Source organism: Balaenoptera borealis (genome assembly GCF_965194805.1).
Source record: "Balaenoptera borealis genome assembly, chromosome: 9".
NCBI classification, from domain to species: domain Eukaryota; kingdom Metazoa; phylum Chordata; class Mammalia; order Artiodactyla; family Balaenopteridae; genus Balaenoptera; species Balaenoptera borealis.
In genome coordinates, this window is record NC_138873.1 from 103,131,151 (window position 1) to 103,203,239 (window position 72,089).

General features: G+C 36.4%; 1 pseudogene across 1 annotated transcript; it reads left to right on the forward strand.

The window, feature by feature from the left end:
- The first annotated feature begins 23,955 nt into the window (after positions 1-23,955).
- Positions 23,956-34,797, forward strand: LOC309634777 (NADH dehydrogenase [ubiquinone] 1 beta subcomplex subunit 6 pseudogene; annotated as a pseudogene). Its single transcript has one exon. The product of its transcript is annotated as an NADH dehydrogenase [ubiquinone] 1 beta subcomplex subunit 6 pseudogene (transcript).
- Positions 34,798-72,089: the final 37,292 nt, after the last annotated feature.

Genomic DNA, 72,089 nt, shown 5'->3' on the forward strand with positions numbered 1-72,089 from the left:
ATACAAAAAACTTTAAAGTTGTTTTGACCTGTTTCTGAAAAAGAAAATATTATAGAATGAGAGGTTTTTAGATAACACAATTTTTTTCAAATACTCTGTTCTGCTAGTTCATAATATTAATATATTCTTCAGAGGAGTTTTCAAATACCATGATTTGACAAAGTCTGATTCCAAGGTATGAAGTCAAGAAAATAGCAAGAGTCATCGTTTGCCTTGGCCAAACATAGGCTTCAGAATCCAGGCAGATATCAAACACCCCCAGATATCTACAACACCATGCAGACAGGTGGGTTCTCCCCTTTTACCTGAAGAGTGCTCACAAAGCCAAAAAGAGAAATGAATGTTTACAGGCACAGTTCCATTGTGGTTAGTGCCATGGTACACCAGGCTACTTTGTTGTAATAGACTGTCATTATAATTAAATAAAACAAACATGTATTCACTCCGTATTATTTGTAAGGCACTCTGCCACAGGCAATTGGAATAGATAGTTGACCAAGAAATGATCCCAAAACCAAGTGTGATAAAACTCCCATATATAAATAATAAGGCAGACTGATAATATTAATCATAAAAGTAAAAGTACACATGAATTGATTCTAGAAAAAACTATATTGCCCTACGGTGGTGGCCTCTTTTTACTATATTTCATTGGCTATGACTATATTTAGACACAGAATGTTTGTTCTTTAAAACTGAACTGAAATCACTTACTATGTTTACTGTTTCGTTCATTAGGATTGAACTGAAACCACTTACTATGCTCCTTGTTTCATTATGCCACAATAAGATGAGATCCTTTGGTCTCTTTTATTATAATTCTATTTTTAAAAAATCAAAAGTAATCTTTACAGATAAATCAAACCATCTGCTTAAACATTCTTTTGCAAAATGTAAGCATAGTAGAGGAAACGTACAGATAACATGTGCTCATGAGAAATATGCAGGTTTTGGACTCATGCTTCAGATACTTAATCTGTGCTTCTTTGTAATTGGAGAGTAAACCCCAAAGTGTTGTAAGGAGAAGTAACAAGCAAATGCTGGTAAAATGATTTGCATAGTTTACTATTTGTCCAGCACATAGTAAACCCTCAGGAATTATTTGTTATTATTATATCTATTTCTATATGATCTAAAGCTTTAATTTATTTTTTAGCTCAGTAGAGTGCATTTTCCATTATGTGATGGCAATTATTTGAATGCTTTAATTGGAAAAGGATGATGATAGAAAAAAAGGCTGTTTCATAGAAAAATAATAGAACTTTGAAGAATCTGGGTTTCTATTCTTTAATTTTCAGCACTTACATAAAATGTAAAAATGGAGCTCCCAGAACCATGTCGAAAGCAGAGCCCCTTATCATTTCCTGCATTTCGGTCTGTCTCTGCTATGTGCCAACTATACGGATCCATGTGCCTTTCTGCCTCACTTTTCCGTGTCTGTCATCGGTGTTACCACCCAGTGCCTCCCCACACCACTGGCAAGCCTCCACTCCAGCTGTGCATCTTTCAAGCAACTCCCTGGGTAGAGTTAAGTGTTCCTCCACGCACACTCAGCATCTTGCACATTCTTCCAGGTAACATTTAAGAAATTTAAGAGTAATTCCTATCTTTGTCATGATTAAATTCTTGGAACTTTAAGCGGAGTGGTGATAGAGTTTATCACCCCAACCAGGACACCCTCATACAAGACAAATGGTGAACAGAAAGAAACCTAATAAATTTTTTTTTAATTCAAAATTTTCCATTGGTTTTTGTATTCAATTTCTTGATAAAGTTTATGTCCTTTATAAAAATAGCTCCACCATGTATTATGCATAATTAAAACAAAAATGTGTACATTTACGTGTAATAAAAAGTGATTATCTTTTTAAAAATGTTTCATCTATCCAGTGACTTCATTTCTAGTAATACTACACATTTTATTGCACTATGTTAATTAAAATGGCCTGGTTTTAATAGTCCTTGTAAGCTTATGACTTGAAGCATTCACGTCTTGATTTGAATGCCAGAAAGATACACATAGCACACAGCAAGGATTTCTGCCATCATCAATCACAGAGCAGTTAAAAGCATAAATGTTTGGAGTTACAGGAATTTGCCTTTGTTATCTATGAGAAAAATTTCTTCCAATGTGTATTGTAAAGTATCGATTTGTGTGGTAAAATTAGGTAGCTAGATATTACCTTCTATTGGTAAAACACCATGACATTTTTCACAGGGATTTAGTCTGAAAAAAGTATTTAATTGGCATGTATTTCACTGGGGGAAAACGTTTGAAACAGGTGGTATTATGCTTGGCATATAGTACATGCTCAATGCAGATTCACTTTGACTGTTCCTCTTCAGTTTCAGTGTCTCATATTGTCATCTAAGGCATTCGTCCCCTTCTCCATCTCCTCTAGCTCCTCCTCCTCCTTCTCTTTTCCTTTCTCCTCTCCTTCTCCTTCTTTTTTTTTTCTCCTTCTTTATGTAATAAGTAATTACTCAGAAATATGAAAGAGTCAAATACTACTCCTATGCACACTCAATGTCTTACCTGTTTTGCCCCACCCAGCATTTCCAGCAAGTCCACTAAATGAAGGGATGTCTCTAGGCTGCCACCTACCCTCCCAGCATCAAATGTGTTCAAACTCGGTTTCTAATGCCTCATATCTGGATTCTTTTCTTTGTATTGTTCTTTAGCGTGTAATGTGTGACTTCTTAAAATTTTTATTGGACTATAGTTGATTTGTTGTATATGTTGTGTTTATTTCAGGTGTACAGCAAAGTGAATCACTTATATATACACTATTTTGTTTTGAATTTTATTTTTTTATACAGCAGGTTCTTATTAGTTACATATTTTATACATATTAGTGTATATACGTCAATCCCAATCTCCCAATTCATCCACCACCACCATCACCCCACCCCCTTCTTTCCCCCCTTGGTGTCCATACCTCTGTTCTCTACATCTGTGGCTCTATTTTTGCCTTGCAAACTGGTTCATCTGTACCATTTTTCTAGATTCCACATATATGCGTTAACATATGATATTTGTTTTTCTCTTTCTGATTTACTTCACTCTGTATGACAGTCTCTAGGTCCATCCACGTCTCTACAAATGACCCAGTTTCGTTCCTTTTTATGGCTGAGTAATATTCTATTGTATATGTGTACCACATCTTCTTTATCCATTCATCTGTCAGTGGACATTTAGGTTGCTTCCATGACCTGGCAGTTGTAAATAGAGCTGTAATGAACATTGAGGTACATGTGAATTTTTGAATTATGGTTTTCTCTGGGTATATGCCCAGTAGTGGGATTGTTGAGTCATAAGGTAATTCTATTTTTAGATTTTTAAGGAACCTCCATACTGTTCTCCATAGTGGCTGTATCAATTTACATTCCCACCAATAGTGCAAGAGGGTTCCCTTTTCTCCACACCTTCTCCAAGATTTGTTGTTTGTAGATTTTCTGATGATGCCCATTCTAAACAGTGTGAGGTGATACCTTAATGTAGTTTTGATTTGCATTTCTCCAATAATTAGTGATATTGAGCAGCTTTTCATGTGCCTCTTGCCCATCTGTATGTCTTCTTTGGAAAAATGTCTATTTAGGTTTTCTGGTCATTTTCTGATTGGGCTGTTTGTTTTTTGATATTGAGCTGCTTGAGCTACTCGTATATTTTGAATATTAATCCTGTGTCAGTTACTTCATTTGCAAATATTTTCTCCCATTCTGAGGGTTGTCTTTTCATCTTGTTTATAGTTTCCTTTGCTGTACAAAAGCTTCTAAGTTTCATTAGGGCCTATTTGTTTAATTTGTTTTTATTTCCATTACTCTAGGAGGTGGGTCAAAAAAGATCTTGCTGTGATTTATGTCAAAGAGTGTTCTTCCTATGTTTTCCTCTAAGAATTTTGTAGTGTCTGGTCTTACATTTAGGTCTCTAATACATTTTAAGTTTATTTTTGTGTATGGTGTTAAAGAGTGCTCTAATTTCATTTTTTCCATACAGCTGTCCAGTTTTCCCAGCACCACTTATTGAAGAGGCTGTCTTTTCTCCATTGTATATTCTTGCCTCCTTTGTCATAGATTAGTTGACCATAGGTGTGTGGGTTTATCTCTGGGCTTTCTATCCTGTTCCATTGATCTATATTTCTGTTTTTGTGCCAGTACCATATTGTCTTGATTACTGTAGTATAGTATATATATATATATTTTGTAGTATAGTCTGAAGTCAGGAAGCCTGATTCCTCCAGCTCCATTTTCTTTCTCAAGCTTTGGATATTTGGGGTCTTTTGTGTTTCCAAACGAATTGTAAAATTTTTTGTTCACCTTCTCTATCATTATTCTGAATTCTTTTTCTGGAAGGTTGCCTATCTCCACTTCATTTAATTGTTTTTCTGGGGTTTTATCTTGTTCCTTCTCTGGTACATAGTCCTCTGTCTTTTCATTTTGTCTATCTTTCTGTGAATGTGGTTTTTGTTCCACAGGCTGCAGGATTGTAGTTCTTCTTGCTTCTGCTGTCAGCCCTCTGGTGGATGAGGCTTGTGCAGGCTTCCTGATGGGAGGGACTGGTGGGCAGAGCTCAGTAAAACTTTAGTCTGCTTGTCTGCTGATGGGTGGGGCTGGGTTCCCTCCCTGTTGGTTGTTTGGCCTGAGGCGACCCAACACTGGAGCCTACCCGGGCTCTTTGGTGGGGCTAATGGCGGGCTCTGGGAGGGCTCACACCAAGGAGTACTTCCCAGAACCTCTGCTGCCAGTGTCCTTGCCCCCATGGTGAACCACAGCCATCCCCCGCCTCTGCAGGAGACCCTCCAACACTAGCAGGTAGGTCTGGTTCAGTCTCCTACGGGGTCACTGCTCCTTCCCCTGGGTCCCGATGCACACACTACTTTGCCCTCCAAGAGTGGAGTCTCTGTTTCCCCCAGTCCTGTCAAAGTTCTGCAATCAACTCCTGCTTGCCTTCAAAGTCTGATTCTATGGGAATTCCTCCTCCTGTTGCCAGACCCCCAGGTTCAGAAGCCTGGAATGGGGTTCAGAACCTTCACTCCAGTGAGTGGACTTCTGTGGTATAAGTGTTCTCCAGTTTGTGAGTCACCCCTACTCTTTTTTTTTTTTTTGATTTTCTTCCCATGTAGGCCATTACAGAGTATTGAGTAGAGTTCCCTGTGCAGGTTCTTATTAGTTACCTATTTTACATATAGTGTGTATATGTATGTATAGTGTATAGTGTGTGTATATGTCAATCTCCCAATTTATCCCTCCCCCCTTATCCCCTGGTAACCATAAGTTTGTGTTCTACATCCGTGACTCTACTTCTGTTTTGTAAATAAGTTCATTTGTACCTTTTTTTTTTTTTTTTTTAGATTCCACATATAAGCGACATCACATGATATTTGTCTTTCTGTGTCTGAGTTACTTCACTCAATATGACAATCTCTAGGTCCATCCATGTTGCTGCCAATGGCATTATTTTGTTCTCTTTTTTTTTCCCCCCTTGTTTTTTTTTTTTTTTTTTTGCTCCCTTGGTTTCTGCAGCACTGGCTACTCCAGCCCACTTATCTTGGCCAGGCTCCCTAAATTTCAATTTATCCAGGACCCCAGATTCCCACTTTGTGGGAAGGAAGTGTCATTATTGTTCACTTCTTAATTTCACCTCATGCTAGAGAGGGACAGAGATATTTTAAATGGATAAACATTATAATAATTAACAAATTTCTCTGAGAACTATATTAGTTCTGACATTAATAGCTTTGCTGGAAGACTGCCTTACCTGACTTGCCAAAGTGTGCTAGTGCCACTGTCATTATGCCATTCATTAGTCAGCCTCCTTTGTGATGCATGTGTACTCCAAAGATTAATCATGAATCCAGAAAGGAAACAACCTTTCTAAGGAGATAACACAATATGCAACTAGTGGTACATAAAAATATAAACATTAGAAGCTAAAGCCTGAAAATTCTAGTAAGGAAATAAATGGTTCGTATTTGCCCTTTTACTTAGTAAATTTTTAGAAGTATCACTGGAATATTAATTAGTCTCAACCTAAGGTGATAGAAGATATATTGCATTAACAAACAACTAAAATTTAAAAAAAAGAAGTTAGTGGATTTTATATTAGAATTTGTATAGTAGATTTTTATACTTCTAATATGTTGGCAAACATTTTTCTATTTTGGATAAATTATAAATGGATTTATTTACATTTTGGAAATATTATGCACATTTTTGGGTACAGTCAACACACACAGACACACGCATACATGCACACACATATGCGTATACAGAAAAGCTCAATTTTCTGGCCATCAGATACCAGGGTTTCATAAATTTGAATTTAAAAACCCTTAACCAGAGTTGACATCCATTTAACAAAAAGTATTTTAAATTCAGATTTTATATTTGCATGGTCCATTTACAATAATATACTATAAATTTCTGAAGAAAACTGTGAACATATTTGCTTATGTTGCACATTGTCTAATCTCTTTCTAAATAAAATAGAGACAACTTTCTCTCCTGTCTGGTAATGTCAAAGTGCAAGCAAATTCAAGAGGCATTGGAAAGAGACTTGGAAAATATTAGTAGACTAGGATAGAGCACCTAGAGCATTCCGAAGTTGTAATTCCTGTAAAGAAAATATTTTGCCACGCTAATTCATCTGTGCTGAGAGGACTACCAGGAGTACTGAAAGACAAAAAGGAAGAGAGGTATTTCTTTCTTTTTGTTTTAATTTTTTATTTCTAATTCAGAGACTTTATCACTTAAAAATAAACAGCTAATAAAGTACCAAACTGCAGCAGGCATGACTCTAAACAAGAAGGAATATAAAAACTAAACAGCAGAGCTGCAAATCAAAATAATTAAATGTAAGAAGTCATCCAGAGGGACTTTCCAGAAGCCCATAAAAAGGGAAAATCTGCTCACAACTAGAAAAGGGAAGAAGGGTTATAAATAAGAACAGGCAAAAAACAAACTTTTGACTAAATTGCAAGAAAATAAAAACCCAAATTTAAAAAGAAGAGGCCACTTTATGATAGAAATATAGGACATTTGGCTAAAAGAATACTATTCTATTGAAAGAAAATTGTATTAGGTACGGTGTACATACATCAGCATCTTTGAGAATCTCTCTCCATCCTCTTGCTATCTTTCCAAGGCCACCAGACCCCTGCAGTGACCCCATGTTGTTTATGAGACCAGGTCTTTCATCCCATCTCCTTCTGTCTTTACCAAAGCAGATCTCAACAATCCAACCACAGTCAATGTGCCATCAGAGATGACTGGAAGAACTACTCTTGTCCCTACACTTAACATTCATCCCTCTCCCCAGGAGGCTTTGGAAAAAGAGTTTTTTCCTTCCTTCCAGAGCCGCCTTCTCCACAGCACAAGGGATCTGTGATCAGGGCCAGGATACTGGGAAGCCCACAGTTGCCAGAGGGGTCAGCTTCCACTGAAAGAAGGTACTATTTCAGCTTATTTGTGAGACCCATGGCTGAGAAAATCTTCACCAGAATTCAGTGATGTTGAATCTTTTTCCTGTTCACATAGTGCTGGAAAGACTCACATGTAACAAAGATGATTTCCTGCATTCAACGTACAAAACTTAATTTCTGAATAGAATATATTTCCGTGCATTCTATCCTGGTAGTCTTGTTAGTCACAAAGGAAGGAAATTGCCTGTCACTGGTCTCTTGGGACCGAATCACTTGCCTGTCTCTCCTCAACTCACTGTCCACAGAGCAGCCAAAGATATCATTTTTTCTCTTTTTTTGTTTTTTTTTTTTTTTTTTCTCATGAAATCTGCTTGTGTCACTCACTTGATTAAAAGCCTCTTGAGTTAGTTCATTATTTTCTATACTATATAGTCCAGGCTTTCACCACCTGGTCTCTTTGAGAGATCTTTCCTGATTTCCCAGGAAAAATGTACTGCTTCCAGGATCGTTGTCTTCTTTCTTATACTATATACCACGTAGTTGTATAATTTCCTGCTTCCCTATCTGCTCTGTTTCTGCCATTCTACTCTGAGTTCCTTTTATTCACTTTTTTTCTCTCATACTCAGCACTTAATGGAAAACGAATGCTAAGTTATTAGTTGTTATTAGTGAAATGAGTGAATGAGTCAGTGAGTAAAGGGAAAAACCTGTCCCTGACTGGGGCTTGGTTCTGCCTACAGCCTTTAGTTCCTTCCAATCTCTGGTTCCTCCTAGTGTAACTGGATTGGAAAGAGCACCACTCTTAAACTTGGAGTATGTGGCCACAAACGCTAGTTCCATTCTATTTCTCATGAATATTATATTTTTGTCTTCTCAGGGCGTTTTCCAACCTACAATATGAATGGTTTCCTGAGAAAGCACAGCAATGAAGACCTAATGCAGCCAAAAATAAAATAAGGCAATGCTTTGTTCTGTGGCTTTAGCATTTCCTTCTTTACTTTGTAGAACTGTAGGATGACTAATTGTAGGGGAGAGAAACAGTAGAACGGGTCAAGTTGCATGAACTGAAATGAGCAATGTAAACAAGACAAATATAATCATGCATTAAACCTTTTCTTTCCTTGAATACTTATGTGTTGTTTCTTATATTTTTCTTTTTCTTTTGTACACATGTATCATTAATGATTCCCTAGTTTTAATGAGTAAACATTTCTAAATATGTCTGCCATTTCAGTAAATTTAATTAAATTTCTGCTGGAAGATTTAATAATACATTTTCTGAGTCATAGATGATATCAGATTTTTATGTTTCCTTCAAATACTGCCTTGAAAATATAGCAACATGAAATAGAATATGGATATTTTACATGCATAAGGAGTTACAAAAAGCATTCCAGGCAAGCAGAAAAACGGGCTCAGAAGCAGTATGGCACAGTGTGAGTACAAGGCAACAAAGAACCCACAGGCAAGAGTGGGATGAGCAAAAGAATGGGGGAAGGAAAAATAGAGGGGTGAAGGCATTACAGAAGGAATAGATTACACTGAACAGTTTAGGCAGAGGGGTGACATAGTGAAAGGACCTGTACATTAAGTCTCATAACGGACAAATGTAATAGGTAAGCAAAGCAGCTCAGAACTACGCCATTAACCTGGGCACATCCCGAGGACAAATTGGACTGAGCTATGGAAGTGCCACGTAAAACAGTGACTGATGAGGGTGATTTATCTGTTTTCAGAAATAAGAAATCTTAGTAACTATTTTAGCAAAGGTAGAAGAGGAGAGATGAATCAAATCAGCTGTAAGTTTTCCAGCCTACTTAAACAAGAGTGGTAACGACATACATACAGACAAAGGCACTGGGTATAAATGGAGGTGCATCAAATACACACTTTTTAAAAAGATACTTGCATTCTCCATTTTTATTTGTGGCAGTTTTCGTACCTCTCTATCTTCCACGTAGGACAGCATTTATTATCTTTCATAAAAACAGCTATGCTAACATGTATTAATGTAGTAAGTATTCTAAGTGATTTACATATTTTGATTTGATTTGTCCTTACAATACTCTATAAGATAGTTCTGAAATTATTATTACAAAATTTTACAGATTAGGAAGCTGAAGTACAGAGAAAAAACAAGGTCACAAAGCTTATAAGTTCTGAGGACAGTTTTTGAACCCAAGTGGCTTCTGCTCTTCTGCTCTGGTATCTATGGCTTCCTTCCCCCCAAATAGCCAGTTTAGGATAATCAGGTTGCATTTTCTCTACCTTTTTAAACTCTTACATCCTCCTTTTTTCTTAAAATTCAGATCCTCTTCATTTTCTACTCATCCCGTTACAGCAGCAGCCTTACAACTGACCTCTTATTATCTACACCCTTCCTAGTTTAATGAATCTTCTATTTGGGAAAACTAATCATACTCCATTATCACATTGAAAAACTTTCAGTGGTGGGTGGGGGTGAAGGTGAGATAGGTGAAGGGGATTGAGGTACAAACCCCTAGCCGTGGGGTTGCAATATACAGCACAACGAATGTGGTCAACAGTGTTGTAATAATTTTGTATGGGAACAGATGGTTACTAGACTTAACATGACGATCGTTTCATAATGTATGCAAATGTTAATTCACTATGTAGTACACCTGACGCTAACATAATATTGTACATCAACTTTATTTCAATTAAAACAAAACTTTCAATCATATCCAATAACGTTTGATATGAAGTCAAAATAAGCATAGAAGGTAAGGCCATTTACAATCTGATGAGTGAATTTATATCTGACTTCATTTCTCCAAACTCCGCTCAACAAATCTGCTCTCCAAACAGAGTCTCACTGACACCCTGAGCTCTGCCTTATGTTTCATGCCTCTTGGCTTTTGCATACACTATTTCAACTGAACAGGAAATTTCCATGGCTAACCAGAAAATCCCTGATCAGCTTTCACACTTGTAGATCATGCTGTGTTCTGGCCAACAACTGTCTGGGTCTGATTTCACTTTTGTTTTTAACATGCACTTAGATTCTTGGTTGCCATGCCATGCCTGTACAATTGAATGTACTGCCCCAATTCAGGAGTGAGAGCTTTACACAACTTTAGTGTCCTGTCTTCATGTTGTTGAGTCAAGCCAGAATAATCTTCTCACATCCCTGAGCTCTTTGTCATCTTTGTGGTTTCTCTCTTTGTACATAAATGTATGACCCTTGCATAAACTCCTGAAAATCCCCCTGGCCTCAGAGAGCTTTATAATCCTCTGGTCTCTCCTCCCAAATCAAAATGTCCAAGCCTTCAATCTTCAGGGCTTTTTGTTTGCTATGTAACAATAAGTAGTATTTTGTTAATATGACGAACAAATCACAGCTACTGTGTGTATTAGAAATGTGCTGTTTCCTCCAGTTTGAATATCTGCTTAATTCATCTAAAATGTGGAGCTCTTTGCAAAGGCCTCTGAGGAGGTAGGATGCTCTCAGTCGTTTTGCTCTGTTGCAGCAGATATGTTGTGCAGGGTAACTTTTGAAATTTTGAAATTTTGTTGATGACAGCAAATCAACAGGTTTTAGATAAAGCAAGCTCAAGAATCAGTGAAAGATTTATTAAAAAAAAAAAAGAATTAGTGAAAGAGAAAGTCCACATTGAATGAAATAATTTATAAGAATAAATTGAATAAAATGATGAACATAAATAAATCTAATTTATTAGCTAAATTCAACATCATTTTTTCTCTTTTTTTGCCCCAGAACATCCTATATGAGTTTTCTTAATTTTTGTCTAATTATAAATTAGAACAAATTGACAAAAATTACTACTTTTATTTTTTTTTTAATGTTTACAAGAGATGAAGATAAATGTGAAATAGCCACATCCAATAGTTTCCTTTGACATGTGGTGTGAGAAGATACATTAGCCAGAATATAAAACTGCATTCAAACACAGCTGAGGATGGAGTGTTAAAAGTTATCAAATTCTTTGAAACTACATAATTTACACAATTTGGAACAGCAGGGAATTAAATTGTATATCACCTTAAGATAATAAGTATTATGGCATAACAATCTAAATTATCATACATATTTGGCCTCAGGTCATTATCACTCAACTTCATTTTGTAATTTACATTTTTCAGCCCATGGTTGGTCACCAAAAAGAGAAACCTACTCCAATTAATTGCAGTAAAAGGGTTTAGTAAAGATAGACCGACACCCTGGAAAAGAGGAGCATCAGGCATAAGGTCAGAGGAAGTAAAGATGGCCCAGGGACCTCTGTATCCGTCGAAGAGGACCGTCACCCCAGAGCTCACCTACTCACTCAGAATCTCTGCCTGCTGGTGCTCCTGCAGGGTTTCCACAGTCTCCTCTACCAAGATGGTGGTCAACTCTAGTTTCAACCCAGCATGCATTTAGCTCAAGTATCTACCAGCATCTGACTAAACAGAATCTACCTTTCTTAATTCTGGAGGGCAAAGAAAAAGATAATGGCATTGCTGGCTTAGAATTCAGGGTGCAATCGGTTAGTGCAGTGACCCTGAGTCAGAGGAGTTTCCTTAGGAAGAGGATTGACACTAAAATATATTAACCTATATGGAAGCCACATAGCTATTGTTATTAAATAACCTTTTTATAAAAATTAATTATATAAGTTATGTTGTAATTTTGTCTATTGCAATTAATGGATATATGCTATGTACATGTACTTTAGAAATTGATTTGTAAGGTTAGGGGCCCGTAAGGAGAGTTTTATTTATTTATTTATTTAAACATCTTTATCGGAGTATAATTGCTTTACAATAGTGTGTTAGTTTCTGCTTTATAGCAAACTGAATCAGCTATACATATACATATATCCCCATATCTCCTCCCTCTTGAGCCTCCCTTCCACCCTCCCTATCCCACCTCTCTAGTTGGTCACACAGCACCAAGCTGATCTCCCTGTGCTATGGGGCTGCTTCCCACTAGCTAGCTATTTTACATTTGGTGGTGTATATATGTCCATGCCACTCTCTCTTTGATTTCTTCAGTGATCCCTTGGTTATTAAGTACCGTGTTGTTTAGCCTCTGTGAGTTTGTATTTTTTACAGATTTTTTCCTGTAATTGATATCTAGTCTCAGCAATGTGGTCAGAAAAGAAACTTGATACGATTTCAATTTTCTTAAATTTATCAAGGCTTGATTTGTGACCAAAGATATGATCTATCCTGGCCAATGTTTCATGAGCACATGAGAAGAAAGTGTATTCTGTTGTTTTTGGATGGAATGTCCTATAAATATCAATTAAGCCCATCTTCTTTAATGTATCATTTAAAGCTTGTGTTTCCTTATTTATTTTAATTTTAGATGATCTGTCCATTAGTGAAAGTGGGGTGTTAAAGTCCCCTACTATGATTGTGTTACTGTCAATTTCCCCTTTTATGGCTGTTAACATTTGCCTTATGTATTGAGGTGTTCCTATGTTGGGTGCATAAATATTTACAATTGTTATATCTTCTTCTTGGATTGATCCGTTGATCATTATGTAGTGTTCTTCTTTGTCTCTTGTAATAGTCTTTATTTTAAAGTCTATTTTGCCTGATATGAGAATTGCTACTCTAGCTTTCTTTTGATTTCCATTTGCATGGAATATCTTTTTCTATCCCCTCACTTTCAGTCTGTATGTGTCCTTAGGTCTGAAGTGGGTCTCTTGTAGGCAGCATAGATATGGGTCTTGTTTTTGTATCCATTCAGCCAGTCTATGTCTTTTGGTTGGAGCATTTAATCCATTTACATTTAAGGTTGTTATCGATATGTATGTTCCTATTACTAATTTCTTAATTGTTTTGGGTTTGTTATTGTAGCTCTTTTCCTTCTCTTGTGTCTCCTGCCTAGAGAAGTTCCTTTAGCACTTGTTGTAAAGCTGGTTTGTTGGTGCTGAATTATCTTAGCTTTTACTTGTCTGTAAAGGTTTTAATTTCTCTGTCGAATCTGAATGAGATCCTTGCTGGGTAGATTAATTTTGGTTGTAGGTTTTTCCCTTTCATCATTTTAAATATGTCCTGCCACTCCCTCCTAGCTTGCAGAGTTTCTGCTGAAAGATCAGCTGTTAACCGTACGGGGATTCCCTTGTATGTTATTTGTTGTTTTCTCTTGCTGCTTTTAATATTTTTTCTTTGTATTTAAATTTTGATAGTTTGATTAATATGTGTCTTGGCATGTTTCTCCTTGGATTTATCCTGTATGGGACTCTCTGTGCTTCCCAGAGTTGACTGACTATTTCCTTTACCATATTAGGGAAGTTTTCAACTATAATCTCTTCAAATGTTTTCTCAGTCCCTTTCTTTAGCTCTTCTTCTTCTGAGACCCCCATAATTCGAATGTTGTTGCATTTAATATTGTCCCAGAGGTCTCTGAGACTGTCCTCAATTCTTTTCATTCTTTTTTCTTTATTCTGCTCTGCTGTAGTTATTTCCACTCTTTTATCTTCCAGGTCACTTATCCGTTCTTCTGCCTCAGTTATTCTGCTATTGATTCCTTCTAGAGAATTTTTAATTTCATTTATTGGTTGTTCATGATGGTTTGTTTGCTCTTTAGTTCTTCTGGATCCTTGTTAAACGTTTCTTGTATTTTCTCCATTCTATTTCTAAGATTTTGGATCATCTTTACTATCATTTCTTTGAATTCTTTTTCAGGTAGACTGCCTATTTCCTCTTCATTTGTTTGGTCTGGTGTGTTTTTACTTTGCTTCTTCATCTGCTTCACATTTCTGTGTCTTCCCATTTTGCTTAACTTACTGTGTTTGGGGTCTCCTTTTTGCAGGCTACATGTTCATAGTTCCTGTTGTTTTTGGTGTCTGCCCCCAGTGGCTAAGGTTGGTTCAGTGTGTTGTGTAGGTTTCCTAGTGGAGGGGACTGGTGCCTGTGTTCTGGTGGATGAGGCTGGATCTTGTCTTTCTGGTGGGCAGGACTGCATCCGGTGGTGTGTTTTAGTGTGTCTGTGTCCTTATTATGATTTTAGGCAGCCTCTCAGCTAATGGGTGAGATTGTGTTCCTGTCTTGTTAGCTGTTTGGCATAGGGTGTCCTGCACTGTAGCTTGCTGGTCATTCACTGGAGCTGGGTCTTAGCCTTGAGATGGAGATCTCTGGGAGAGCTTTCACCATTTGATATTATGTGGAGCCGGAGGTCTCTGGTGGACCAGTGTCCTGAACTTGGCTCTCCCACCTCAGAGGCACAGGCCTGACACCCGGCCAGAACATAAGACCCTGTCAGCCACACAGCTCAGAAGAAAAGGGAGAAAAAAAGGAAGAAAGAAAGAAAAACTTTTGGGAGGTCTGAGGTCCTCTGCCAGCATTCAGTAGGTGTTCTGTAGGAGTTGTTCCACATGTAGATGTATTTCTGATGTATTTGTGGGGGGGAAGTTGATCTCCACGTCATACTCCTCTTCCATCTTGAAGGTCTCTCTCCCTGCTAGTGTTGGAGGGTCTCCTACAGAGGTGGGGGCTGGCTGTGGCTCACCGCGAGGACAAGGACACTGGCTGCAGAAGTTCTCAAGTTTTATTTTTAACCTCTGTCAAGAAATGTTATGAATAAGATATAGAACACATACACTACTCATACACCCACCAAAATCAATCCATTTCCTTTAAAGACAATGAGCAGTCAGTAAAGGATGGTAGACCGCCTTTCTATTTATGAGTATCAGAATTCTATTGATTACAACCAACAGGTGAAAAGTAAACTGACACCTGGTTAGAATTGTAGAGTATAGATAGGTAATGTATCACAGAGGCACAGCTTGACCTTGGAAGAAGTGTTGAGATAAGGATGTGGAATAAAAGAAATATTATCTAGTGTTTTTATGATATTAGTATTCTGAACATGTTAATCTTATTATTTGAACTATTCTTATGTTACTTTACACATTCTTATAACCAATAATATTAATATTTAAAGCCCAACTCTTCTGTACAAAAATACATTAGGTAGCTACAGAATTAGAAAAAGGCTTTATGATTTTTTATGGCCTTAATATCTATGTCTCACAGGTTGGGTTGCCTGGGAAGCAGACTCTATAAGGAGATGGTTGTGCAGGAGGTTTATTAGGGGGTGATAGTTCTACCTTCCAAAGGCAAGTAGGACTAAACAAAGGGAAAAACGTTGAGCCATTATGTGGTCTCAGTGGAAGACCCTGCCAAAAATATGGGAAATTCTGAAGCTGGAATAACACTTCAGAATCATACCCACTTGGGCTAGAGGACTGGGTCAGTCTATCTATGATGACTTTGTACAAACATTAGAAAGGAAGGGGTGTTGACAAACAAAGACTTCAGTGAATGAGTGTTGCCCTGGGACTGAGACCTGACCTTGGCTGACGCAGCTCTGCCCTACCTGTGGGAAGCTGAGAGCTGAGGTCTTTTTGTAGCAGCACTTGCAGCAGCTGTAGAAGTCTGATTTTTATTTCTGAAGGGGGATCTGGGAAGCATACAATGACCACCATACTAATTCTTCCAAAATTATTAATGGCAACTGCTAAGGTCTCAAGTAATAAAAATCAATCCCAAAATTATATACATATTTTAAGGTTCACCTTATTTGTAATTGTCAGTGATATACTTGTTACCCATAATATATAAATCTAGTAGTTCAATAATTTTGAATTTATATCCCAAATAGTTTATATTACATAAATTCATTAATATAAATGCTCTAGGTCTCTTTTGTTTAATAGGACACTTGCAAAATATTATTAATTTTGAGGGACCACAATTTTCCTCCAACTTAGCACTTACCTATTTACTCTTTGATAAATTCCTAGCAACAACAAATTTACATATGTTCCAGGTACAACAAAATCTCCAAGTTATAAATATGAAGCTGCGTTTAAACTAGCATCCATGCCTTGGTTAATTTTTGCAGCTTTAAAGATAGGCTTAGAATTTGTATTGGAATGATTTTATTTTTCTTTGCTAATCAAATGCCCTGATTTTAAAAGGTTTAATCACACATTCAAACAATGTGCATTTCTCAGAAAAGGAATTGCCTAGACATGGCAAAGTTGAACTGTGCCAACTAAGTACCAATGGTTGTTAAAATATCTTCATCATGTGTATCACAAGTGGACTGTGGTGTTAAGTTTATTATATTGATTAGCCCCAGATTGTTGTTTACAGAAGTGAGTTTCTCCTAGGAGTGAGTTAGTGGAAGATGCATAAATATTTTTAAGTCAAAGGCAGACTGAGTTGGATTGTTACTGCAAGAGCCTTAAATGGATTATTTTACATTCTCAGAGCATCCATCAGAAAGAAAACTGTTTTGGAAAACCAACGTGATTGTGTCAAGATGATGGGACTAAATTGGCCATGGCAAGGTTTAGTCAGCGTTTTGGCTATTTTCATTATTGATTGCATAACAATGATTACATTAACTGTGCAGAGCTTCAATTTGCTTACTAAGGTTGCTAAAATAACAGACTAACATGGGCAGCATTTATTTTTATGTGGCTTGCTTAAGTAGACCTTATTTCTCATTATTTTAGGACAATGTCAAAAACAAAAGCTAATTTTTTCCCATCTTAAATTCTAGATTAAATTCTAGATTTTAACTTTTTATTTTTTCATTCATTGCTTGGAAATTTAGAAAACCCAGACACTGATATCTTATGATTGAGTGCATTGTTTTCCAAGAAAATAATGAGTAGCACAGTGGAATGTTTGTTTGTTTGTTTGCTTCTAAACTATACCAAACAGTACCCATATTAACAATTCACTAATTTTCAAAATACCCATCTTTTATTTATATATCTCCTTTTCTTAAAAGACAGTGCATGTTTAAGTCTTACATTAGGAGTAAATCAACTTCAGGTAAAATGGTCCCTGCTATCGATGGCTTTCTTTCAACCTGTGAAGAATTCCAGCAGGAAAATTGTAACATTAATTGATCCATTAACAGTCTTTGAAATGATGAAAAAAATCCAATTTGGTTAAAACTAAATAAGCTTAAAGTAGATCTGTGATATTTCTGCACCACAGGAATTTTAAATTATTGCAAGAACAAAGGTAGGCAGGACTATTCTTACAGTAGACCAAAGCCTGATTTCTCATGACATAAATCTGAGCTGCAATGTAAGTTCTCAATGGTCTGTTACTGCTTTTAGATGAACTTCACATCCTTCCTCTTGCTACAATAGTTCAGAATATAAATATGTCCTTCGGATTGCTGATATTTTATTATCAAAAACTTAAAAATTCATTTAAGATATTTCATTCTGTCAAAATAAACCATATATGTTCTGTCAAAACTGTTATTTTTCCTTTGTTAGGTATTTTACTTAATTCAATAGCCAACGTGAAATAACTTTACAAAGTGAGCCAATTTCTTCAGGTACTTGTAAAAACATTTTGCAGTTAAATTCTCCTGGCAGGAACACTAAGCACTTCAAAGACAGATAGTCTTTGGGATGTGTTTTCTAAGGCTGAGGAAACAGGCTTGATTTGAAGGAAAAAAAAATTCCAGGTCAAATCATCCTTTCAAAGTTTTATGTTATAAAACTCTAGGGGGTCTGAATCAAAGATTACTCATTCTTGTGTGAACCTGATGATGCTTCTTGAGAAAAAATCTTATTTTTAAGCTTTTATAAAACTCTTTCTATGGAATCTAAGTGTTCCAATGACTGTTAATAAGAGTTTCTCAGAAAGAGTTCACTGGGCTTACAGGTAACTTCCCCAGCCAGGTATTTGGGGTCAAGGCCACCAATTTGGCTTTCTAACTCTTGTAATTCATGTCCAACTGTTTGTTTGGCCACCAAACACTTGTCCTGAAACAGAAACATGGGGTACTGAGGACATATAGCCCCTCAAGCTAGAGAATTACCTTGGCTCTGAATCATCACAACCCCAGTCATTGTCCTTAGTACTATCCCTTCCTCACATATGCCAAGTTGTGTCTTTATATCCAGCTAAGTCTCTGAAAAGCCACATTCTTGAAATTAATTATCTCAGTCTTCAGCATTATTATCATTCTTAATTTTATAGTTATTTTCTCAAGTTTTAGAGGACTTTTATAAAATTAAGATATTTGCACATTACTCTTACATTTTAGGAAGTTTCATCAATGACAATTATAATGCTGAATGACCCCAGTGTAGGGAACCAAATAGCAATGTTTTGCTAGAATTTAGCATGAAGAAACAAGATATTTCTTCAAAAATTGCAGTACATTTTTTGTTCATTTATTTATCAAAGAAATATTGACTGACTACTATGGGGGCCGGAGACTGTGCTGGATGCTAGGTATTCAGTAGTGCTCCCAGAAAGCTCACTGTTAGCCAGCAAGACAGACCAAGGCTATGAAGGGCTGTGAGAGCGCTGAGGTCTACTTTTTGGGAGACCTGGAAAGAGGTCTCCATAGGAAGAGGTGACATTTGACATGGTGCTCAGTCATGAATAAACATTTGTAGGCAGAAGAACAGGAAAAGGTCTTGGGGCAAAGATAAGATTTGCAAAAGTGCAGACGTGAAAGGTAAGCAGAAAAGGCATGTGAGGGTAAGAAAGAGAAATTCGGGAGTTGAGAATGGACAGCTCTCGCTGGGTAGGTCATAAGGGACTTGAGATACTGAGCTAAAGAGTATCACTTTCACTCTTGGACCAAGAGGACTTCACAATGTTCTTAAAGCAGGCAAAGGACACTCAGTACTGCTTTTGCTGCAACCCATAGATTTTGATATGTTTTATTTTCATTTTCATTTGTCTTTAGGTATTTTTGATTTCTCCTTTGATTTCTTTGTTGACCCCATAGTTGTTCAGTAGCATGTGGTTTAGTCCCCACATATTTGTGATTTTTCCAGCTTTCTCCTTGCAGTTGACTTCTACTTCCATACCACTGTGATTTTAAAAGATATTACAATTTCAAACTTCATAAATTTCTTGAGACTTGTTTTGTGTCCCAACTTACGGTCTATCCTTGAGAATATTCCATGGGCACTTGAGGAGAATGTGTATTCTGTTGCATTTGGATGGAACGTTCTGTACTGATCTATCAAATCCATCCGGTCTAACGTTTCATTTAAGGTCACTGTTGCCTTGTTTGCTTTCTGGATGATCTATCCACGGACGTAAGTGGAGAGATGAATTCCCTACTATTATTGTGTTGTCATTTTCTTCCTTTAGGTCTGTTAATAATTGTTTTAGATATTTTGGTGTTCCTATGTTAGGTGCATATTTATTAATAAATGTTATGTTTTCTTGATAGATTGTCCCTTTTATCATATAATGTCCATCTTTCTCTTGTTACCTCTTTTGACTTGAAGTCTATTTTGTCTGACATGAGTATGGTTCCATGTGTTTTTGTGCAGCTGCCATTTGCTTGGAGTATCATTTCCCATCCCTTCACCTGGAGTCTATGTTTGTCTTTAGGGCTGAGGTGAGTCTCCTGAAGGCAGCATACAGTCAGTCTTGTGTTTTTAATCCATCCAGCCACTCTGTATCTTTTGATTGGTGAATTCACTCCATTTATATTTAGGGTGATTACTGATAGATGAGAACTTAGTACTGGCATTCAATCTTCTGTTTTCTCGTTGCTCTATATCTCCAATGTTTCTTATTCCTTGTGTTTCTGTCTGCCACGTGGGTTGGTGTTTATTATGATGTTTTCTCAGTTGCTTTTTTATGTTTTGCATCTCTACTCTAGATTTATGTTTTGTGGTTACCATGAGGTTTGTATAAAAAAATCACATAGATAAAATCATCCATTTTCTGCTGATAGCATCTTATCTTCATTTGCCTGTATGGGCTCCCTACTTTTCCTCTTCCTTTTTTTTATGTTTTTTTTGTCTCAAATTACCTTTTTTTAATGTTGTAAGTTCATTACCAAATTGAAGTACCTATAATTAATTTTACTGCTTTTTTCCCCTTCAATCTTTATCCTATAATTAAATGTTTAACAATCTATTCTGATATAGAATTGCAGTTTTCTCATTCTGAATGTCTATTTATCAGCTTACTCAAAGTTTTGTGTATTTTTGCCTTTTCATTTCAGGTAGAAGAGCTCCTTTCAACATTTCCTGTAGAGCAGGTCTAGTGGTAATGCGCTCTCTCAGCTTTTGTTTGTCCTAGAAGGTCTTTATTTTTCCTTCATATCTGAAGGGTAACTTTGCTGGAGAGTATTCTTGGCTGATAGTTTTTGTCTTTCAATATTTTGAGAATGTCATTCCATTCTCTCCTGGCCTGTAGGGTTTCTGCTGAGAAGTCTGTTGATTGTCTGATATGGGGGTCCTTTGTATGTTACTGTCCTTTTTTTCCTGGCTGCTTTTAAAATTCTTTATCATAGACTTCTGACAGCTTTAATATAGTGTGTCTTGAAAAAGATCTTTTTGCGTTGAGGTAATTAGGTGTTCTCTTAGCTTCATGGAGCTAGCTTGTATATCTAGTTCCTTCCTAGGTTTGGGAAGTTCTCAGCTATTATTTCTTTAAATAAATTTTTGCTTCCTTCTCCCTCTCTTCTTTCTTCTGGGATATCCATTACCCTAAGCTTGCCTTTCCTAATAGAGTTGGGTGGTTCTCAAATAATTTTTTTCATTTTAACAAAGAATCTTGGTTCTCTTTCCTCTTCTCCCTGTATCATTTCTAGATTTCTATCTTCAAGCTCATTAATTCTCTCTTCCATATGGTCTGCTCTATTGCCAGTGTTTTCTAATGCATTCTTGTCTTGTTTTTTGAATTCTTCAGCTCCAGAATTTCTGTCTGGTTCTGTTTTAGAGTTTCACTCTCTTTGGTAGACTATTCCTTCTGCTCATTAATTTTATTCCTGAGCTCATTAAACTGTCTTTCTGAGCTTTCTTGTAGCTCACTGAGTTTCTTCATGACAGCTATTTTGAATTCTCTATCAGATCACAATCTTCTGTGCCTTTAATTTTGGCTCCTGGAGAATTGTCATTTTCTTCTTGTGTTACCATGTTATCATGCTTTTTGTGTGATGCTTATTTAGTTGCTCCTTTTCTTGTACATCTGAAGTAGTGAACACCTTTATTTTAGGTAATGCTTTTTAAACTTTGATTTAAGCAGTTCAGCAGGTTGGTAATGAGAAGCCTTTCTTTGGTGTATCAGTAGGTGGCGCTGTAGCACACGTTTTCAGTTTCTCTTCCCTGCGCTTCCTCTGGTTCTGAGAAGCAGCACTTTCCACCCTCGATTGCCTCTGCCCGAGGTGTCTCTGGTGCCCTCATCATCACTGCTTGTGCCTCCAGGGTTCCTGGTGTCTTGCTTCTCCTGGTGACACTGCTGTCTCCAGCATCACCCCTGGGTGCGCTGGAATAGCGCGGGCCTCTGCTGTGTTCAGGGTCTCCTTCTCTGGCACCACCACCGCAATGGGGGTCCACAGTCACAGACGCCACCCTGGCAAGAGGGACCAGGGTCGTGGTCCTGCTGCTGCTGCCCAGGTCCCCATGGCAATGAGCGCTGGGTCCCGGAGGCCAGAGCCGCGTGTGCCTCTTCCCTTCTGATAGCAAGTCTTTGGGGTTTGGGGATCCGGCGCTGCGGCCAGGGGGCCAGGATCGAGGCCCAGCGGGCACCGCCTCTTCTACGTTCCAGTCCACTCACCTTCAGATGCACAGATGTGTGGCCTCCTCAGCATCCTGGTGTGTTGGGCAGAGTTGTTTCCATTCTACTGGTTGTAGATGGAAAAGGAGAGACGAGGGGAGTGTCTTCTGTCACCATGAAGCTAACCTCTATTTTTAAGATGTTTTAAAACAAAGTGGGCAATGTCCTGATTACTTTAATAATTTTATTTCATTACTGAATTGGTCTCAGTTAGGATAACCTAAGTGGGGATTTGCCACTTTTTAAAAATTATTTCTCCTCATTCCCAAAGTATTTATGAGGCTGAAATCTAACAGGGAAGATATGGTTTTGGTGACAGGATCTTGTATATATTTAAAGTCACAGGATCAAACATTAGCTTCCTAAATCCATGTGATTTAGCAATACAGCCCTAAACACACATGACGTCACCTCACAATTGATTTGAACTGGAAAGACTGAGTTCATGGTTTTTAAAATCATATTTGCCTTCCTCTTGTCCGTTCATTATTTAACTCTTATATGAAAAAATTAGTGTTGTTTTTCCAGATTGGCAATATGGAAGCTCTGAAACGCCAGACCCACAATGACGTCTGTGTTTGATGAGCAGTAATTTACTAGAAACCCATTTAATACTGCTCAGACCACACAGGACAGCAAGTATATTGACTGCTTTGTATCAAGTCTCACAATAATTAGGCTTTCTAGCACACAAATGAGTTAACTGAAGAAACCTTAATAGCAACTACATATTGGAAAGGAAAATTCTTATTTTCTTTCCATTAAAGTCAAAATAGACCAAGAATCAATGCACATATAATGCTATTCTATACATCAAAATGTTCACTAGATATAAATTGGAAATATTAGTTCTATTGTTTATTTTCCTGTTACTCTAGGCAAAGAGAAAACTGTATGCTGTCAGATTTTCAAAACCAAAATAACTTCTGATTATGATATGTTTTAAAATGCCATGGACACATTTTACTCTGAACAAATTAGACTTCTATATCACTTAATAGTAATTTAAATTTTAACTGATTTTTAAACTTGGTCTTCTCTCGAATTTGGTTAGATATTAGGGGTCCGATCACATATTCCTCTTACCTTCAGTCTTTATTAAACACTAGTGGAATCTCAATAGAAAAAAAGACATCCAAGTATAGGCTCTTTTACAGTGCTAGGTTTCCAGACAAAGCCAGATAGCATTATCAGAGATCACAGCCATATCTCTGACCTCCCACCTTTAATTCATGAGAACCAGGCTCAATGCATTCTACTTACCTTCAAGTTGAAGGTAGAGAAGCTGTAAAATAGTGTCTCACCCCCAAATTCATCTCATCCCTGCCATGCAGCCTGCCTGGGAGTATAACTTGCCCAGAAAGTCCTCCTGCCTGGAGACTAGGGGCACAAGGGCTGTTGTATGTGAAGATTGTCATGTCCAAGAGAAAAAACAAGGATGGATGGGTGCGTGCATGACATGTATAAGCATTGACCTGTACCATACAGAATGAAAGCTAATTCATACCAATGAATGGCAGATTCTGATCAATTTTACCTACCCATGTGGAGGAAAAAGCAACAGTATGGACAATGAAGTGAAAGCTGTGCAAAGAGTATTCCTTAGGTATTCCACCAACTTGTAAGGAGAGAAGTATCCTAGGCTACGAGCTGAAACTGGAGTAGGAGATTGAAGCAAGATGGTACCCCTGCCTCACCCCAGTTTGCTTTCCGACTCCATTGGAATAAGCATACTAAAGATACAAAAATATTTGGACACAATGAATAAGAAGCTATTCATTTAATTTCTGCAAATAGAGTTAGGAATATAATGCTTAACTTTGTTCATTATTTCACAGATTCTACTCTACTTTATAATTTTATTGTTATGTGTTTAAATATCCCCTTTTTTATAAACCTGTGAAACCTGGACATAACATGGAAATTACGTTCAGCTTAGATAAAAGCACCCCCTCTATAACGGCGCGCTGCTCCCTGGTGTCCAGCAAGGTCGCTTTGCAGAGCGGGAGCTAGTGTGATAAGACACCAGCTCGGGGACGCGCCGTATCCTACTGCCTTGGTATCAGCAGCGACGGGGTGTACGCCCCACGAGAAACTGTGGCCGCAGCAGCTGCGAGAGCTGTAAAGGCGACGGCTGAAGGATCAGGAGCTGAGCCGCTGGTGAACCGGTGCTGCCCCGGCGGAGGGTGTGTCCTATGAAGCAGTTCTGGAATAAGTTTTTGCAGGACGGGGCCCCCTGGAAGAACGTGATCTATAAGACGTACCTCAAATATCATGTGAATACAAAACCATATGCCATCGTTGAAAGGAAGCCAAGAATATTTCTAGGTGATACAATTCTGGAAACTGGGGAAGTAATCCCACCAATGAAAGAATTTCCTGATCAACATCATTGAAGATTACTTTTAAAATTTCAAAGGTGTTTGAGCCCAAGTTTGTTGCTACATTACCACACTTACTGAATATATTTTCTGGAAAAGTAACTTTAATAAAGTTTACTCAGACTTTCAAAAAAAGCGCCCCCTCTTCTCCTGTGATCCCAACCTCACTTCACATAGAAAGTTCAAGGCTGAATTCATAGCTAGTACATTAGTTGTGAAGGCAATCCCGTTAAGACTAGGTTCTTTCTCTTGAACATGAAAGACCTTTAGAATTTTATTAAAGTTCTCTAATTCAAGTAGTATTACAGAAAGTTCAATTAAATTAAACCTTTTTTAAATGATAAGCTGGTACTGGTAAACAAAGTGATGACTTATCTTACCAAAAAATATTTGGACGTGAATCTTCCTATACAAGATGTTTTAAATGAGAAACATAATAGAAAATTATGTTATTTAAGGGAAATATTTGAGTAAAAACTGATGAGAGGAGAAACTGAAGTCTTCATAGATCTATTGTGTACCAGTGAGAAGCAATAGTTTCAACACTTCAAAATAACCTTCATAAAAAGTCTGTCTATCTAATTGTTCAAATTATCCATCCCATAAACGCACACACACAATGTAGAAGAGACTGTCTATCATACAAGGAAGTTTCTGGTGAAGTTGGAGAGGGGAGTGAAGTTTGATTTCCATATGAAGACCATAATGAGAGACTGTCTATATCATAGTTTTTTTGTTTTTGTTTTTTCAAATTGAAAACATCTTGTTTCTTAGAGATGAAAGTCAACTGGGTAAGGGTTGGACTAAATAATTCTAAAACGTGGAGACTCAAGTGAGGTCAACAAATACATAGAAACTCAGGGAGGGAAGGGATCCTCATTCTTTCCTTTATCTCCAAATTTAGAAAAAAAAAATTTACTGGTCAATTATCTACAGAATTTTATTGGGGTCAGGTTTCTATAACAATGAGCTTGCTTTGTTTTGTTTTGCTTTTTTAAAAAAATAATGAAGAGCTGCTACCACAAATAAAGAGGCCAGAAGGAAAGAACTCATCTTTACATAAAGTGGTAAAGGAATGTGAAGGGGTTTTCACACTTGGAACCATTCCTGAATAAGATTGGTGTTTTTCTAGCCTTACTGATGATTAGATTATGGTTAGATTATGCTTACTACTGGTTAGATTATGCTTACTACTGGTTGGATTATGCTTACTACTACTCTAGTAGTTTGAGTGTCTAACATTCTGAATGTCCATCCATATGTTATAATGTTAACAGAGGTGCAACTAGTGGCAACTTAATGAAACTGGGTGTATAACAAAAAAATATGTGTTCTATCTTGCTTTTTAAAATATTTTTGTAAATGAAAGAAAGAAGCATATATCTGAGAAAACTGTGAAATGTTACAAAAATAAACAAGAAAATTCTTGCCTTTAGTCACTCATATTGATTAAAACAATGTAATATTGCCCATTTAAAGCTAAATAAAAAATATACATTTTAAATAAAGCAATGTAGAATAACTGAAAGAGCATTGCTTTAGAGTCAAGAACAGTGGGTGCTTTTTCCAATGTAAAATTCTAGGTAGTTGTTCACGCCTTAGGTCTCAGTTTTCTCATCCTTAAATGAGTTCTGTATAGACGAATAAGCTCTAATTTTCATTCAAGCCCTAAAATGATGTGACTGGCATGATGTCTTCTCTCTTTATGCGTTTTCTGTAGTCTTGGGCTCAAGTTGTTGCTGTATTTTTAGAAGATCTAATACCACAGACCAGTGGCTTTCAATCCTGTTGATCTCAGAACTTTCTTATACTGTTAAAAGTTATCAAGGACCCCAAAGGGCGTTTGTTTCTGTGGATTACATTACATCACATTCAGGCTTAGGCGATCAGTGATGCAAAGCGTCGCTGTTCAATTGCTACCCTGGCTCTCCTCCAAGCCTCTCTTCTCATCAGTACTAGAGGGACTCCACTGGGTCTTCAGGGAAAAAGAGTTAATTTCCTTACTAGTATCTTTAGATTAAGCACTGTGACCTCAGCTGCTATTCTCCTGCTTTTTTTCCAGAATTTACAACCTTTTTCTAGGTTATTCTCTAGGCAGGTCTTTGTTACCTTCTCAGAATGGATCAATAAGATATCATTTCTTCTGTCTCTCATAACTCATCTTTACTCCCTCCTGTGGAAAGAGGTTGCAAATTTTTGTTCTGGCAACTTGAAAATAATAAGAATGTTGGTTTTAAATGAGTTTTCTTTTTAAGTTACAGAAATTGTAAATTATAAAAATTACAGTTTCACAATTACAGAGCAGTGGCAAGACCCTAGCCTGATTTTTTTTAAACTGTCATGGTTATTCCATCATCCTCAAATTTTAGATTTAAAAAAGTTTTTCAGCCTTGTAGGAAATTTGAACACACTGTGTTTCCTGGAACAGTCAAATTTTATCCTGGAAGTTATTGCTTCTTCATGATTTGTCTGCCTGACAGTGTAGTAAATTATTTAATGTGTAGTCCTTGGTCAAAGATTCATAGACACTTCTTGTTGGCTATTAAATCAGAATCCCCTCGTCCCAGAATTCACATACCCCCCCCCTTTTTGAAATTTCGTCTTCTTTGAAGTGCAGGATATACCTGTACTGTAGTTCTTCCTTTCACTCATGGTTGCTATGGAAACAAACCTCGATTGTATCCAATGGATTTGATGAAATTAGAAAATATAGACTGTCATCATGGCTACATTAAAATAATGATCAATTCCCATTCTACAGGGTGCACACGAATGAATATAATATGGTGTGAAATAATTTCTCTGTGGTGACAGGGTAGTTTGCAACTATGTATATCAAGGAAGTCTGAGTCCGTCTCAGGAGCAATTTTATATCACAAAAAATAATCATGAACAGATGGCTATTGTTCTGCTCTAGAATGGTAACAATTACATACATATGTGATATTTTTACTAATTGCACATAATAAAAAAGAAAAGAAAAACATAATTGCAAACTTTTTGTTAGTGCTAGTTTTGCAATGACATAGGCAAAAGCTAAGTCAATTTATGAAGACTGGTGTGTCTAATTCCCTTCTACCACACAAATTTTGATAAGGGCATTACTGTTTTCAGTGAATACTGAGAATCAATTTTTTTTCTCCTTCACTTTATTATTTGGTTCTCCTAAATTCTATAATTAATATTCAAATTTACCAAGTAGGAAATTTAGTCTAGCAGTAAATGTTTGCATACTGGTAGTGATAATTTGAAGTCTGCTTGAAATAAACATGGGAAAGACAAATACATTCAAATTATTTACATCTACAAAAAGCACAGAGGGGAGAATATCATACAATGATATAAAATCCACATGCAATTTCATGAACAAGATATTTTTCAATGAAAATGTTCATGACTAATTTTCAGACACTATGTTAGTTTATCAAATATTAATGAAAATTCAGGTTATCATGTATATCATGTACATTGAAGAGATATTCATAACATGAAAGAGTGAAATTCATAGTGAAAATGTTAATATTACATTTCACAGTCTGAATTCTGTTATTTTTGATATGATATATGAAACTCTTAAAATTATAGAACATAATTCATTTATGAATGCTTTTCATTTCATTTTTTCTTAAGAAGATAAAGATATACCTGTTTGGGTTCTCTGATTTCTTTTTTTTTTTTTTTTTTTTTTTGATATTGAGCTGCATGAGCTGTTTGTATATTTTGGATATTAATCCTTTGTCTGTTGCTTCATTTGCAAATATTTTCTCCCATTCTGAGGGTTGTCTTTTTGTCTTGTTTATGGTTTCCTTTGCTGTACAAAAGATTTTAAGCTTAATTAGGTCCCATTTGCTTATTTTTGTTTTTATTTTCATTACTCTAGGAGATGGATAATAAAAGATCTTGCTGTCATTTATTTCAAAGAATGTTTTTCCTATGTTTTCCTCTAAGAGTTTTACAGTGTTTGGTCTTACATTATTTCTTTAATCCATTTTGAGACCTAAATAGACATTCTCCAAAGAAGACATACAGATGGCCAAGAGGCACATGAAAAACTGCTCAACATCACTTATTATTAGAGAAATGCAAATCAAAACTACAATGAGGGGCTTCCCTGGTGGCGCAGTGGTTGAGAGTCTGCCTGCCAATGCAGGGGACATGGGTTCGAGTCCTGGTCTGGGAAGATCCCACATGCCACGGAGCAACAGGGCCCGTGAGCCACAATTACTGAGCCTGCGCGTCTGGAGCCTGTGCTCCGCAACAAGAGAGGCCGCGATGGTGAGAGGCCCATGCACCGCAATGAAGAGTGGTCCCCACTTGCCGCAACTAGAGAAAGCCCTCGCACAGAAACGAAGACTCAACACAGTCATAAATAAATAAATAAATAAAAGAACGTGAATTTCTTAAAAAAAAAAAAAAAAAAAACTACAATGAGGTATCACCTCACACGGTCAGAATGGCCATCATCAAAAAATCTACAAACAATAAACATTGGAGAGGGTGCGGAGAAAAGGGAACCCTCCTGCATTGTTGGTGGGGGTGTAGATTGATACAGTCACTGTGAGGAACAGGAATGAGGTTCCTTAAAAAACTAAAAATAGAACTACCATATGACCCAGCAATCCCACTATTGGGCATATACCCTGAGAAAACCATAATTCAAAAAGACACATGCAGCCCGATGTTCGTTGAAGGACTATTTACAATAGCCAGGACACAGAAACAAGCTAAATGTCCATCAAGAGATGAATGGATAAAGAAGATGTGGTACATATATATAATGGAATAATGCCCAGCCTTAGAAAGAAATGAAATTGGGTTATTTGTAGAGGTGTGGTTGGACCTAGAGTCTGTCATACAGGGTGAAGTAAGTCAGAAAGAGAAAAATAAATACCATATATTAAAGTATATACGTGGAATCTACAAAAGTGGTACATTTGAACCTATTTGCTGAGCAGGAATAGAAATGCAGACGTAGAGAACGGACGTGTGAATATGGGGCAGGGCAAGGGGAGGGTGGGACAGACTGGGAGATTAGGTTTGACATAAATACACTACCGTGTATAAAATAGATAGCTAGTGGGAACCTGCTGTATACCACAGGGAGCTCAACTCGGTGCTCTGTGATGACCTGGATGGGTGGGACTGGGTGGGAAGGGAGGTCCAAGAGGGAGGGGATATATGTATACATATAGCTGCTTCACTTCATTGTACAGCAGAGACTAACACAACACTGTAAAGCAATTATACTCCAATAAAAAAGAAAGATATACCTGAAAAGATTATACAATACTGAAAGAGACAGACTTCATTTAAAAAACAACTATTTAATAAAGTCAAAAACCCTTCTGTGAAAAATTGGATTACAAAGGTGATTATTAGTGCACTGCACCAAAAGTAAATGTTTTATATTTTATTATGTTATAAAATCAAAATTCATATTGAAATTTTAAGTATTTACTTGCAAAATACCAAAATATAGGTCAGATGCTTAGTTATATCAGAGGGGAAATTCATCTGATCTTCAATTTTGCTTTGGTCTCAATTTGTGAATCTACATCTCTTTCCCATATGGGTCAATGGAAAGAAAGCATTAATGATTAGTTCTAAAATATGCCAGAGTCAGAACCCACTGAGCAAGGGGAGACCATGCACCCCAGGCACCACTTGACTGCCCGCTCAGGGAAGCCTGAGTGTCCAGGACATCCAGAACCCACACTCCTTAGGTGGTGCTTCTGCCATATCTGCTTCGTCTTCTTTCTTCTCTCCTGCTAAGCCTTTTTCTAATTACTAGTAGCAATGACAAGGGATATTAATGGTTGATTTTAAAGGTCTGAACTATGTTATATAGTAGGCAAAAAGAATCCTGTACAAATAAAAAAAATCATCTCTGCAAAGCAACAGTAGTTATTTATGTAAAACTGTTTGTTTTGTCCAGTTAAGATCATAATGTAGCTGAAACTCAAGATTCCAAGAAACAGAAGAGAAAGTCATTACAACTATATGCACATACATACTTATCAAAAAGCTGAACATCTGATCCGAATGGAGGAGTCCTTATAACAAAAACATTATTTGTTTACTTCCTCCTTTTTGGTCTATGAATGTGTCTCACCATCTCAGGATGATTTAAGACAAAGAGTAGTACTCAATTAAAAGGGCTCTGGAGATATATTATTTCTTCATGCTTTAGTTCAATGTATTTAGTGTGATACATAATTGAGTTCCAAAATCAGACTATCACTATCGTTTCCTCTTTTTAGGCAAATAGATGGTGTGTCACTGATTAGAGCTGGAAGGATATACAAGACTGGGTTCTGGACGTGCAGGACATAAACACTGCACCAGTCAGCTGCCCTGGCCTCCCTCTCTCTGCCAGCTCCCTCAGAGCCAGGGAGCTTTCTGAGAGGACAAAGAAGGGCATACACAGTGGATATCTGCTGTTTCTGCCTTCCCTGTGTCTACTGCTCCTTATTCTCTAATAACATCTGAATTTTGTTTTTGGCACTTAGCACTTATACACTAAATTTTCGGTAGTGTTAAGCTGTATCACCTTTCTTGACCCCATCTATGCAAATCAGATGCTAGCTTCCTAAAGTTTGCATCTTCAGCTAAAAGACATATAAACCAAGGAATATTTGGAACATGCCCATGGGAGTGGCAGCACCTAAACACCATCATTAGTTCTGTTACTGTTGATCTTTCTGAAATGTGTCCTTTCTGAAATCTCTTCAGCTTTTTCCCTCAATATCTTTTTGATAAAAGCCCCTTGGTGTATGTCTATACATATGCACATTTATACATACATACATATATGCATATACATGTGTGCATACATACACATGTGTGTGCACATGTAGTATGTGTGTGCATTTACTAAATTACCCAGCGTTGAATTCTACTGGTTGTAACCAAGACCTGTATTTATAATGAAATTCTAAAGAGTTAGAATATATTTTATTCTGTCAGAGGGTATTGTATGCAAAACGCCACCAGCAAATAATGCTCAGAAAGATAGGAGGGGGATTTAGAAAGGAAAGTAACAGCCAGAGTAGGCAACGCATTTAAGAAGCAGGGGAGAAGAAGGGCAGTAAACACTGTAGCAAGATTAAAGGAAATGTGGCTGAGGAAGGTCACTGATTTTGAGAATGAAGACGGTGATGTTGTCAGAGAAAGTTGCCTATGCCGATCCTCTCGGGGAGGCTGCCCTGTGTCGAGGTTCAGGGGGGAAGAGGAAGGCCTGGAAAGGAAATGAGAAGATCAGTGGCTTCAGTGAGAGGCAGGCTGAAGACTGATATGTTAACTGATCTGAGATACTTCAGGTAAATGAGAAGAAAAAAGGCAAAGAGAGGTTTTAAAGATATGATAGGTCATAATAGATGGAGCAAATATATAGAAGTGGTTTAAAGAGTGTAAAAAGATTGAAAGAGAAGGCAGCAAGGACAGGCATTGGGATTTGTCCAGGAAAAACAACAAAAATGGAAGCAAGAGTGCAGACACTCTAGATTTACAGGTCAATAAATTTTTAGAATACAAAGGCTTTTCGTGTTTAAATCATTCCAAAATGATGTGTGAAATAGCTCTATCAAAAATAATAATAAAACACTTATGATGTACTCTCAATTATTATACTTGTGCATGGTTTTGTTATTTTTGTAATGTTTCTGAAAAATAGAGACACCTTGAAAAAACAATAGATATATAACTCCTAGTACTGTTACTTTGATTCTACTTAAAGGAAAAAAATAAATCTGAGTAAGACTGACCCAAATATCCCTACATATTATATTTTTTTCTACTTATACTTTTATAGAAATACTTTGATATAGTTTTACTATAAGATACTTATGAATCTAAAACCCATTAGGGAATTCAATTTAATTTTAATTATAAAATAACCAGGTAGACATTTTTATGATAAGCAATATAAAAATTCATGAAAGAGTACATAATTGAATTAAAAACGTATTAGCTATATGTGAGCTGTTCTGTTCTCTACCCAAGAAAATGTATAAATTGGTAAAACTGTCATTGACATACTGTTTTTCTTTTCTTTATCAAAATATTTTGCCATTCTTCATTAAACAACTCACTTTTATATTTTAAACTTATATTCTATGAAAATTGAAATGATAAATTAGTATCTTACACAGCAAGAAAAGTATTTATTTACTGTTGAATTTTGAAACATAAAATTGTACCGTCTACTCTATGTATGATAAACTGAGCAGAAAATAAGAAGAAAATATTTTCACTGCCCTTAAAACAAATGGGTGAGTGCTAAATGGATAATAAATAACAGACAGTTAATGGATCACTAATAGATATCTCTGAAGACAATTCCTCAGGTCAAGGCAACCAAGAAAGGCTTTAAATCTTCATGAATATTATAGGATATTTATAAGAACAATTGAGATAACTATATAGTTGGAGGGCACGTTGTGAAGAACGGTATCAATTCAGTGAATGTTGTGATCCATGTAAATTTTTGGTATGCTTAAAGATGAAGAATTTTGATTAGTAAGAAGTGAAATTGTAATGGTCAGTGAAAGGTAAATCTTGTGGGACTTTCAATCCAATGAGAAAGACTATAATTTTGTTCTACAGTGGTAACAGATGAACAATTAAGTTCTTAAAACAGAAAGTAGTGTGATTGCTGTTGTGCTTTAGAAAGAACATTCTTAAGAGAAAGAATTATGATGACTTTTAACATACCTTACACTGAATCCTTCCCCCCACGAATTTGCATAAAACTATTTCCATGAATAGAGTGGTGCTTCTCCCATGAGAGCACAGCCCATGGTAGGAGCTCTCCCACGCTTCTGATCTCTCTCTGGCCAGGACAGTGCATTCTTCTTGACTCCTTGTCAACATGTAAACTCAGGTCTGAGTGAAGATCAAGATGTCAGAAGAAAAAAAAATCATTGGGAAATTTGTTAACTATATAAGATGATGTATTTCAATGTTAATTAGGAAGTCCAGGGGGAAACAAGTAACAAGTAGACAGAAAATTAGGAAGCTACGTGACACCACCTATCTTGAGAGAATGAAGACCTTTCTTTTACCCATCCTAGAGAGCTGGAGCGTGGCCATGTGACCCAAGCATGGCCAACTGAATGCTCCTGAATGATACTTAACATCTTGAGAGAATGTGCCAAAGGCAGAGGGTCTGAGATAGTATCAGACTGACTACATTACACTAGTGTCTAACTGTGGCAGGGTTAGTGATGACATCCCAAGTAAATGTTCTTGTGCCAAGGTTTTGCCTATCTTGTCTTCTCTTGCAAAAAGCAATCCTGCTGGTTCTATGAGTAACTGTTTTCAGAGTCAGGTTCAGTTTAACCCTGACGAGTAAAACATTTTCACAACACTTATGATAGAATTTGCAGGAGTGGATATGATTGTCAAAGGAAAGGCTATAGAGAGACTCAAACTTAGGATATCAAAGAGGCAGGAGAATGAGAAAAATAGAAAAGGGAACACAGATTAGGTAAGAAAAGCAGAAGTGTGGAAAGTTTTATTCACAAAAATAAGGAGTAATCACAAATATCTGAGGTTCACAAATTTTGCCTTGCACATTACAAATAAGTGCAAGACTGTTCCACCTTTAAATTATATTTGCACATTTTCTCTACTGTAATAGATTTATTTGTTCCATTTTTTTTTCCAAATAGGTCTTCGGAATCTATAGCTCAACAGATGACTGCTGCTTGATTTCCATTACTTTCAGTTGAATTAGTTATAGCTATGAAAATAATACTTGAAAACAAAATTGAAATGTAAATTAGTACTTAGCATAATGCATTTTGACTGCACATTTTGTTATAAGCATAAAGTCAGTATTTCTTTTTTAAACTTGTACAAAGATTTGGATAATTTTCCACTCTTCAGTTGATCAGTAAAATATAGTCTCACTTTCAATATGAATAAGAAAATATCTTGAGTAAGCCTATAGATTCATTTGTAAAAGTAAGTAAATGGAATGCTTTGTTTAAGTGCATTAATGATTATGTATTTAATTTTAAATGTCTATTTAATTTTATATGAGCTATTTATGTTCAATTCCTCAATTTCTGCTAAAAATTTGTTATTGAATCTTGCTAGTAAATTTCAGCACCCTTAAAACCTTGTGATCTCAATGGCCTCATATGGGTATTTCTTTTCAAATAGATACTAATTTATGTAATTATCCAGTATCAGAGTTGATTTAAATGTTTATATTAACATATTGATCAATTCTTGTGTATATGTTTCATGAGCTACATACATCTGTACATGTGCACATGCGTATATTGCTATATGTGTGTGTGAGATAAAATTTCAGGCGATGCTGATAATGACCATATCTCAATCTCCACTTCACATAATTGTTTTTTAAGAAGCTAATTAAATACATTTTCAGTGCCACCAGAAAACATAATAAAGATAATCCCATTTTTATTTTCTAAAAAAATTAGCTCTAGCAGTAACTATGCTTTATGGCTATGCTTAAATATCTTGACAACAGTAATACTGAAAGTTTTATATGCTAATAAGAATGTAATTTACATTTATAGCCTAAGTTTAAGTAATTCTCATATAATTTTATTGTATATTAACTAGGGTTCCCCTTTTATATAAGTGCATTAAATTCCAGCTTTTAAAAGTCAACTAAGATGGAATTAATTTATAATAATTGCATCATGCATTCTGAATTTATACTCTCCATGCTGTTAAATAAATCTATAACCATTAAATCAAATATTGAAGATCAAACGCACTCAAAACAGTTTAATTACAAATAGCAGAGTTAAATGAGTTACTTCTCCTTACAAACAGAACTGTACAATGGATAAAGAAATCATGGATTATCCTGAAGTCGCATACTTAAACAGGGGTTCAGTCAAACGTAGAATGCCAGATCTACCAACCCTTTCTTCTACACAATTATAATCCTAGGTGTATTCTGTGGAACACAGAGAAATAAAAATATTCACGTTTATACTTGGTTAAAAGGAAAATTATAATGGTTTCCTAGATATTTAGTCTAAGCAAATTTATTTATTTTCTACCAAATATTTAACTTTAATAGTTTCACATTGCACTTTGGTATGACACTTAGCTCCAAAATAACATGGAAAAACACGTTTTTAATTTAATTCAATTAGAAAAAATGTAGGGCTAAAAGTAATCAAAAATTACTTGAAAGATGGCAGAGGAGTAAGACATGGAGATCACCCTCGTCCCCACAAATACATCAAAATTACATCTACATGTGGAACAACTCCTACAAAACACCTATTGAATGCTGGCAAAAGACCTCAGACATCCCAAAAGGCAAGAAACTCCCCACGTACCTGGGTAGAGCAAAAGAAAAAAGAAAAAAACAGAGACAAAAGAATAAGGACTGGACCTGCACCTCTGGGAGGGAGATGTGAAGGATGAAAAGTTTCCACACACTAGGAATCCCTTTCACTGGCAGAGATGGGGGGGGGGGGTGGCGGGGAGGAAGCTTTGGAGCCACGGAGGAGAGCACAGCTACAGTGGTGCAGAGGGCAAAGTGGAAAGATTCCCGCACAGAGGATTGGTTCTGACCAGTACTCACCAGCCTGAGAGGCTTGTCTGCTCACCCACCAGGGCGGGTAGGAGCTGGGAGATGAAGCTACAGCTTCAGAGGTCAGAACCAGGGAGAAAACTGGGGTTGGCTTCATGAACACAGCCTGAAGGGGGCTAGTGCACCACAGCTAGACGGGAGGGAGTCCAGGAAAAAGTCTGGAACTGCCTAAGAGGCAAGAGAATATTGTCTCAGGGTGCACAAGGAGAGGGGATTCAGAGCACCACCTAAATGAGCTCCAGAGATAGGCGCGAGCCATGGCTATCAGTGCAGACACCAGAGATGGGCATGAGACACGAAGGCTACTGCTGCAGCCACCAAGAAGCCTGTGTGCAAGCATCCATACCTCCCCTCCCAGGATCCTGTGCAGCCCGCCACTGCCAGGGTCCCGTGATCCAGGGACACTTTCTCGGGAGAACACACGGTGTGCCTCAGGCTGTTGCAACGTCAGGCCAACCTCTGCCACCACAGGCTCGCCCCACATTCCATACCCCTCCTTCCCCTTGGACTGAGAGAGCCAGAGCCCTGGAATCAGCTGCTCCTTTAACCCCGTCCTGTCTCAGCGAAGAAGAGATGCCCTCAGGTGACCTACATGCAGAGGCAGGGACAAATCCAAAGGTGAACACCAGGAGCTGTGTGAACAAAGAAGAGAAAGAGGAATCTCTCCCAGTAGCCTCAGGGGCAGCAGGTTAAATCTCCACAATCAACTTGATGTACCCTGCATCTGTGGAATACCTGAATAGACAACGAATCATCCCAAAATTGAGGTGGTGGAAAGGGAGCAACTGTAGACTTGGGGTTTGCTGTATGCAACTGACTAGTTTCTGATTTATATGTTTATCTTAGTTTAGTTTCTTGTGCTTGTTATCACTGGTGGATTTTTTTATTGGTTTGGTTACTCTTGTCTTTTTTTTATTACTTTTTTATTTAATAATATGTTTTTATATTAATAACTTTTTAATTTAATTTAATTTAATTTAATTTATCTCTATTTTTCTCCCTTGTCTTCTGAGTAGTGTGGCTGACAGAGTCTTAGTGCTCCAGCTGGGTGTCAGGCCTGAGCCTCAGAGATGGGAGAGCCAACTTCAGGACATTGGACCACCAGAGACCTCCCAGGCCCATATAATATCAACTGGTGAGAGATCTCCCAGAGATGTCTATCTCAAGACTAAGACACAACTCTAATCAACGACCAGCAAGTTCCAGTGCTGGACACCCCATGTCAAACAACTAGCAAGACAGGAACACAACCTGACCCATTAGCAGAGAGGCTGCCTAAAATCATAATAAGTTCACAGCCAACCAAAAACACACCACTGTATGTGGTCCTGCCCACCAGAAAGACAAGATCCAGCCTCATCCACCAGAACACAGGCACCAGTCACCTCCACTAGGAAACCTACACAACCCACTGAACCAACCTTAACCACTGGGGGGAGACACCAAAACCAAAGGGAACCACAGACCTGCAGCCTGCAAAAAAGAGACCCCAAACACAGTAAGTTAAACAAAATGAGAAGACAGAGAAATATGCAGCAGATGAAGGAGCAAGGTAACAAGCCACCAGACCAAACAAATGAAGAGGAAATAAGCAGTCTACCTGAAAAAGAATTCAGAGTTATAATAGCAAGGATAATCCAAAATCGTGGAAATAGAATGGAGAAAATACAAGAAATGTTTAACAAGGACCTAGAAGAACTAAAGAGCAAACAAACAATGATGAACAACACAATAAATGAAACTAAAAATTCTCTAGAAGGAATCAATAGCAGAATAACTGAGGCAGAACAGATAAATGATCTGGAAGATAAAAGAGTGGAAATAACTACAGCAGAGCAGAATAAGAAAAAAGAATGAAAAGAATTGAGAACAGTCAGAGAGACCTCTGGGAAAACATTATACAAACCAACATTCGAATTATAGGGTCCCAGAAGAAGAATAGAAAAACAAAGGGACTGAGAAAATATTTGAAGAGATTATAGATGGAAATTTCCCGAATATGGGAAAGGAAATAGTCAATCAAGTCCAGGAAGTGCAGAGAGTCCTACACAGGATAAATCCAAGGAGAAACATGCCAAGACACATATTAATCAAACTATCAAACTTTAAATACAAAGGAAAAATATTAAAAGCTGCAAGGGAAAAGCAACAAATAACATACAAGGGAATACCCATAACGTTAACAGCTGATTTTTCAGCAGAAGCTCTGTAACTAGAAGGGAGTGGCAAGACATAATTAAAGTGATGAAAAGGAAAACCCTACAACCAAGATTATTCTACCAAGCAAGGATCTCATTCAGATTCAACAGAGAAATTAAAAGCTTTACAGGCAAACAAAAGCTAAGAGAATTCAGCAACACCAAACCAGCTTTACAGCAAATGCTAAGGGAACTTCTCTAGGCAGGAAACACAAGAGAAGGAAAAGATCTACAATAACAAACCCAAAACAATTAAGAAAATGGTAATAGGAACATACATATTCATAGTTATCTTAAATGTAAATGGATTAAATGCTCCAACCAAAAGACATAGACTGGCTGAATGGATACAAAACAAGACCTGTATATATGCTGTCTACAAGATACCCACTTCAGAACTAGGGACACATACAGACTGAAAGTGAGGGGATGCAAAAAGATATTCCATGCAAATGGAAATCAAAAGAAAGCTGGAGTAGTAATTCTCATATCAGACAAAATAGAATTTAAATTAAAGACTATTACAAGAGACAAAGAAGGACACTACATAATGGTCAAGGGATCAATCCAAGAAGAATATATAACAATTGTAAATATTTATGCACCCAACAAAGGAACACCTCAATACATAAGGCAAATGCTAACAGCCATAAAAGGGGAAATCGACAGTAACATAATCATAGTAGGGGACTTTAGCACCCCACTTTCACCAATGGACAGACCATCCAAAATGAAAATAAATAAGGAAACACAAGCTTTAAATGATACATTAAACAAGATGGACTTAATTGATATTTAAAGGACACTCCATCCAAAAACAAGAGAATACACTTTCTTCTCAAGTGCTCATGGAACATTCTCCAGGATTGATCATATCTTGGGTCACAAATCAAGCCTTGGTAAATTTAAGAAAATTGAAATCATATCAAGTATCTTTTCCAACCACAATGCTATGAGACTAGATACCAATTACAGGAAAAAAAATGTAAAAAATACAAACACATGTAGGCTAAACAATACGCTACTAAATAACCAAGAGATCACTGAAGAAATCAAAGAGGAAATCAAAAACTACCAATAAACAAATGACAATGAAAACACGATGACCCAAAACCTATTGGATACGGCAAAAGCAGTTCTAATAAGGAAGTTTATAGCAATATAATGCTACCTCAAGAAACAAGAAAAATCTCAAATAACCAACCTAACTTTACACCTAAAGCAATTAGAGAAAGAAGGTCAAAAAAAACCCGAACTTAGCAGAAGGAAAGAAGTCATAAAGAACAGATCAGAAATAAATGACAATGGAATGAAGGAAACAATAGCAAAGGTCAATAAAAACTAAAAGCTGGTTCTTTGAGAAGATAAACAAAATTGATAAACCATTAGCCAGACTCATCAAGAAAAAAAGGGAGAAGACTCAAAGCAACAGATTTAGAAATGAAAAAGGAGACGTAACATCTGACACTGCAGAAATACAAAGGATCAGAAAGGATTACTACAAGCAACTATTGCGAATAAAATGGACAACCTGGAAGAAATGGACAAATTCTTAGAAATGCACAACTTGAGAGACTGAACAAGGAAGAAATAGAAAATATGAACAAACCAATCACAAGCACTGAAATTGAAACTGTGATTAAAAATCATCCAACAAACCAAAGCCAGGACCAGATGGATTCACAGGCAAATTCTATCAAACATTTAGAGAAGAGCTAACACCTATCCTCCTCAAACTCTTCCAAAATATTGCAGAGGGAGGAAAACTCCCAAACTCATTCTATGAGGCTACCATCATCCTGACACCAAAGCCAGACAAAGATGTCACAAAAAAAGAAAACTACAGGCCAATATCACTGATGAATATGGATGCAAAAATCCTCAACAAAATACTAGAAAACAGAATCCAGCAGACATTAAAAGGATCATACACCATGATCAAGTGGGGTTTATCCCAGGAATGAAAGGATTCTTCAATATATGCAAATCAATCAATGTGATTCACCATATTAAGTAACTGAAAGATAAGATCCTTATGATAATCTGAATAGATGTAGAAAAAGCTTTTAACAAAATTCTACGCCCATTTATGATAGAAAGTAGGCAAAGAGGGAACTTGACTCAACATAATAAAGGCCATATATGACAAACCCACAGCCAACATCATTGTCAATGGTGAAAACCTGAAACCATTTCCACTAAGATCAAGAACAAAACAATGTTGCCCACTCTCACCATTATTATTCAACAGAGTTTGGGAAGTTTTAGCCATAGCAATCAGAGAAAAAAAAAAGAAATAAAAGGAATCCAAATCAGAAAAGAAGAAGTAAAACTGTCATTGTTTGCAGATGTCATGATACTATAAATAGAGAATCCTCAAGATGCTAACAGAAAACTATTAGAGTTAATCAATGAATTTGGTAAAGTAGCAAGATGCAAAATTAATGCACAGAAATCTCTTGCATTCCTATACACTAATGATGAAAAATCTGAAATGGAAATTAAGGAAACACTTCCATTTACCCTTGCAAAAAAAAGAATAAAATACCCAGGAATAAATCTACCTAAGGAGACCTAAGACCTGTATGCAGAAAACTATAAGACACTGATGAAAGAAATTAAAGATGATACAAACAGATGGAGAGATATACCATGTTCTTAGATTGGAAGAATCAGCACTTTGAAAATGACTATACTACCCAAAGCAATCTACAGATTCAATGCAATCCCTATCAAACTACCAATGGCATTTTTCACAGAACTAGAACAAAATGTTTCACAATTTGTATGGAAACACAAAAGGTTCTGAATAGCCAAAGCAATCTTGAGAAAGAAAAACCGAGCTGGAGGAATCAGGCTCCGTGACTTCAGACTATACTACAAAGCTACAGTAATCAAGACAGCATGGAACTGGCACAAAAACAGAAATATAGATCAATGGAACAGGATAGAGAGCCCAGAGATAAACCCATGCACATATGGTCACCTTATTTTTGATAATGGAGGCAAGAATAAATAGTAGAGAAAAGATAGCCTCTTCAATAAGTGGTGCTGGAAAAACTGGACAGCTACATGTAAAAGAATGATATTTGAACACTCCCTAACACCATACACAGAAATAAACTCAAAATGCATTAAAGACCTAAATGTAAGGCCAGACATTATAAAACTCTTAGAGGAAACATAGGCAGAACACTCTATGACAAATCACAGCAAGATCCTTTTTGACCCAGCTCCTAGAGAAATGGAAATAAAAACAAAAATAAACAAATGGAACTTAATGAAACTTAAAATCTTTTGCACAACAAAGGAAACCATAAACAGGGTGAAAAGACAACCCTCAGAATGGGAGAAAATATTTACCAACAAAGCAACTGATAAAAGATTAATCTCCAAAACTTACAAGCAGCTCATGCAGCTCAATATTAAAAAAACAAAAAACCCAATCCCAAAATGGGATGAAGACCTAAATAGACATTTCTCCAAAGAAGATATACAGATTGCCAACCCACACATGAAAGAATGTTCAACATCACTAATCATTAGAGAAATGCAAATCAAAACTACAATGAGGTATCATCTCACACCAGTCATAATGGCCATCATCAAAAAATCTACAAACAATAAGTGCTGGAGAGGGTGTGGAGAAAAGGGAACTCTCTTGCCCTGTTGGTGGGAATGTAAATTGATATAGCCACTATGGAGAACAGTATGGAGGTTCCTTAAAAAACTAAAAATAGAACTAGCAATCCCACTACTGGGCATATACTGTGAGAAAACCATAATTCAAAAAGAGTCATGTACCACAGTGTTCATTGCAGCACTATTTACAATAGCCAGTACATGGAAGCAACCTAAGTGTCCATCGACAGATGAATGGATAAAGAAGATGTGTCACATATATACAATGGAATATTGCTCAGTTATTAAAAGAAATGAAATTGAGTTTTTTGTAGTGAAGTAGATGAACTTAGAGTCTGTCCTACAGAGTGAAGTAAGTCAGAAAGAGAAAAACAAATTCCGTATGTTAACATATATTTATGGAATATAATTTAAAAAATGGTTCTGAAGAACCTAGGGGCAGGACAGGAATAAAGACACAGACATAGAGAATAGACTTGAGGACATGGGGAGGGGGAAGGGGAAGCTGGGATGAAGTGAGAGAGCATCATGGACATATATACACTACCAAATGTAAAATAGCTAGTTGGAAGCAGCCACATAGCACAGGGAGATCACCTTGGTGCTTTGTGACCACCTAGAGGGATGGGATAGGAAGCGTGGCAGGGAGCCGCAAGAGGGAGGGGATATGGGGATATATGTACACATAGAGCTGATTCACTTTGTTATACAGCAGAAACTAACACAACTTTTAAAGCAATTATACTCCAATAAAGATGTTAAAATAATTATTTGAACTTTTATGCAAAGGTACATTCTATAAGTACATGTGATTTCAAACATCAATTTAATAGTAAAGTCATCCTTTCATAAAAGTATATCTTCATAGTAGCATAGCATAGATGTCAACGTTGAAAAATCAGTTACAAGTTTCTTGGAGAAAGCTAATACAATAATCTTCATGTCTTCATTTATAAGTTTATATTCCATCACATTTTGAAAGCCATAAACTTGGACTTAACCTTGTCTTTCTCACTAGTGTCATACAGCATGATTGTTTCTGAGTTCAGTAGTGGAGAGATAAGGCTGAGAAGCTATGTATGGAACCTCACATATCAGAAAGACACACAAAGGCAAATGGCCACATTCCAGTGAGATCCAAGAATCAGGACTTACACCTAGAAGACAGTGTCAGGTGCTGGGGGACTTCTAACTGTGTGCTCAGGGTAAAAAGATAGGACAGCAGTTCTTTCTGAGAAGGTTTTAGTGAGCAGGTGGAAGGGAGTAGGTAGGAAAGCCATAACTTGGAGAACTAGAACTTAAGGCAATAACTGAGTGGGGTAAAAATTGATAAGAGTTTGGCAGGGATCAAAACTTCAAGAATAGACATGTAAGGGACAACACAATTCCCCAGTTACAAGAAAAGATGCAAAGCATGAAGAGTTGATGGTGAACGAAGAGGTAGGATCCTAGGTAGTGAAACAGGTGAGAGTGGAGATCTCTCTGTTGGAAATGGTTTTCACATTTCTCTTGCAAACAGAAGGGGTCTAGATGCTGGGTGGGCCACGTGATCTCTCTGGCTAATTAATTCTTCTTTTGAATCTTAGACCTGGTTCTCAGAGTAGAGAATCAAGAAAGTGATTATTTTCACTAGAGTATTCTAGCAGATGTGTTCTTCCAATTACAGAAATGCACATATTCTTGGAGAGCCTCAACCCTTTCCCAGAAAAGTACATATAAACCAATTTGCATCATGAAATAAATTTTCATTTCCTCTTTATGCTGTAAACATGGAAAGAACTTACTTGGCATTTAGCCCTTTGCTATTTTCCAAACTAAGTCGCCCATGTTTACTTCATGTGCCCTCAATACCATACATTCCTTTACAATCCAGCCATTTCATTAACAAAGGTAAAAGTGTTCTACAAAGCTTGCCTCATTTCAAATTTTACATGTTATTAACAATCATCTCATCTATGCTGGGAAGCTGATACCTGACAACCTAAAAAAAAAACATCATTCAAATTTCTGATGCTGTCAGTTAAACAAAGCAACAAATTCCTAAAAGAATTATCAAACCTTCTTCTCTTTTCCTAAATATTTCTAAGAAATAAAGCCAACTGACTTTGTCTGTAAAAACAAGTATGTTTTCCTAGTAATAAAACTATCGCCTAGTGCAGACCCAGTTCCACCTCTGTGCTGTGGCTGGTCTTTGTCATGTCATCCAGCCCTGGATGGATCTCTCTGGATTCTACTCACGGCGTTTCCTGCTTTTGCATACATACTCTGCAGTCTCTGCCCAGGCTTCATTTCATTCTGTGGATTGAAATGTATGATCCACATATAGACTGCTGAAAAACTGTCTTTCAAGTTAAATTTTCCTCCTTTATGATGGGCTTATAAATATATATTTTCTTTTTAAAAGTAGCCTTTGGTTGAAAATCACATTTAAGTGTAAGCTAACATCTTGCTTTACCATAAAGAGCTAGGGACATATTTTGGCAAGGAGGTGGTCCAATCAGGAGCTGCTGGAGAGCTGAAGCCCCTGCAGCTTGTGTAGCGAGTAGTGAATACAGAGCCTCCAGGGAGTGTGCACTTGTAAGAGCTGAATGCTGTGCTTCTGGGCAGTGGGACAGGGCTCAGGAGGGGACCGCTCACCCTCCAGCAGCTGAGGGAGTGCTGGCCAGCTCCCAGAGGACCAGGAGGACCAGCTGGGCAGCACTGAGCATGGCTGTGAGTGGCAAGGATCCCTCCAGGGAAGGCTCAACGTGAGTGGTTCTGGGAGTTTCTTGAGAAAAAAAAAAATGTGACAGCAGACTCCAGATTTTTCTGTAAGTCTGATATGGAGATTTGTCTGCTCCTAATTTGAAGCTTACACAAATTATTCAGAAGCATAAATGCTAAGTGAAAAGGAGAACACATTCTCCTTGATAAAGATCAAAGCAATCTTAGTGGCATTTTAAATGTATCTATATGTGACTTGATGTTAAACTGTGGCTTTACTTTTAGCAGAGATTACTGGAAAATAATTGTTAATTACCCTTACAAACCAGAGGAAGGCATTTGCTCACATTTGTTGGCTTTGTAACAGAGTTAGCTACGAACAAGTTCCGTGCCCCTTTGTCTCCTACCCATCTGAGGATGTGAAGGGGTTAAAATCAAAGAAGTTATAGGAGCTGAAAGTTGGAGGATGTCTTTGGAGCATGTTGTCTGTGCACTGTGAGTCCTTCACACCACGAGGGAGGGATGGTGCTCCATCACCACCTCAGATCAAATGGGGGAGGAGAGGGGTCAAAGGAACCACTCACAGAGCTTTGTATGTGTCTTTTGGAATTTTTATGAAAGGATGGGTGGGTGTCTAACTTACGCCCAGAAATCTAAAAGGTAAGAGACAGTGGCTGAAACTACCACCACACAGCAAAATGAAAAGAATTGAGCTTAGATAGAAGCTGTACTTCCACCCATGAATGGTTCAATTGTGTGTATTTCCTCTGGACCCAGTATGGACATTGATAAAAGGAGAGAAAGGATGAGAAACAACTCTGGACTGTGGTAGATCCTGGGCAAGAGGTACACGGGGCGTGTTGTGGGGACCCTGACAGAGAGAGAGGCCAGCCTCTCTGTGGAGGTCACCAGCTGCCCAGGGAGCTCTCAACCTATTTTGAGAACTGCAGGTGAGAGACCCAGCCATGGAGGGGAGAATATGCCTGAAGAAATCACGAAAATGCCTGAACGAGTCAGCTTTGACCAGTCACACTCAGGAAACACATCCCAGATGTGATCTTAAGGAAGATTTTTTTTTCCGTCACATTGTTCTTCCATCTCTTCTAAATCTAGAATGGTCAGAGATCAGCTAACACCAGTTAAATAATAATAAAAGAAGCCAGCCAAGCACCTCTCTCCCACCCACAGTAGACTTCTTCCCTGTGGGGGCCTGAGCTGTAGAAGAGATGAACTTGATTTTGAATGGAGTTCGAATTTTTATTATAATATGGAGTAGGATATAAATACTAATGAATTAAGACATTATGGGGAATAAACTTCCTGCAGGATGTTTTTATTATTTGGGAGTGACAAGGAAAGTCTATTTCACCCAAGTGGGTGGATGCAGGGCAGCTTGGAGAAAGAAATTACCGTTACACTGAAAAACTCTCCCTGAGATTTCTGTTTGCTCGACAGGCCTATTAACTTTGCTCCAGGCACTCTGACCTTCTTCATAGTCCATATAAAATTAATTAGTTTGATATCATCTTTCGCTTTGTAATTTAAAACTCTCATTTTCTAGAAGACTGATAGATCAGTCAGAATTTGGCCAAGAAGCAGAAGCCACTCTCTGTGTTCAGATGTGGAAGGTTACAGTTGAGGGGCCTGAGGCTTCCGCCACCACAGCAGTGATGGAGGAGTGAAGGTCGGGGTCTCAGCTGGGTCAGATGGGCTCCAGGAGCCCCTAGAAGCCGCTGTGACTCCCAGAACCCATGGAGTGCTGCCACACGTGATTTTGGTCTGTGGCACCAACAAAAGTAATTCTAAAAAGCACCATCCTGCGATTTCAGCTTCATATAACCCGGAAGGGAATCATTCCAGGATCTTGCACCCACCTCTGCCTGAGGCTGCAAGAATCATGCCTGCTCCTTCCATTCTGCCTTCCAGACCATGCACAGTGCCTCTCATTGACAGATGAACACAGGACCCATAAGGGTAGAAAAATCTAAGGGATGCAGGTCTTGAAAAGGGTGGCCATGGTCCCAAGTTGCCAACAGCCAATGCCGCACAACTAATTTGGCACTTAATTATTCATGACTTTTTCCTTGTGACCTTTTTTATAGTGAGGCATTTTACTATTTTACTCCTGTTAACCTTTTATTTTACCTTTGTAAGTGTGTTGTCCGGGAAGGCAGTCAATGGTCACGTGTTCATTCAGCAGATCGTGGGCACTTGGCCCCTTGAGTCTCTGTTTGGCTCTCAGCACACGGGATCCGAAGATACAGCTTCTCCCTAGAATGGTTTTCTTATGCTCCACATTTACATGCACATAAAAAACACTCAAGACTTAAAGAGTGAGTCCATGAGTGAATAAATACATTAAAATGCATAAACGTGCACTTTCACATGTGGGCAGAAAACAATTATTTGTCTCTGGGCCAGCAGAGTGTGGTAGGTAAAGGATGAGTCCAGGAAGATGCTGGGTGAGGTGGACATCGGAGTGCAACATCCACAAGCTGAAATATCGGGAACATAAATTCACACAGGGAGTGCCTCTTCCTGGGGCTCATGAAAACAGTGTCCGCTTTCAATCAATGATCGAGTTTAAGAAAAATAATCCCTTCCTTCCTGTCCGTGTGTAGGGAAGATACCACTGTATATCACATGTGTAAGCATATATGAATTGTGCTTATCCCTGAGTGTTAGAGCAGGCAGGTATGAGCAGAGAAAGCAGGGCAGGGGCCAGGTGGCAGGAAATCAGGCAACTTGTGAACCGTGGGCGTCCATGGGCAAAGAAAAGCAGGAACCTCCAAACTGACAGGAAACCACACATTTTGGGTGATAAGTGTCTTGGAGGCAGACAAAGAAAGGTGGGGAAAGGCGGGAAACTCCTGACTGTGAATGTAACCTGTTGCTCATTATGCTCTCATTATAATAATTAGCCTTGCAGATAAGTACCCATCATGCACCGAAACCATGACACGTCTGATCTAAGCTAAATAAGGACAAAAATCCCTCCTCCCCTTGGGAAGATGGAGCTGGGATGAAAATCAGGGAACATGACCCCCAAACTCCTCTTTCTCCAGTGAATATCCCACCCTTTCATTTGTATGCCCCTCACAACTGGCTTGCAGAAGAAACCCAGGGCAGCATCTCCTCACCTGTCTACTCGCTGCCCCTCTGAGAGTGTGTTCTTGCTTAAATAAATGCTCACTTTACTTTCTTGACCTCCCTGTCTTATCTCCAAATTCCTTCCTTGGCAAGGCAAGAACCTCATATTCACAGGGAACAAGAGGACACTATAAATGGGATAAGCCAGACTATGCTCTGACCCACCCCTTCAAGCTATCATGGGCATGTTAAAAAACAGAAACTCAGACTCGAAGGGGCAAATGGGGTGGGAAGAAATCTCCAAACTCCAACAGGCAGACTGGGCAAGAAAATGTGCTGAAAGTGGTATTTAAAGACCAACTGGATGTATCTGTATGGTCTTTTTTGAAGCAAGCTTGAGAGGCAATTTCCCAGTACAGTAGCTGCAAGGGATCCTTAAATTCTTAGCTGGGTAAGTGTGGGGAGAGTGGAGACTCAGGGCTGGGAGGCTGAGCAGGCGTGTCTGGCCCATTTCACAGCTCTCGTCCACAATGTGCTCCAGCTGAACCTGACCTGAATTACTGTTTTCTTCACATATTCAAGTCTTTTCATTTTCAAATATACTTGATCTCTGAAGGTTAAAAATATAAAGCACAATTTATAAATAAAACAAATGTCAAAGGAAAGCACACAATATCATTAAGTGTATCTGAATGTTAAGTTCTCCAGGGGACAGTGATGTGAAGTGCACATTTAAAGATTTAAAGAAAATAGCTCAGTTATTTGGGTGATCAAAAGAATATCTGGATGATCAATTACATATTTAAAAAAACAGCAGACATTTCTTTTGCAATGCCTTTTCAAAGGAACAAAATGTCAGGGCATGACATGCAATTTTATTTAAGGTTTATAAGCTTTCTTTCCCCCATAGGTGAAATGGTTAACAGTTTTAGCATTTAAACAAGGCTATTTGAGCTTACAACTAAATCCTCTTGACATGAAGGAAGTTCTCATTTCACTAGTGATGGCTTTGGTCTGTCTAGAAACTGATTAATTAAAACAGATAAGTTCAGAGAATTCAAAATAAGAAACCATACCAGTAAGAGTCTCTAACTTTTGGTAATGTAGTTTATGTCAGCCAGTTTGCCCCTTTCTGCCCCTCCTACTCAACACTTTTTACCTAAGTCGTATTTTCACTTTGTGTATTTTTTAAATCAGATTACTTTCTGAAATGCATATTTAGATTCATATAAATATCTCCAAAGCCGTGTGATTGTAAGGGTTTCATTCATTCATTACTACTCTTCCTCACAACTATTAGCAAACTAGGAAATTTATGCATTTTCCTTAGGTGAGATACAGTGAATGTAGAATATTTCCTTAATAAATACTTGGGATGGAAGGCATGATCCCAAAGTTGTGTTTTCTGGTTCCAAGACTTTTTAGTAAGGAAGACAAAAGATAGTCTGTGTAAAATGAGAAGACCTATTTCTGTGCTTCTTCAGAAAGGAGGGGTATAAAGAGGGGAAGGACCCAAGACAATGCGTGGGACACTTCCCAAATGATGAGTATCCAAAATTCAGGTTAAAGTGGTGGTAAGATTTTTCTATTTGATATTTGTGACAGTTCAATGAAAGCCTTCCCTTCTTTCTGAAATTTTTAGGAAACCATCCATTTAAAGACCTGAACCTGAATATTGAAATTAAATTTTTGTCTAGTTAAACAAAAGAGATTTCCATGATTGGATAGTGTTTTTGCTTATGTCCTCTTCTAATCTTTATTTCTATTTTTTTTCTAATCTATGTTATTGAATTTTGCATTTTTATCTCTTTCCTTATCTTCCAGGAATTGTGGTGAGAGAGATATAGAGCTAAAGACCACACTTACATAATCTGAGATGGAACTATAACAAAGGCTAAGAAAAGAACTTCTTCCAACTTACACATAGGAAATACATGCTCTTATCCAAAAATATATGTATGTTCCCTGATAAATATTTTTGCCAAGGTGCCTTAATTTTTAAAGAGTATAAAAATCTTTGTAAAATGATTCCATATATTTGCATTCAACTATGACATCTTTAAAATTCATTTAAAGTTAAAAACACTAAGGTAAAAATTAAATTGATCTTATTTATTTATTAAAAAATATTTTCCAGACACAAGTTTAGATGATGGCCAAATTACATATTGACAACTTTACGTATGCTGCACCATATCTAATACATTATTCTGTATATACACAATACGTGTAAGATCCTACATTTTTACAAAGTTAAAAATGTTGTTTTTCATAATATCATCACATCTGAAATTATATTCTACCCTCAGATCATATTTGTGAGGAAGGACTTAAAAGAAAGAAAACCTGGGAAGTAAAAAGTGAAAGCATGTATAGTTATTCCTATTCTTCAGTTTGTGTATCTAAATAAATTGAAGGAATTAAATGACTCAAAGCCAAGTTTCCCAACATCCAGACTTCTGTCCCACTATTTGTTAGTAAGGATCCTTCTTGAAGCAAGACCAATACTGAACTACATTATCCTATTGACTTATACCCTCTTAAACTCTAAGTGGTCAAACATTATATTTTTAGGTCACCCTCTATTAATAAGATTTCAAGAAAGCAGATTGCATGCTGGGGATCATAATTGGAGGGTACGTGATTATCCTTTGTGTAAAGCCAAAAAAAAGTTTTTTTGAAATTTCTCTCTGATAATTTTTGAATGCTTTTGCTAGAGATAAGTGGAAATGCATAGATTAAAAGGAAATAACTGCAAACAAGCCCAGAAACTACATAAAATATAGAGATTTACTGAATGTTTCAACAGTCAACAAATGATCTTACATATGAAGCAGAAACATATTTAGGTGAGAGCTCCTGGGTTCAACATATGGCAGGGTTCTGTTGCCTGTTTTAAATAACAGCCAAAAGGGGAATGGAAAATGGAAATGAGTAAGAAAAAATGAAATCGATATGCCAGGCCCAGGGGACTAATTCTGTTCCTTTTTTATGCAATGATTTTAATAAAATAAGATGATGCCTGCAAGCCAATTTCTGCAAATAAAAAATTCAGTCAAATTTTAGAAACATTTTTACATCCTTGACTGTATATATTTGAAATACTTTATTGTTTACATAACTATTCTTGATATCTTGATACCTTAAGATGACAAGCTTTTTATTTTTTTTTGAACTATGGTAAAATTCAATGAAATGTGACTATGAAACAAATATTTAAGGTAATTAAAGAGGAAATTTATGTTGATTATTCTAATATTTCCTATACACAAAAATAGCATTAAGTAAGCACATCGTATTTTATATATGATGTTTAACGAGAGACCAAAAATAAAAAAATAACAATTTAAAAGAATACCAAAGTATATGTTTTTGTTGTGCAACATTTTACCTATATCTCCACTAGAAGAGATACAGATTTTTGAAATTTTAAGTGTAAATACAGGGGAAAAAAGAGAAAGATCACAAGGAAAATACCAAGTTACTGAAAAGTAATCATTTAGAATAAAACATTGCCTAAAAATTGAGAATTCTTTCATTTAAGGCATTTTGTTCTTGTTTTTGTTTTTTAAGCAAGTCAGAGTTCTACGTATATCTCAGTGCATGTGGATAGTTATTCTAAGAAAGAGTTCTGTCATCAGATATATATGGAGATTTCTGTACTAAACAACAATGAATAATTTTCCATACTGCAGTGCTTCTAAGAACTTTTAAAACACTTATATGCTGCCTTCCCAAGTGCAAGATATAGTACAGACAGTTTCTTAAAATTATTTGATCCTAAAAGGCTTTCTGGTTTTGTTGAAATTTATTTGTTGTTCCATGGAACACCACACAGAACCAGTGTTCCCTAGGATACATTCTGGAAACATTAGGTCATGATTAAATTTGAACTTCTGTGTATGCATAAAAAGAGGCCAACAAAGTAATTTCTGCCTACCTTTTTTTACTCTGTTTATATATTTCATGCTCGGGTCTGGCTACACCAAACTTTGTAGTTGTCCAAGCCTGTCACACCTCTCTTTATCATTTGCTTGAAATTCTCCTAGTAGTCTACTGCATGCCAACATGTTATTAATTTCTAATTCATACATAATCTCTTGATCATATCCTGATGAATCTGCCCTCTCCAGGGAAAAAAAAAAAAAAAAGGTCATTATCCTATGTGTCTCATTCTCCTGGATTTGTGGAATTAAGAGATGGATTAAGAGCTGGACTAGTCATTTTGTAATCCACACAATCTAATGGAGTTCCAAGAACATTGACATAAATAAATGTGTATTATTAGGCAAACAATTGAAGTCAAATTCCACATTTAATGGACATTTCTTATGTGCCAGGTACTAGAAGGATTAAAAGATGGATGATACTTCTATTATGGGGATAATTATAGTATCTAATAAGATTGTTATGGTGATTAAATGAGTGAACGCAAAGCATTTAGAACACTGCTTAGCATATTATTCGTGCAATATTAGTTTTTGTTAAAGTAAAATAGATGAGTACTAGGACTCCGCTGTCAAGGCTTACAAACCTAAAGCAGGAAATCAGTTTGCAGAGCCCTTTATTGTGCTGGGCAGAATGTGTTGTGTTCAGTGAAAAGTTTTGAAATGAAATATAGAAGTTGGAGAAATAAATTGCAGCAGAAGGAATTGAGATCGAATCTTAGAATTTAAAGCCAGAAGAAGAAATACAAAAGAAAAGAAAAGAAAAGAAAAGAAAAGAAAAGAAAAGAAAAGGAAGGGAAAAGAAGGGAAAGGAAAGAAAAGAAAAAATTATTCTGTGAATGGAAAGCCAGCTTGATAGTGGTTGGTCACTTGAAATTTGTGCATGGATATATTTACTCTTGAGGAAGAGAAGCAAAAGTGTTCAATCCTGGCATCACATGAAAAATATCTATTCATTTTCATATGTAGTCCATGTTTCAAGCTTCGGCAATGTTCTAGTCTATAGTTCCATTAAGTCAGTACTCATTGAAGCAGTGCTTAGTACAGTGACTGCTTCAGTGTAAAGAGCTGACACTGAAATTAAAACAAGTAAATTATTAATTAAAAAAATGTTAGACCAAGTTCATCAATTGTTCCTTAAATAATAAGCATAATCAAGAAGGACTTAAAAAACTGAGATTTTCATTAAGTAATGAACATAAGATTTGGGAAGGCCTTGATCCCAGGGAACAAAGGTAAATGTGCTTGTATAACTTAAATCTAAGAAAATGTCCTTATTCTTCTATTACTCTTTTTAGAGTGATACTCCTATATGATTATATCTGCAGGATCATTTTCTCTTAGATATAGAATGTGTATTGATTTTTTGGTAATACATCTTTTTTGGGAGAAATAATCAAAGAAAATGGAAAATTTATGCAATATTTTTTACATCTCTTACAACTATAACATTGATTTAATAACTTGGAGATTTATAAAATGATTTTATTATAAGAGAAAAATTTTATTTTCTTAAGTTAAAAAGCATCATTTGGTATAAAATACTAACTAATGACCTTAGTTTTTTGTGTTTTTTTTTTTCATCTTCTTCATTTTTACTCTCTTAGTTGAAAGCTATAAGGGATATTACATCTCTTAAACTTCTAATAATCTTGAGAAACTACATATGGGTGGGAAGAAAAGAGTCTACAAACACCTTCCTAAAGTAATATCATAATTTGGTTTTCTGCTTTTGTCATTTTTGTCAAAGTCAAGCAGAATCACAACACACTGAGACTCTGAAAACCAAAAGTGAGTGTGTCCTCTCCAAAGCTAATTAATCCACAATTTGTCTCAGGAAACTTCCATTCATATTCATTTTCTGAACCATCTCTGCCACTTTCTGTTTCTTCTGACATTTCACATTTAATATTTGATATACTTGTGAAATTGAAGAGATGTTCAAACTCTTTTGTGATTAAGGGCAGTTTTAAAACTAAACTGACTTATTCATCATCCTATAGAAGATGAAGCTATGTAGAATAGGTAAGAAGAAAGAGGAATTAGAAGCTATTTTTTAATGGGATCCACGCTTGTATTTTGTAATATACCACTATATTAGAAGTCAAATAAAAAAAAAAAGACTTAGATACTTGTTAGCATACAGGGTCCAAAGATATCATTACTTTCATCCTAAGAATAAGAACAAGCTAGAAAATATGCCAACTCAAAGAAGTAATTGAAATAGTGATTGCTTTCATCCCTGGCAGAAAGCAGGAGGAGGAAGAACTTGTAATAGAATTGGGTAAGGACAAACCAAATGAACTTTTAACAAATATGTAATCTCCATGCAGGGACTGAGGTAGGTTACAAAGCTGAGGCACCCCTGCCATGAAGTGAGTCTACCCCATTCACAAGGCTTTCCCACGGGTCTGAGAGTGTGAGACGGCTGGAGTTGTGACAGAGAATTGAGAAAAATTCTGTCCAGGCACTTTGGGTCTTAATGGAGTCCATTGCTACAGTCTTAAAAAGCAGGGGATTAGGCAGGGGAGCTAAGGTAATTTCTACCAGGAAGCCTGGTCTTTCATAAGGTTCACTGCAGCAGCCTTCCAAATGCTGGAGGAAAGCCAGTGGGACAGTGAGTGATCTCCTGGGGTGAAGAAAGCCTGGCAGGACTGGAAAGCAATAAGAACTCTCCAGTAATCAAAGAAGTCATCAGCCAGGCTGCAGAGCAAATAGAGGTGTCCTAGAGTTTGGAAAGCTGGTAGCTATCTGTAAAACTCAAGACGTCTTGGGAAGTTTCCCCTTGCTCAGAACCCAAGCCCTGTTAAAACAAAATCTTGATCTCATCCTCAAAATATTTGAAGACTGTTGAAATGAATTTAAATTTCAACAAAGCTCAGACCTAGCATGCTTATAGATTAGACTGACTCAACTCTCCTCCACCTCACCAAACTAGAAATCTGACAGAAAACACATGAAATTTCATGAGGGAAAATTTATTGCCACAATATTTGCTATTCTTTCACACATAATGTCCAACATACAATAAAAAAATTATGACTCATGTGCAGATGCAATGAAATGAAACGTGACCCATGGTCAATAGAGGAAAATTTCAGTTGAAGCAACCCTATTTTGGGCTTAGTTACTAAAAGTATCAGATAGGGACTTTTAAATAATTATGAATAATATACGACATGTTCTAAAAAAGTGGACAACATGTGTGAATAGGAAAAGAATGTCAAAAGAAGTTGAAACTATAAAATAAATTCTGATAGATATGCTAGAAATAAAATGATATAATTGAAGTGAAGAATATATTTGAAGGGTTTAAAAGGTTAATAATAGTGAAAGGATCAGCAAATTTGAAGACATCCAATAGAAATTTTCCAAATAGTCACAAAGAAAAAATAAAGAAAATAAAAGATCATAACAAATGATATCTGTGGAATAACAACATCTATCTTACATATAATTGCAACCAGAGAAGGAGAAGAAAGAGTGGAGCAAAGGAAGTATTTGAAGAGGTATGGAATAATAATTTTCTAACATTGATGAAAGGCATAAAGCCACAGATCCAAGAAATTCAACAAACTACAGGTGCAATAAATTCATAGAATAAATATGATAGGTACTTTATAATCAAACTGCTTAGAACCAGAGAAAAAGAGAACATTTTAAAAACAGTAAGGGAACTTCCCTGGTGGTCCAGTGGATAAGACTCCGAGCTCCCAATGTAAGGGGCCCAGGTTCTATCCCTGGTCAGGAAACTAGATCCAGCATGCTACAACTAAGAGTCCGCATGCCACAGTGAAGATCCTGCATGCTGCAACTAAGACCTGGTGCAGCCTAAATAAACAAATAAATAAATAAATGCGGTAGGGTGAGAACACAGTACATTAAGGAAGTCGATGATAAGAATGATGATTTACTTCGCATTAAAAATGTTGTGACTAGAAAACACCAAAACAAAATCTTCAAAATCGTGGAGAAAACTGTTGGGTAAGAATTCTATATGTATGTCTTTCAAAAAGAAAGAAGAAAATACATTTTCTTGGTAGAAAAAACGAGCTGAGATTATTTGACTCCACCACACTTGCTGTAGAAGAATTACTAAAAGAAGTCCTTCAGGTTGAGGGAAACACAGAACTTAAGAAAAAATTAAGAGCCCCAAAAGGTAAATATGTGGATAAACATAAAAGACATTACCATCACACACATACAGACACACAAACATACATAAATATTAAAATTTATTTAAAAGATGGTTAATTGGTTAGAGCAAACTTGGCAATGTATTGTAGGGTTTATATCATATGTAAAAGTAAAATATATGGTAACAATACAACTAAGAGAAGTAAAAGTAATCTGTAGTATTAGAAATCAGAAAGTTATTTGGGCAGAAATTAGATAAATTAGAAAAGTGGACAAGGGAATTTTCTGCTGTGATGGAAATATTTTCTATTTGTTTTTGTGTGTTATGTGGAAATATGCAAACGTCAAAATTCATGAAACTAAAACCCTTAGTCTTACAGTTTATTTTACATAAATTATAAAGAGAATAAAAAATATATATTGGATTCATCCAAGTTTAGTATGGTCATCATATTTATTTCCTTATTTCTACCTTGGTTTCAAAAATTTAAATTAGTTACTGATTTTTAAAAAATGCTTTCCTTGATTTTCTCTCCCAAATTTTCTAAAATCAGTCTACATCATTAGAGAATAGAAATATGTACCATTCAAAATAAATATAAAAATAAAATAATAGCACTAACTTAGTAAGAAGGAAGATTATTTCCTAATAAAATCTTTCAGTTTACATTCATTATTCAGTAATTATAAGCTAAATATCTCAGATTTCAATTTTTTCTCTGTTTTCTTTTTTCCCTTTTACTTCTACCTTGCTTTTCTTATGATTATATATTTCCTCATATTTTTTCTTCTTTTCCTTTCTTTCTTTTAGTTTGATTTCCAATCTTTGGGCTGCAGATATTTTATTTACCTGACTGTTATCTTCAACCAATACTGAATTTTGGCTTTTTAAACTAATCTGTTTGCTCCTTTGTTAGTCGTAATTCTCATATACCAAAATTTTCACCCAACACCTTATTTCAACATGTTTTGAAGAAAGTGACACTATTTTTTAAACAATGGATCATGACCAGGTAACTAGCCACTAATGATACAGGCAGGCTGGCACACCAGGCCTCCCAGACATCTGTTTTGCACAGGAACACAGACACACACAAGAGCAAACCACTCCTCCACATAAGTTTTAAAAATAAGTACAGCTCTTTAGCTAAGCAGATTGCATGATTTTTAATCTAACATAATATTTTATTCAAAACTCTTTTTTCCTGACTTGATATGCATTTGTTTAGGTATTAGAGCTAAGTTTGTATATCTCTTTGTAATATTTATTCTGCTTTAACACATAGCTTAATCATTTTAGCTTAAACACTTTGACTTAAAAAACAGCAATTTTTATTTTCAATTGGTAGGTTTCTATTTCTTTAACAGTATAGCATATATTTTCATTCCCATGACTTTTCTCTAAAAATGTATCATCATAACATCTAATTTTGCCTTTTATGACTGCTTTAAGTCACTCATCAGATTTTCACTTCGTGCAGAACCCCTTCTGCAGGGTGTAAACAAAACAGATTTCAGAGACCCCACAGTGACCACGTGGTTGCCCTGCATCCCTCAGAAGTCTTTCTAATATGTTTGCTACTTTAACTTTTATATCTCTCTTGTTCCTAACCTTCTGAAATGAAGTTCCCTATCTGTGTTACACCCAGTGGTAAGGTTTTCCTTGACTTTCCATTGCTGCCCCTTCTAGAATATTTTTTTTTTTAAAAAAGAATCTTTATAAATCAAATAAAATTGATCTATTCACAAGTGATATATTGATTGCATGTTTTAAGAATATCTGTGTCATTGATTAAGAGAACCCAGGCACAATTCTGCTTTTAGAATTCAATTTAAAATTTAGATTTAGTTTTAAAATATTGGCTTTAGGCACATTGCATCAGGGACTTAATAAGTGTCTGGTCTATACCAGAGATGTAATGATTAAACAAGCTATTAAGTATAAAGCTGGGATGCATAAAAAATTGGTTCAGGAAACATTTGGTAGAAAAATATTCTCCAGTATTACATAGGTTAGGCTGTAACAAAAGGTGAAAAGGTTGGTTGGTGCTCAAGGTTAAATGGTCTAAGGAAGCAACTATTATTTAAGCTTGAGTTATGTCTGTCGTACCTAAAGATTCGCAACCATGCTTTTTGTTTCCAGGAATAAAAGATTGAGATAAATTAGTTTAAACTTCATTAGAAGAAAAATATATTACTTACATATCTTCACTATTAAAGTTGAATAACTTTGAATAATTGTAATACAATCCTACATTGGTTGTGTGTATTCTCTTTCTGAAGACAGAAAGAGGGAAATTCTGTAATTGTTGGGGTACCTTATATTTAGTCTTTTATAAAGATGGCTTTCAGAGTTATTGAAAGCTGCACAACCTTTTGACTTTCCTAATGTCCATTCCCTTATATCATGTTCAATATGTTTATTTGAGATTATTTTCTCTATTAGGTCAAGATTCTGTAAATTTCAAGAACTTACTATTCTGCTAGAGTACAGAATACATTTGAAAAACCAGTAGTGGAAGTGTTTTTGACCCAGATAATAATAAATTAACTACTAAGTGTGCTCACTGTGAGCCAAGGGCTGCAAGGAATGCTCAGCCTGCATCTCCTATAACCATCATGAAAAATATTCATAATGGGTTTTTATTATGACCATATTATAGATTTTTTAAAATGATGTTTAGAGAGCTTAAAACAATCACCCATTACCAAATGGTTAGTAAGCAGTAGATATATTCATTTGAACTTGAAACCCATGTTCTTTCTACTCCACTTGTACTAACACAAGTTTAGTACTTGTGCTGCTAACCTTTTATGGCACTCATGGTGACTGAGCCCAGATGTGACCTAGATTAGCACCCTCATGTTCAAATGAATCACCTGAGGATTTTGTTAAAATACAGATTCTCAAATGAGTAGGATCATGCAGTATTTGCTTTTTTGTGACTGCTTTATTTCACTTAGCATCATGTGCTCCAGTTTCATCCATGTTGCAGTGTGTTCTATAACAGGTAAGTTGTTTTATAATGTGTATGTAGGTCTGGGGGGAGGACCACGTGGTACTGGTGCTGCTGGTCCATTAATGACGCTTGTAATGGCAAAGGCATATATATTTTTCTCAGAAGCCGCTGCCATTTGATTTGATGTGTGGGATAAAACCTATTGAAAATCCTTCCTCTACTACGTTGCCTTACAACCAATGTATATATCGTTGTTCACGCTAGTAGGACGAATGAGCAAAAAGTGCCCATTGCTTCTGAAGCCCTTCCATTCACTAGAAATTTCTGATTCTAATGATACCTTTGGCCTTGGAAGAATCTTTGTCCTCCTTAAACTTCTAAGATAATGCTGTCCTGAAATATCTCCTGTGATGATACGTGTTGAAAAGTTTCCTCCCATCCTGACAGCTGAGAAGAGAGGAACAGTTTCCAAGCTGCTGCTACATATCAAAGAAAAGCCTGTCTTTTCAGCTCCACTGACAAGTTGAATGATTTTCCAGAGTTTGAGAAAATATCAGGGAAAATCTTTTCTAGAAAAAAAGCTGCTGTCAGCTGCCTGCAGCTGAGGGAGCAACTTTAAATCCTGTGGGTGGTAGGAGGGTTCCTCCCGTGGTCTGAGTCCCAAGGAAGAGCTTCTGCCCATGTCCTGCATTTGCTTGCCTCTGCTCAAGTAGCTTGCCAAAATGCCAACTGAGCAGGACCTGCAGTCTCAGCTTCCCTGACACACCCCACATAATCCCTGGAGGAAAGCCTGTGGGCAGCCACTTGTTCAGGGAAGAAGTATAAGGTCATTACTTACGCATAATCTGTTCTGCTTTTTAACCCCGGCCTCACTAATATATGATAAAGGCAAGAGAAATTGATGCAATAGTCCATCTACAAGTTTTTCTAGTACCTTATTAAGTGGCCTGACGTGACAGTTCTATACCGCATGGCAATGAGCTCTGCCTATAATAGTCTGTGACTTGGGGAATGTGAATGTGATACAAAGAGAATTAACAGGGAAGCAGAAAATCAAGAGATGTGTGCTGCTAAGAAAATGGTTCCCAGAGCTGCACTAACCCTGAATCTGGTTGTTGAGTTTCTTATTTTTCTTTACTTTCCTGAAGTCTTTCCAATATCTCTCCATTAATTAGAATAGGCCTGAGTTAATCTTGATTTCTTGTAACTAACAAGAAATGTCTAACACTCAACTATTCATGACTTGATACGTTTGCCAGATTCTTGTCCTACTAAGGCTATGTGGTCTACTCCATTGATGACTGGCCTGGTCATAGTAGGTCAGGACAGGCCCCTTATTAAGTCACCTTCATAGTGTTCATGGCATCTGTACTAAGGGCAACTCTATTTTGTATTTGGAAATAATTCCTTCTCCAGAAGAATATCAAATACTTATTTTCATTATTCTTATCATAGCTCCCCAGCAGCTTTTAAAAAATGTATACTTAGCCAATCAAAAATAATTCTTGAGACTTTCTAAACTTACCTTTGTCTCCCTGCTTATTTGCTTAGAAGAGAGAGAGGTCATCCACCTCTCCAAACTATATCCCCACCAGTCACTATTCCTTAACCCATATGTGTGCTTTGTCTATTAGGGATTTCTCCCTCTTGACTGCATCCTTTCAGAAACCTCAAAAATACTACATTTTCTGGGCTTCACCGGTGGCACAGTGGTTGAGAATCTGCCTGCCAATGCAGGGGACACGGGTTTGAGCCCTGGTCTGGGAAGATCCCATATGCCGCAGAGCAACTAGGCCCGTGAGCCACAACTACTGAGCTTGCGCGTCTGGAGCCTGTGCTCCACAACAAGAGAGGCCGCGATAGTGAGAGGCCCGTGCACCGCAATGAAGAGTGACCCCTGCTTGCCGCAACTAGAGAAAGCCCTTGCACAGAAATGAAGACCTAACACAGCCAAAAATAAATAAATTAAAAAAAAAATACTGCATTTTCTATCCTTTTTTTCATATTATTACCTTATCCTTTTCTCTCCCTTTTATGTTTGTTTTCTATACTTTCAACTCTGTCATTCATCTCTCACCCCATTGACATTTCAGAAGTATCAGGTTTTTTTCCTTTTTCCACTATTTACCTCCATGTGGTGTACCCCATCCTACTAAGTCATAATTCCTACATTGGTAAAGGGGATTAAGAATGCCTGTGTTTTCTACTTCATGTGGATTGGTGAGAAAGGAAGATGCTATTGCACATGGAGTTGTTTTGTAATTGTAAAGCTTTATGTGAGTTTTATATATTACCTAGAGAACTATCTTACTTTCATTTTACAAAGTAAGAAACAAATTACTGAGTGGTGAACTTCTCTCAGACAGAAAGGTCATTGCATTTAAAAATGTGGTCCTTCATTTACATTTACTCAGTCAACACCATTTTAAAGAGTGTCATCACTTTTTTACCTGTATAAAATACATTCTTTTTGAACCCGTACTCATAGTTTGTTAAAATACAAAGATAAATAGAAAACAGAAAGCTTTGAATATTAGTTGTTAGAAATAATGAAATAGTCCACCTGTGAATTTTGATAAGCAAACCATGTTCAGTTTTCCATGGAGAAAGAAAAAATAGCTGTCTCACTCAAATATTTTTTATTTATATGATCAAATTAATATTGCTGGCACAATGACCTTTACAACTTACACTTAAAGTCATCTATGTAAACATCATCTACCAAAATGTCATCATCTACCAAAATGTATCCCAGAACTGTGTTCTGTGCTTAACAATTGACTTTTCTGCCCATTTAGAAGTTCTAGTATTACCAAAGTTTATCTGATACTTCTTCCCTTAGGGAAGGAAAACCTCTCAATCTTTTTGTATTATTAGCTAAGACATAAACTCTAGCATTTACCTGAATATAAAACATTTGGATAGAGAAGACATATACTTTAATGGGGTATTGGACACTGAAGATTGACTGCTGAATGCTCCTGTTGATTTGATTTGGGATACAAGTATTGTCAGTAGCTTTCTGGGCCTTATTCCCTTTGCCATTCCAAAACTGAGATTAAAGCAGTGCCCAATTTCACATTTAAGATGAATAAAAGATGTACAATTATAAATATATATATATAAGGACAGACAAACAATTGAGCACGTTTCAAGAACTTCAGATATTCAGTGAATGGGATGGAAGAATATCCTTCATGAAAGGAGAAAGAGTCATAGTAGATATACTTCTAAAGAGATAAGGTTAATAATGGCCACAAAGCAATTTCCTTAAGAGAGAATTTACCGTCATATTATAGAAAAGGTTTCAAAGCACAATTTCTGCTTCATTCCTTACTTTCATCTTCTTACCAACAATCTGTGTGTTTATAACTATACCACAGCAAATATCTGCTTTAGGGATAAGTGCCTTTCTGTCTTAAGAAATTGAAGTCTTAGTTGAAAAGGGCTATCCCTTTCATTGATAGCCCTTTAATTGTCATATAATTTCCACAGTTGAGTAGAATCAGGCTCACCAGTCCTTGTCCTTTAAAGTCCACCACCTGACACATCACCAAAAAGAATAATGTTAGGAAGGTAAAGAGGAAGCTGAAGATGAACCGGAAGAGGGTAGGGAGTTGAGAGATTAGTAATTGCAGGGAAGCACCCACAGCTCCCAGGCTGGAGAGGGAAAGGGAAACAGCGGTATGACCTGTAGCAGCCCCAGTGCCTGGATGGAAGGAGTGGCCTCTCCTGTGGGAAGGAGAGCCACTCGCAGAAGAGCTGCTAAGTGGCAGAGTGAGGGGAGGACCATCTGAGCTGCTTCCTGCCCCGCGGGCTCCACGCGGCATCTCTCACGGGCTGACCTCAGCTGGGGGTCGGGAAATGTGGCACGTGGGACACACAGCACAGAGGTCACCTTCTTAGGTTACGATCATGACTGCACAAGCTGTTACACATTGAATTTCTGAAGCTTCAGATCAATTTACCCACTCACACAATCAAAATAAAGCTTTATGTCTTCTGACAAAGTAGAGAGCGTTCCTAAGCTACTAGCCTTCTACTACTAGCCGCTTACTTTTATTTACCGGGGATGCACATGATACTGCTCCCCCAATACAGACCCACACAACATTCATGCAGTCAACCAGAAAGGCTGACCTCGCCTCCGTCCCCGCCTATCACAAGCTGTTAAGTGTCACATGGCCAAGGAAACACGATGCAAACGCAGGATGCACGTGGGGCCGAGTCCCTCCACAGTTACACGTGCTGTGCATTCCTAAACAGACTTCTGACCACTGACACATTTGTGTGACCTTCTTCTCTGGTTTCACGGTTAAAGTCATGGAAAGTGAAACTTCTCAAAATGTAGCTGACTCTTTTATGGTATTTCTCATTTCCAAACACCAATATAGGCACTCTAAATTCCTCATGACTTCCTACCACATGCTGAAGCTTCATTTTAATTCTGCCCTTATTCTTATTAATAATTGCCAATAATGGCCAGGTCAGAAACTGCTAAATTATTCAAGGGCTTAGTAGAAAAACCCTTCCACAGTAGTCACCTTTTTTTTCCTATTTGTAGGCAATTTAAAACATGTTTTGAATGTGGAACAATAGCATATAATTTTAAAATATATATATGCAGTAGCTACTTCATAAGTCTGTTAGACTTTATCTGATTTTAGGTGATTTCAAAATAAAAAGTTGGATAGTGTTTTTTTTGAAATGTTAGAGGAATACCCAAACATTGATTGCAGATGTGAGGGGCTGGTGACTCTACTGAGGGTTTAAAAGCTGTTGCTTCCCATCGCATATCTTTGTTTATTCTTCTGACTACATGGGTATGAAATGAATCCAATAATAATCTGGAAACTTAAAGCATTAACAAGAATTTGCCCACATACATATTTATTATTAACAAAATAGATGATTTCAGTTTTCATTTAATCAATTGCTTACTGATACTGAAGCATGAGATAGATGGAACCCAGGCTGAGCACCTGGAATCTGCCCCCTGTGGACAGACAATTCAAGATAAAGATAATGACAGGGGCAAGGAGGAGCTGAGTCCTGCTTGGATAAGAGATAAGGAGACCACGTATTTCTCATTCTTGAGGTAAAGGAGACCTCCCAAACTACACCTGCTCAGAAAGGTTCCTCAGGGGTCAGAGAAGGGAGGGGGCACCAGACCATATATGTTCAGTCAAATTCCCAGAAACCCTCACACTGCAATCCATCTTGGCTAAAAGATGTGCGCATACACAGGAGAGGGCCCTGAGTCAGACCAAATATGGACTCAGAACCAGAAAAAGCAAGATGAAACCCGAAAGAACTTTCACATGTAAGAGACTTAAACTACCCCAAGGGCACTACTCTTTCTCTGAGGTCACCTGTGTTTGTCTATCCACATGTATTCTTTCCTCCTAATAAACACTTTGTCACTACTTTCCACCTCTGTTGAAATTTCTTTCTCCAAAGCAGACAAGCCAGGGCCTTGCAACTAGCTATGGGCCCTTGAGGTCTAGTGGCTAAGATTCAATGCTTTCACTGCCATAGCCTGGCTTCAGTCTCTGGTCATGGGAACTGATATTCTGCTTCAAGCTGCTTAAGGCTGAGGCCACCCGAGATCAATGCCTTATATACACTGACGGTATTGCATCCCTTATTTAAATTCTCTACTCAAAGCATGAAATATAATGCAGTGATGACTACCCACTTTACACATAGAGGATAATCTCTAACACTTACATGCTTATAGCACATTGTTTATATCTGAGCCTTAGTGAAAAGGTTGCTTTAACAACTTTAGAAATAAAAAATCAAGAACATTTGTGACGTTGATTTGACCCATAGGCAATTACAGGGCAGATGTGCATACTCTCCCATCAATCACCATAGCAACAACCAAGTAATTGCTTTTAAATAGCAAAAAGTACCTTTGTGGAAATCATTTCAAGTATCCACAGTTAACTCTATGTCAACAATACATTGACGGGTCTTTGGTTCTTTAACAGGAGGTTCTTTTAAGAAAAGAATGTCACCTTTGCAATTATTCATTCAAAGTTTCAGAAAAATAAAACATACCACAGAAAATGTATTCTCCACTTCCAAGGAATGACTGGCAAACCAGAATCTCATTTCTCTATTCCTAATACTTTTTTCTATGCATATGATGTCTGTAGATATAAGACATTAAGGCATTGCTCATGTCACTTGATTTCTTCGCTTTCTTATGATTATTTTATACAGATTTATTATGAAAATAAATTCACATTTTTAGTATATTTTCTGTGAAAAGTTTGTGAAATGGCATCTAAAGGAAATTATGTGCTGCATTTTTTTATTCCTGAAACATTTTGTAGGTTCAATTCAATTAGCATATTTTGAAAGGTGCTTAGCGTTTTTATGTATCAGGCCCCTTGAAAAATTCAACTTTCCAATAGCTATATTCCCTGGACGCTCCTTATTTTCATGTCAGCCAAATAAAACAACCTACTTATGAATTTAAATCATAATGCTATTTGCATTTTTTGCTATACCTTAGAAATAGCTCTAAATACTAAAATATAGAGGAAAATGCTGATAGTGTATGTATTTGTTTCTTTTTCAATTTAAAAAAGGGTGTGTTTTCTCCTAAGATGGAGAAATGAGGCAGTAAGGTCTAGAGGAACAGGCATCATTATACCTAGCTTCCTCTAAAACAGTTGAATGACAACAAATTAACCCATTTTTAGACGATATTAAAGCATTGTTTTTTTGGAAAACATCAGAATAATTACACAAATTTTGTATTTAACAACTAGATATTTGTCAATTTTTAGCTGGAAAACCAGAAGAGATTAAACTCTATCCAGTAGGCCCCCTCCTGTCAATGTGCAGTGCTTGGCATCATGGGGGCTCCATAGAAGTGTAGACGGTCATGGCTCACCTAACACCTGGGTCAGAACCTGTGTTCTTACAAGAACCCAGTGGTTTGTATTCACTTTAAAGATTGAGAAACTCTGGGCTAGACCTAAATAATTTTATGCAATTTTCACCTGTTATTAACTTCAGTATAACCAGCAAATTATTTTGACAAACTAATTCACCAGTTTGGTGTATAATTAATTATACATGCAATTTTTCCCACTCTGAAAAGGTCTGGTGGTGAATTTTTGAAAATTTCATACTAAATATGGTGACATCATATTTAAATTACATTTTATGTAGGTAGTTAATAATTAGGTAATTCCAAACATGAACACCAAAGACCTTGGATAGTTAACATGAAGGAATTCAAAGACATTCAAACTCTTGCAGGATATGTTCTTAAAAATCCATTAGAATAATTCACAAGATTTTTAAAAATTCAAGGTGAATGATGCATTTTGAAAAATTGAAGTAGCCATTTTAAGCTACATAGAGGCACCATTAAAATAAATGTGATTAAACCATTTTATTTGCTTAGCTGCTTTGTGAGTACATATATTCTGGAGCCAAGGAAGATCATAAAAATCACTTAAGGGTATAAATTCCAGACAACTTTTTACAATACAATTTGCATCTTGGCTAGAATGCTGAGAATTTGTGAGTTTTATTCTATGAAGAACTAGCTAACCAAATTATTCCAGACTATCTGACTTCCCCAAATAGGGCTTAAGAGGCTTGTTAACTCTCTTTAAATAAATTCCTGCTTCTGTTCCTCCTGGAGCATGTTACATAAAAATGACCATGATGTAGCCCAGACAAAATAAGGCTGTCAGTTCAGCATGCCTGCCCTTATGACTCTTAATTTTATCCTTTTATTTGAAACCCATTGTATCTTCTCTGTCTACATCACCTCCTTGTAGACGTCATCTTACATAACCTCCTTGTATCTCATTGTGAGCTGAAAACAGGATTACCCTTTCTATGCAATCAATACATCACATAGTCGGTATTTTAAATTAGTGTATATTCAATATGCCCTGAAAATTGCTGAAACTCCATTCACATTTTTGACGATTCATTTACGGATCAACAGACAGGGAGGAAATAAGTTTAATTTTATTTATGTAAGGAAGATGTCTACCTTTCATCAATAATGACATTCTTCTAAAATAATGGATTGCTTATAGAGTATATATAAAAACACAAAATAAATATTGAACTACAAAAACATGTTATAATACATAAAACCAGTAGAGTTTATTGCTGGGGAACTTAATATAAATTTGTAATACAAAATGGTTCAAGGATTCTATATACAATTCCCTTTCCTTTTCTTTTTCTTCCCTTCTTTCGTTTTCTTTATTTCAATTACATAGATATTTAATTGGGCACTTCTTGTGATCCGGGCTTTTTCCTTATTGCTGAGTATGTGTCAGTCATCAAAAAGTCCCTGCTCACATGCCATTTGCCTTCCAGGAAATCAAACAAAAATTATGTATAGATATGAGTATAGATGAGATATATATATATATATATATATATATATATATATATACATATATACATATATACATACATATATATATATATATATGTATTTGTGTAAGAATGTGGGTATAATTAGTTGCATATAAGAACTATATATCATATATATGTATGTATTTGTGTGTGAATTTATGTGTAATCACTTGCATACAAGTACTATGAAAAAAATTTAATCAGGATGCTGATGGAGAGTGTTATTTTAAATTGAGATTGAGTGGTTAGGAAAAGATACCTTGAGATTGAAATTAGAATAGAAATGAATGTAGTCAAGGAATGAACCCTACAGTTATCTGGGTGAAGTGCTCATAGACGCAAGAGTGAACAAGTGCAAAGTTCCTGAGATGAAGAGGCCGACATTTAAAGGAACATCTAGTTGACCACTGTGGCTGGAGATAGTGGGAAGAGATGTGGACAATAGGAGCAGTGAAGGAGATGGGAATAAGTCTTGTAAGTTAGGCCATAGTGAACATTTGGATTTCATTCTGAATGCAATGTTTTAAAAAATGATAATTCTGACTGCTAGGAGGGATGCAGATGTCAGGAAATAACAGCTGGGGCAGAGTGACTAGCTAAGTGGTCATTGCAGTAGTTGAGCCACAAATCATACACGAGAGTGGATCAGTGGAGGTGGTGGAACGTGTACAGATTGAGATATATTTAGAAGGTAAAGCCACTAGAATTACCTAATAGGTAGATGTGAGTATGAGAAAAATAAAGCAGTCAAGAACAACTTTTGTCATTAGCAACTGGATGAATACATTTGCTACTTACTGAAATAAGAAAGTCTTGGCAAGAAATAGGTTCCAGGGGAGAATCAATGGTACTTCCAAGCAGAAATAAGTAGGGATATAGCTATCTGAATATGAAGTTCATGGAAAAATAAGAGCTTCACAAGCAAATTGGAAAGCTATCAATACATAAATGCTATTTTAAATCCACAAGTCTTGTTGAAATACTTAGGGGATATATGAAACTGTAGAAAGGGAGAGGTCCAAGATTATAAATACACAGGGAGTCAAATCATGGATTTAGTAACCATATAAACTAAATGTTGTTTGCATATAAAATGAAAACATGTTATTGAATGCACTTTAAAATTATTTTTTATAAATTTTCTAGAAATTATACTGTCAGGCTTAGGTGAAACTGGTAAACAGATTACATAGTAAAATCTACATCTGCTCTTCCAGAAACAGGAATATTTGATAAATATATCAAATCTACATATATATATGTATGTACACATATACATATATATATCCACACACAGATAGATATAGATATAGTCACTAAAAACTACACATATGTATAGTGATTTTACATGTATATGCATATATAATCATTTTGGTAAAAAAGAAAAGCATTCTAATGATTTGACATAATCTCATCAAGTTAAAATTGACAAATTTGTTGCAAAATTTATATGGAAAAGCAAAGGACCTGGAATAGTCCAAACAATTTTGAAAAAGAACCAAGTTGGAAGATTCATATTATCTGATTTTAGGATTTTCTCAAAAGATATAGTTAATCAAAATAATGTGGTATTGGCCTAAGGAGAAACATAGATAAGTGGAACAGAATAGAGTGTTTAAATTGGTTTTCAACAAATGATCTAAGGTAAGTCAATGGAGAAAGGATTCTATCTACGTCACTAAGTGGTGAAGTACTGGACATTCTTGTACAAATAAATCATCATCCATTACATTACATACAAAAATAAAGTTGAAATATAAAAGTGTAAAACCAAAATTATAAAATTTCTAATAGAACAAATGGGAGAAAATTTTTGTTTCTTTATTGTTCACAAATATTTATATGTAGGATACAAAAACATGAACCATAAGAGAAAAAAATAAATTAGTCATCATCAATAAACATAAAACTTCCTGCTCCTCAAAAGACATTGTTAAAAAAATAAAAGCACAAGCCACAGTTTTGGAGAAAATATTTGCAAAACATGCATTGGATAAAGATTTTAATTCTATAATATATAAAGAAGTTTGACAAACAAAAATATAAACATGCAAAAGAAGAGCTATAGATAGTAAATAAGTATATGGCAAAGATGCTCAAAATCATTAGTCATTGGAAAAATGAAAATCAAAATCCCATTGAGATACTACCACACACTACTAGAATAGCAAAAATTAAAGACTAGAACAAAAACACACCACAGAAAGTGCTGGCAAGGATGGGAAGAAGTTGGAGTTCTCACATAATGCTGATGGCCATGCAATGCTGCTTTCACACTGCAATGGCAGAGCTGAGTAGTTGTGAGAGAGACCTGCAAGGCCTAAAACAGTTACTCTCTGGCCCTTTACAGAACAGTCAGTTTCTGCACTGCTCCCATAGTCACCATGAGAATACTTATGACACTAGAGATATGTTCACTTTCAACTAAGAGGAGGAACAAGAATTTTTTTTCCAGAAATGTACTACTATTATATTTTCTGTTCATTAGATAAATTAAATTAATTAAAAAAAGAAAACATTTTAAATTAATATCTTCCTGTATAGTGTACTGCTGATTTTTTTTGTTTCATTTAAGCTATTTCATTCACTTTATCTCTAATAGTACTTGACTAAGGTAAAGAGTTTTCTTCTGGATTGAAAGATTTGGGGGGTGGCAATAATGTGCTTTCATAGAAACAACCCCCAAAACTAAAACTGTGCATTGGTTGAGAAAAATATTTAGTTTCTGAATATTTTGTACTTCAATTTAAGATTGTTGCTTGGACCAAAAATTTTTTCTAATGTTTTAAACATGAACTTTTGCTTCCCCAAATTATTTTTTTAAACGTCCTTATACTTTTGCTCTAGGGTAGCTCTCAGCTGAGGGTGATTTTACCCCTCCAGGGGAAATACGGCAATGTCTGTAGACACTTCTGCTAGGTGCATTTCTGGTGGGGGAAGGGGTACACACTACTGGAATAGGGGCCAGGGATGCTGCTAAACTTGTTACAGTTGCATTGGACATTCCCCACAACAAAGAATCATTCCACCCAAAATGTCAACCGTGGTAAGGTGGAGAAACCCTCCTGTAGGGATATGGCAACAAACAAAGTAATTAGCTTTCAAGGCAACAAAATTACCCTGGAATTACTATCTCTATTTCAGCTTTCATTACATTTATGCCAATCTCAGCATCTTCCCTGAAGTAAAATGGTAGGAGGAACTTTACAGCAGATTTCCTGTAATAAGCAATGTGTAATCACAAAGAACATAAACTTAGGAATTTTTTAGCAAGTTCCAGGAAATAAAATAATTTCCCTGCTAACAAAATATGTTGTTAGGATGTTGCTATTGTCATGTGTTGCAAACAATGTCAAGTTCCCTTCTGAAGGTGGCCTTGTTGTTTTTACATCTTATTTGAAACCCCTGTATGAACACATGACAAAGCAGTTTCAAAGGCAATTGTGTGTCATGCAGTGTGTCTTTGGCTAAAGAAAACACATACAAGAGTGTCTCACAATCTGCCTTCATAACTAACAATTACATGCAGTTTTTAAAGGTTTTTTCTTTTTTTTCTTGATGTTGTAATTGCCAGAACCAAAAAAATTTACAAATATTAGAATTATGACATAGTCTAATGTCCACAATTTTGTTTGTATTATTCTTTACTTTTACAAACTTTTGTTGAATGTAATGATTTTACTTTCTTCAGTCATCTATTAGTTATCTGTCTTAACATTTGTACTGTCAATCTATTTTCCTACTGACTTAATTATATGATAGTTCTTAACTATCATTAACTATTGCAATATTTTCTTGTTGTAATATTCATTATTCATTTTTACAACAACTGGCTGATAAAAATTTAACATAAAAGAGATTTCCTCCAACTTATATTGTTTCTATGATGATTGTAGAGGTGTACCTATCAATATACCTATCAAATAGACAAATATATATTTATCTTTTATGTTTTCCTATATGGTGTCATCTTTGAACAAATTTCTAATTTTAATATTTTCTGAGTATTAAGCCATATTTTAATGGTATTTATAGATTTCTAAATTAATGATTTTATAACTATTATTAAAAAGAGTACAATGTTGCAAAAGCAATATTGATTATTAAAAATTTAGGAAATGTAGATAAGAACAATTTAGATAATCCTATTTACTTAGAAAAACAAATAGTTTAAAATTTACATTCATTGTGTAAAAAAGAAGTTCAGCATAAGGAATGTCTGAGAAAACTGCCTATTAAAAATACTTTAAAAAGACTCCAAATTTTATCTGAAAAAGAGACATGAGAATAATTTTACTAATGAAATACTGAAAACTATAACTACAATAGAATAGTCAAAGAACTATAAAGATTCTTGAACTAAAAAATATAATTGCTGAAATAATAAATCATTAGTGTAAAACAATAGAGCATGGGTCTCAAGAAAGTAATCTCTTTTATTTGTTTGTTTTTCAAAATGTTTCCATGGTGCCAAGGCTTAACATGTTTTGACCTTTCCTGACTATTCCATAGATTGTTTTACAATTGTATCTACAAGACTGAATATCTCTAAAACCAAGTCCCTTAAACCACAAGCGTTCTTAAAACATATCCTATCATCTTTACTTCTGTTCTGTTAATTTTAAACTTAAAATTTCTAAATCTAAAGCCCTGACCCTGAAAATTGAAATTGCTCTGAGTATTTTTTTCTGACCCCCATAACTGTGTCTCTTTTGGCTCTTACTTAATATTCCTAAGAAACAACCATTACTCTTCTCCTAGATCTTAAGTGCCAAGTGCCCCACAGCTGACTAAGTTTTATGAAATGATGGAGAGAAGCCCCTCTTTTCGGTATTTATTTATTAGTATTATAACCCTAGAAAACTAGTGCTATATTTTTGTAACTTGCAACAAAAATGTTAAGGTTATGCCAATATTCAATATATAAAAAAATTTTTACTTGTTCTTTTATCCAAAGCAGTATCAGTTAAATTGTTCCAAAGTTCCAGGCTGTTAGAATCTACATTTATTAGCAGAATTCAACTCAACATGTATGATTATGGATTCATTAGTTTA